Below are 60,722 nucleotides of genomic sequence, written 5' to 3' on the forward strand. Positions count from 1 at the left end.
CACTTCAGCTAGAGAGAAGTAGCGTACTTTTAGCTCTAGCGTCCCTAAGAGTTCACATCGTGAGGTCTATGTAGGGCTTTGGGCCGTGCTTAGGAGTGGACTCCCTTCGGAGAGTGTTTGCATGGATGAATATCAAGGTGAATAGGAGAAGTAGTTCATAGTAAGTGGGTGAGGGGTATGTAACAACATATCCCACGGTCTCTTCCATTAGGTTGCACCGTGAGATTCTTATAATGCGCCTGCATGTCTGCCCTAGAGCGACCTTTCCCTTCGGAGGATTGTATTATAGGATTTGGAACACTGCGAACTCCAAATCTGGATAGGCTCTCTTAGATCAGTTTTCATATTGACTTTTCACTTTCGGGAGCATGTTGATTTTGGTTTTTGAAATCCACAAATGGAAGGTTACACTTACAAGAATTACTAAGATGTTAGTATATTCTCGACCAAAGTAGTGGTAACTAAAGTGCTATAGGAACAAAGAGTTATTCTGGGGTTAGCATCTAGTCAAGATTGTCTTGGTTCAAAAGAGGAATAATTGACTGCCCTTCGGTGGAGGTTACTCTAACTTTTGAAATATCGTTGCAAAATATAATAATGAAGGGTACATAATTAGTTTTTGCTAAATTAAATTGGTTTCTTTGTAATTATAGTTTTTTCTCAAAGAATATGTTTATCTTTTTCGGCATGAATAGCTCAATAATTCAACTCTTAGCTTCTGAGAAACTAAACGGCGATAATTATTCGGCATGAAAATCAAATCTAAACACAATACTGGTAGTTGACGATCTAACATTCGTCTTAACTGAGGAATGTCCTCAAGCCCCAGCCTCAAATGCTAATCAAACTATTCAGGAAGCATACGATCGATTGGTCAAAGCCAATGAAAAGGCTCGTGTTACATTCTTGCCAGCATGTCTGATGTTTTGGCAAAGAAACATGAATCCTTAGCTACGACTAAAGAGATAATAGATTCATTAAGAGAAATGTTTGGGCAACCATCATGGTCCCTTAGACACGAGGCAATTAAATACATTTACACGAAGCGGATGAAGGAGGGGACCTCTGTTAGAGAACATGTCCTGACATGATGATGTACTTCAATATCGCTGAAGTAATTAGCGGACCCATTTATGAGGCTAACCAGGTTAGCTTTATCTTACAATCTCTTCTGAAGAGTTTTACACCTTTCGAGACAAATGCATCTTTAAACAAGATAGAATTTAACCCCACTACCCTTCTTAACGAGCTCCAGTGATTCCAAAACCTTACTTTAGGTAATGGGAAGGAAGTGGAAGCAAATGTTGCTACCACTAAGAAAAAGTTTTTAAGAGGATCGTCCTCTAAAAATAAAGCTGGACCCTTTAAAGCTCATATGAAAAAGAAGGGAAAAGGGCAGGCTCTCAAGATAAAAAAGGGAAAGAAGGACACAGATAAAGGAAAATGTTTCCATTGTAACCAAAATGGGCATTAGAAGAGAAATTGTCTGAAGTACCTTGCAGAGAAGAAAGCTGAGAAAATAGCACCAGGTAAATATGATTTACTGGTCGTTGAAACATGTTTAGTGGAATATGATACTTCAACCTGGATACTAGATTTAGGAGCCACTAATCATATTTGTTTCCCTTTTCAGGAAACTAGTTCTTAGAAAAAGCTTGAAGAAGGTGAGATAACCCTCAAAGTTGGAACAGGAGAGGTTGTCTCAGCTGAAGCAGTGGGAGATCTGAAGTAATTTTTTGAAGATAGATATCTAGTACTTAAAAATATTTTGTATGCACCTCTTATGAAGAGGAATTTGGTATCTATCGCTTGTATTATAGAACAATTATATACAATATCTTTTAATATAAATGAAGCGTTCATTTTTTGTAAAGGTATTCAAATTTGTTCTGCTACACTTGAAGACAACTTATATAAGTTAAGACCAACTAGAGCAAATTTTGTTTTAAATACTGAAATGTTTAGAACATTAGAAACTCAGAATAAAAAACAAAAGGTTTCTTCCAATGCTTATCTATGGAACCTTAGACTTGGTCACATAAATCTCAATAGGATTAAGAGATTGGTCAAGAGTGGACTTTTAAGTCAGTTAGAAGATAACTTTTTACCTCCATGTGAATCTTGTCTTGAAGGAAAGATGACCAAGAGATCTTTTACTGGAAAAGGTCCTAGAGCCAAAGTACCCTTAGAGCTCGTACACTCGGACCTTTGTGGACTAATGAATGTTAAAGCTCGAGGTGGGTATGAATATTTCATCAATTTTATTGGTGATTATTCAAAATATGGTCATGTTTACCTACTTCATCACAAGTCTGATTCTCTTGAAAAGTTCAAAGAATATAAGGCTGAATTTGAGAATGAATTAGGTAAAACAATAAAGACACTTCGATCATCAAGGTGGAGAGTATATAGACATACGATTCCAAGACTATTTGATAGAAAACGGGATCCAGTCACAACTCTCCGCACCTAGTACGCCTCAGCAGAATGGTGTATCAGAAAGAAGAAACCGAACCTTATTAGATATGGTCCACTCTATGATGAGCTATGCTCAATTGCCTGATTCCTTTTGAGGATATGCACTTGAATCTGCTGTCCATATTTTGAACAATGTTCCCTCTAAAAGTGTTTCAGAAACACCTTATGAGCTATGGAAAGGGCGTAAAAGTAATTTACGTCACTTTAGAATTTGGAGTTGCCCAGCACATGTGTTGGTACAAAATCCCAAGAAATTGGAACATCGTTCAAAGTTATGCCTATTTGTAGGTTATCCAAAGGAAACAAGGGGTGGTCTGTTTTATCATCCTCAAGAAAACAAGGTATTTTTATAAACAAATGCCACATTCCTAGAGAAAGACCACATTAGAAATCATCAACCAAACAGTAAAATAGTGTTGAAAGAAATTTTAAAAAACGCTACAGATAAAGCTAGTTCATCTACTAAAGTAGTAGATAAAACTAGTATATCAGGTCAGTCACATCCTTCTCAAGAGTTGAGAATGCCTCGACGTAGTGGGAGGGTTGTTCATCAGCCTGACTGTTACTTGGGTTTGGGTTTAACAAAAATACAAGTCGTTATACCTGATGACGACATAGAGGATCCATCGACCTATAAACAAGTGATGAAAGATGTGGACCGTGATCAGTGGATCAAAGCCATGGACCTCGAAATGGAGTCTATATACTTCAATTCTCTCTGGAAACTTGTAGATCAACCAAATGATGTAAAACCAATTGGTTGTAAGTGGATCTACAAGAGAAAACAAGACCAAGCCGGTAAAGTATAGACTTTTAAGGCTCGACTTATGGCAAAAGGGTTATACCCAGAGAGAGAGAGTAGACTATGAAGAAATTTTCTCTCCCTTTGCCATGCTTAAGTCGATTAGGATACTCTTATCCGTTGCCACCTTTTATGACTATGAAATTTGGCAAATGGATGTCAAGACAACCTTTCTAAATGGCGATCTTGAAGAGAGTATTTATATGGCTCAACCAGAGGGGTTTATTGCATAGGGTTAAGAACAAAAGGTTTGTAAGCTTCAAAAATCCATTTATGGGTTGAAATAAGCTTCTAGATCTTGGAATATAAGGTTTGATACTGCGATCAAATCTTATGGCTTTGAACAGAATGTTGACGAGCCTTCTGTTTACAAAAAGATCGTCAATTCTACTATAGCCTTCTTAGTTTTATATGTCGATGATATTCTACTCCTTGGGAATGACGTAGGATATCTTCTTGACGTCAAACAATGGCTAGATACACAATTCCAAATGAAAGATTTAGGAAATGTGCAATATATTCTTGGGATCCAAATTGTTCGGAATCGCAAGAATAGGACACTAGCCATGTCTCAAGCATCTTATATAGACAAAATGTTGTCTATATATAAAATGCAAAATTCCAAAAAGGGTCTGTTGCCTTTCAGACATGGAATTCATCTGTCAAAAGGACAATGTCCTAAGACACCCCAAGAAGTTGAGGATATGAGAAATATTCCCTATTCCTCCGAAGTTGGAAGCCTGATGTATGCAATATTATGTACTAGACTTGACATATGCTACTTAGTAAGGATCGTCAGTAGATACCAGTCTATCTTGGACGTGATTAGTGGACTGCCGTTAATAACATCTTAAAGTATCTCAGAAGAACTAGGGACTACATGCTCATGTATAGTGCAAGGATTTGATCCTTATTGGATACACGGACTCTGATTTCCAAACTGATAAAGATGCTGGAAAGTCTACATCTGGATCAGTGTTCACTTTTAACGAAGGAGCAGTAGTATGGAGAAGCGTAAAACAGACCTGTATAGCTGACTCCATAATGGAAGCTGAATACGTAGTTGCTTGCGAAGCAACAAAAGAAGCAGTATGGCTGAGAAAATTCTTGACAGATTTGGAAGTTCTTCCAAATATGCATCTACCTATCACTTTGTATTGTGACAACAGTGGTGCAGTTGTAAATTCAAAAAATCTCGAAGCCATAAACGAGGAAAGCACATCGAATGCAAGTACCACCTTATCTGGGAAATCGTACACCTAGTGACATTATAGTGACCTAGATACCTTCTGAGCAAAACATTGCCGATCCTTTTACAAAAACCCTCATGGCTAAAGTTTTTTAAGGTCTCCTATAGAGTTTAGGTCTACGGTGTTTCTAAACTAGGACAAGTGGGAGATTATGTTGGGTGTGAATGCCCTAGTTTATTGTATTCATATGTTTATTGTACTCATATGTAATATTAATTTCTCACAGTTAAATTCAGCATCGTTTGATCCTACTAGGAGTTTTAGTCCAAGTGGGAGTTTGTTGGATTTTATGACCTAAAACTCGTAGTTTGTAATATCATATTCTTGTTCAATAAAGCAGTTATTGAAAATCTTTAGTAAATTTAAATTCTATATTCATGAATCCAATAAACAAAGGTTCCAAGGCTATTAATTTTAAGTTTAAACTTTATATAGTGATATAAATGTGGATCAAGTTCAAATATATATAGCTAAAATGGTCTATAGTATATGAATAAGGTTGGGCGCCTTATTCTGGGGACACTACAAATGCGACCCATTTTGTAGTTAGTACAAATGATGTGATCCTAAACCGTTCATGTGGAGACATGAAAATGGGGGCATCCTATGTAAAGAGTTTACATAAGACTGAACCATGAAATAGTCACTTTTACGTTCTAAATGCCGTTTAATGTATAAAACTGACTATTTCGTTAATTGATGACCTAGATAACTTAATCTTAATCCTGAGCTAACTATGAACTCCTGTTCACTCGGAATTATTCTTAGATCTACATAGATGAGGGCAGCTCATTATCGTTGACCCAATAAGCCTCCCATTTCAGGGGTAAGATCAGATGGATAGCTGGGAATATAGGGTGCAAGATGGAATTCACTTCTACCCGTTATAGGGATAGTAGATAGGTTGTTCCCTTTAGTACTGAATCCAGTCTTGAACAAGGGGCCTCACCCTCTCATTGGCCCGAGAGGGGTTTGGTTTATAGTTGGACCTTAAACCAATTGTTCATTAGAGGATCAGTGGAACTTAAGGAATAAAATGTAGTCTCGAGGTAAAACGGTTTTTATGACCCAGCCGAGATTACGAACAACTTGTGAAGGATTAGCTTACTAATCATGATTATATCAAATGGACACAAATATATCTATAGTGAAGGGAGTGCAACTACGGGACTATAGTGGAATGACCCATTAGTTAACGAATGTTGATTAGCTCCATCTAAAGAGTTTAGCCAACTAAGCTCGGATCGTTGGAGCCATGATTTATAGGTTCATTAGGTTCCCCTACTAGGTCATATGGAATAAACTTAGAACAGAATGATAGAATAATTCAAATTGTTCGAATTAGGTAGAGAGAGAAACTGACAAGTATATGTGATATAGTGGTCGATTTTTCAATTTAGAGATACAACTTTAATATTTAAATGTGATTTAAATATCAAGAATATGAATACGTTCATATTCGGAAGCTCAAAAATAATAGAAATGGTTAAAGATGTAAAAAATCAAAGAGTACTTTTGACTTTGAAAATTCAAACTATGACCGAAGTTATATTCAAATGTGATTTTAAGTTCGAGAAAATGAATGCAGATTCATGCTCGGGAGGTCAAAATTAGTCAACATGGAAAAAATCTTAAAAAGTCAAAAAGTTGACTTTTTGGTCAAAGTTTGACTTTGACCAAATGACTATTTTGCCCTTTGACTAAAGTTAGTGGGAAAATCCAAACTTTTTATGGATAATTCCACTAACAAAATAGTGGGCTAGGTGTTGGCTTATAGTAAAGACATTGGAATTTTATGAAATTATTTCATGCAATTTTGCATGACCCTTTTCTATAAATATGGGCTTGTGTTTTTGGATTAAAGACTTTTGGATTTTTACCAAAATAGTTTTCTAAAATTGGGCTAAAAAGAAAAACCCAAACCTAACTAAAAATCCCTTCTTCTATTTCCATCTTTTCTCTCTCTCGGGTTCTTCTTCCATCCGGTCCCACAACACGGTTCTGAGTCTAGAGAATAGTAGGTCAGCTCTAGTGGTGGTCCGTTCGTGTTCGGGTGGTGATAGACAAGTTTCGGGAGCTTCAAAGGTATTATTTCAAAATAACCTTAACTAATTCTTTTAGGGTTGCATGTTTATTTTGGGTAATTAGAGTAAAATTGATTCTCATTTCTGCTGCGCATGCCGTTTTTTCCATCAACTATGTGTACCGGATACTGCTCATCAACGCACATTTTTGCAATGTCATGATTCACCATATGGCAGACACTTTGGAGGGCAACACATCGCAGCGAAAGTATTACGAAGTGGGTACTATTGGCCAACACTGTTTAAGGATGCCAGAGACTACGTGATGAAGTGTCACCAGTGCCAACGCACGGGTAACATTTCATGGAAACATGCGATGTCCATGAACATCATTTTAGAACTGGATTTGTTTGATGTCTAGGGCATTGATTTCATGGGACCATTTCCACCTTCAAATGGTCACAAGTATATTCTGTTAGCTGTTGACTACGTGTCCAAGTGGGTAGAAGCAGTAGCAATCACCGCAAGTGATGCGATAGTAGTCTCTAAATTCCTTAAAAAGAAAATATTTTCATGCGTTTTGGCACTCCACGGCCATAATAAGTGACGAAGGCTCCCACTTTGTCAATTACTCTTGTCAAAAATCTGCTGCTGAAATATAATATCCTCCACAAAGTGGCCACCGCATACCGTCCATAGACGGATGGTTAGGCTGAAGTGTCCAACCGAGAAATTAAGTTGATATTGGAGAAGGTGGTAAAGCCTTTGCGAAAAGATTGGGCAACAAAGTTGGATGATGCGCTGTGGGCATACCAGACTGCCTATAAAACTTTAACAGACATGTCTCTGTATGCGTTGGTATTCGGTAAAGGATGTCATTTACCACTGGAGCTAGAGCACAAAGCGCTATGGGCAGTGAAGAAGCTTAACTTCGACTTAAAAGCAGCAGGGGAAGCATGAAAACTACAACTGGTCGAGCTTGATGAGTGGAGAACACAAGCTTATGAAAATGCCAAAATATACAAAGAATGAGCAAAACATTTGCATGATAGCTGGCTATGTGGTAAAAATATCTACGTCGGACAAAAGGTCTTACTTTTCAATTGACGGTTACGGCTCTTTCCTGGCAAGTTAGAGTCATGCTAGTCTGGACCCTTTATAAAGAAATATTCCCGCATGGTGCGGTTGAGCTGATTACTGAAGAAGGGACCCATACATTTAAGGTTAACGGGCAAAGAGTCAAAGCATATTGTGGGAGTGCTTTTCAGCGAGAAAAGATCTTTGTAGACTTGAGAAATCCGGAATGAAGGAAAATGGAGTGGCCCCTGCGTTGGCATCCGATAGAAAATCATTTGAGGCGCAAGTCTTTTGGAGTATCCTTTGTCTTACTTATGATTCATGAACTTTCACTACTATGATGTTGTTACAATTATCAGTTATCTATCTTCATTTTACTTTTTTTTTAAAAAAAGGAGATTTTTTTTAACTTCATTTTTTTTATTATTAATTGACCCTCTCAATGTTTTCTTTGCAAATGATCGAGGTAAACGATTGCGGAGGCGCTACACGAAGACGTAGCTACTTTATTTCGTCGCCGCAATTCAAAGAAAGTAGATCGCCACAAAGCAGGATGCGTCAACAAATAATGCGGGCGACATCGCAAATTTGAGGGTTGTATTTTTCCCTGACTTTATTCCAAATTCTGCAATATCGCATCACATTTTAATTTTGAAAATTTTATCACCGCATCCTCTTTGGTTACCGCAATCATTCAATATTGATCAATTTAGTAATTCACCGCATACTTTCTCTTTGCCAATTATGATTTCAATGATGAAACACATGCTTCTATTTTTTCGTATACACTAGAGTCAAATTAATTTTAGGACAGTCACTTCATGAAATATTTTTAGAAGTTAGTGGTTTGCTAGTTTTCTTTCAAACTGACCCTTTATCAAACTTCCTAAACATCCCATGACTTCTTTCACTCTTTTGGCAATGAGGACATTGCTGCATTTTAAATTTGGGGGTGAGGTTTTTATTTTTGACCTTGTTATTTTTAACTCTATAAAAAAAATCATAATGTTGCGATCGGATCTTACTCGTAGTTGGATATCCGCATGACCCATGTGAGGGCAAGCCAAAACGAAGGTAGGAAACGTGATCAACGCATAAAAAATGACCGCGACTCCGCTGCCAAATGGGTATGAGTTTAGTCTGAGAAAGAGTGCCTTGCTCGTAGTTGGATGTCTACATGACACATGTGAGAGCAAGCCAAAACAAAGGTAAGGCACTTGGATCAGCATAAGGTTAGAGAGAAAAATAAAAAAAAGTAATTTTTAAAATAAGCAAGGATAAAATTCATTTAACACCCAGTGAAAAAAGTTTTTTTTTTTTTGAAAAAACTCATGCGATGTTCTGGAATCTAGTAAAGTCTTTTTGAAGGTTAAACTTGCGGTCCCTAAATTTTAGAAATATTTTAAAAAGAGACTTGGATAAGAATTAAGGAAATTTTGGTGTATAGGATTTGAATAAGGCATCCTTGAGAAATCTAGGAAAGAGATTGCGGTCGACTTTATAATGGAAATCTTTAACTTATGCTTGAGGACAAACATTGTTTAAATTTGGGGGAGTGATAACGGGCAGAAATGCACGTTAGTACAGTGCTAAGTTATTAAACAATGCAGGTTTGCGTTGATAAAGTATATAAGATTGCATCCAAAAAGCATTAAATTCATAACATTGCGGTCACATGCGTTCATCGCATGAAAATAGTTAACTTTTGTATTTTTATGCAGAATATGTATTGACGCAAGGCGTAAAATGCAATCACAGGAAAGCAATGGTCGAGCGCAGCGTTACTGCAAGGCTTTGCGGTGATTTGTGCTCACAAATATCTGCTAAAGAAGGATTGCCGCATAGAGCTGGCGCAACTTGGTGGGCGCATCTGGATGACAAGCATAATAAATCACGATGGGATAGAAAGCTGATGATGGTCGATTCCGAATTAAGTTGACAAGCCGTTAACGAACTACTGTAGCAAGTACACTCAACTTTTCAGTGACAACTATTCGGCGTATCAGACAGAGAATTAATGCCATCCCATCAGTGCAATTATAAGAGAGAAGAAGCCTTTCACCCCGAAGCTCTATAAATACCAAAAGCAACCTTTAGTGAAGGGGTTTGTCTAGTTCGACAGTTAGATAATTCTCTCCATAGTCAGAAGTAGCCTTGTTCTTAGTTTTCTTTTATTTAGAAGGTAGAAGCGAGAGAAGTGAGATTGTACCGAGAGATCATTTCGGTGAACTTGGAAGAGTGCTGGAAGCACCGAGATCAGAGAGAGGGCCAACTCCTATGGAAGCAGGAGCATCTTTTGAGCAGAATAACAGTGTAAAAGCCTTGGGAAGCAACAAATTACTACCAGGCTCTCTATCCTTATTTTCCATTGTTATTTTGTACCACATACTTATCTATAGAAATGGAATCTACATCTTTATGTCTGTTCACTCTCTGTTTATTACGCAGAGTAGCTAAATCTATTGAATGGGTTGAGAAGCACTTAGCTAGCATAATTGGGGATCTTCATTCTATGTGATTATCTTGTATTATGTATGCGTCATTCGTTCATTAGAGATACTTGAGAGGGTAGGCTAAGGACATAATCTAGGCTTTGAAAAGTCAGGTTAGAATCTAGACTTGGAAGAGTCAGATTAGAATGCATAATCAAGAGATAGGAGCTTAGGAATAAGCACTGTTTGCTATTAACGCATCACATGCATCCTAGAGATAGGTTATGATTGTATGCGGTCACCTTGTCTTTGTGTGCATCTTGCATCATCGCATAGGTAAAAAGTAGAGACTTAGGAATAAGCTCTATGGATATTATCGCATTTATCGCATGCGTCCTAGAACTAAGAGTACTGCATTTTCATTGAAAAATGATTTGCTGTCGCATGAGTGTAGCATGATCGCATAGTTTGGCGCATTCTCAGGAAACGCTAGCGAAAGACCTTCTCAACCCGTTCCTCCACATACTCAGTGCATCTACCGTATAATCAATCTTTTCTCAAATCCGCCACATACTTTTTATACTGCAAACAACAACCCAAAACAACACTTTGATTTATTGGTTACCGCAAAGTCTTCTTAAAAATTATCATCGCATACCATTTTCCCTAGTCCCTGAGTTCAACCCTAGACTTACCAGGAAACTTAGCGGGATTTATACTCAGATTCTGCTTAGAAAACTTGTTACACAACGCATTCCCATCACCACAATTCACTTCAATATTTCATTGCATAAAACGACGCATCAAACACCAATCCCAACACTATGACTAAGTTCTCTCTTCCAAAGAGAAGCTATGGCCACTATATTCAAGCATCGGAATCAGCCCTTAAGGAAGTAATCTATCTACTTACCCCTGCTTCGGGGAAGGAGTGAATTCCATCATGTGTAACTGAGTTCCCAGCTCTCAAATCAGACAAGTCTCTGAAAAGGTAGGCATGTTGAGTTGGCAATCTGGCAAATCATACCCATACTAATCAAAGGACCGCCCTCAATGGCAGCAGTTCCTAAAATACTCAGGATTTAGGTCATGTTATCTATGGTTGTTTAGGTGAGATGCAAGTCTCTAGTATCAACGACGTTATATACAAAGACTAGTCATCTTGTGGTCCGATCTTATACAAACTCTTTGTATAGGACACCCCCGCTCGCATGTCTCCACATGAATGGTTGGGATCTACCATCTTAGTAGTTTACAACACTTGCAAACCTCTACAAAGCGGGCCGTATCCATAGTGTCACAAGGATCAGGTATCCCACCTTAATCCTTATACTACAGACCTATTTAGGTTATCACTTAAGGCATGATCCACTTGTATATCTCATATACATGCTTAAGTTTACATACAATAACCATGGACCTTTGTGAAGGAAATTGAATCCGACGATTTCCATAAGCAGTGGAATAAATCATTCCAAATTACAATCATGAATGAACATTACAATTACAATCACATACAGTTATGTAATTCATATAGAAATTACAGCATGATACAAATAAACAAGGAGAATGCTACGAACATTTTTTGACTTGTCTCCATGCTCCTTGCTCATGAACGCTCAAACACAACAACCTCGAATGCTCAAACAACATGACAGCTCCGCAGCATGAACACCGCAATCGCCTCGATCACAAACACCCCAACAACACGAACGACTTCCACAGAACCTCGATGGTGTCGAGTTGAGTATGACACCACCAAGAAGGCTACCTTAGTATTCTCGGATTGAGAATCCAGAGGGTAAGCTCTATGTGGACTTGGTATGAGGTAGACGAAGGAGGATACAACAATCATGTACACGATTGGGCAGGTCGAAAATGGCTGAAACCTATCGTTTAGGTCGATGCCCAATTGTTTAGCAAAAGCTAAGCGATCGTCTAGTAAAAGCTAAGAGATCGTTTAGCTCATCGCTTAGTACCATGTATGTCGCTTACAAAAAACTACATGATCATTTAGCTCACTCAAGCTGTCGCTTAGTAAATCGGTATTTACTTGACAGCTTCATTTCCATGAGATTCTTTTTCCGAGAGAAATCTCAAAACAATTTTTGCCAAAATTTACTTAAATTAGGAAAACAATTTTCCTTTTATCTCACGGTTACCATGAACCTCCAATAACCTCCCACTCAATTGGTTATTAGAGAAAAAGATTTAATTATCCAATAATTAATATTATTATAAATATAAATGATAACCAACTTACCATACTATATTTATAACCTATAGTTAATATTTCATCTCATGAAACATATAAACCATAGTTCTTTTTCTATTTTATGATACTTAATGTAAATCTCATTTACATCAATCCTCCACTAGATGTATCTCATACATCATACCGATTATATCATATATAATGAAAATACATCTTGTCAATTTGAACATTTCAAATCAACACCAAGAACTGATCCTCAACTGAATCCATTGAGTTACCAAGGGAACCTTATGGACCTGTAGCTCGAAGTTCCAACGGTATGTGAATAACTGACTAAACTCTTTAGCCACAGGATCCACCATCTGTTAACTGCCAGGCACTCCACTAAAGACCGATGACTGAGCTCTCCTTACAATATATATATTATGTGTCCATCTTAACAAATCAGCAGTGCGACAACCCTTCACAGATTGCTCGTAAGTACAGTTGGGCCAATAATCATTATGCCCCTATAGTTACATCCAACTTCTTAAGTACCACTGATCCCTCTAATGAACATAAGTCATAGTCCTACTATGACCGAGTCCTCTCTTCCAAAGAGAAGTTATGGCCACTATGTTCAAGCCCCGGAATCATAGGGAGCAATCTCTCTACTTATCCCTGCTTCGAGAAAGGAGTGAATTCCATCTTGTGGATTGAGTTCCTAGCTCAAAAAAGGTAGGCATGTTGAGTTGGCAATCTGGCCACCCTCACTCATACTAATCAAAGGACCGCCCTCAAAGGCAGAAGTTCCCAAAACACTCAGGATTGAGGTCGTATCACCTATTGTCGTGCAATCATTCTATACACTACATTTCTCAAGATATTGTACAAGTTATGCCATCATGCTATACACAAATATTAAGCACTACATTTCTCAATGCATAATGCCACATTTCCTATTTCTAGGATGCATGCAATGTGTATGGAATGTAGTAGATAGAACTTATTTCTAAGTCTCTATTCTTGCTTATGCGATCTAACCCGACTCTCTCAAGCCTAGATTTTGTCTTTAGACTACTCTTTCTAGTACTCCAAATTATAAATGAAGCATACATAAGACAAGATGATCACATAAAATGCAGAGCTTAAGTCATGCCAGCTAAGTACTTCTCAACCCATTCACAAATTTAGTTACTCATGCATGGTCGGGAGAGACTGATCATAAATTGAAATGAAATTTCCATTTTTACAAACAAAGTGTTGAGTACAAAACAATAAATGGTGTAGGAAGTATCAAGCCAGGTAAGTATTGTCTTACTTCCTCTGGCTTTTTACACTTCTCTTATCACTTCAACTCTTTCCTGAATTGTAGAATCTTGCTCTCGTAAGGGTTGGGTGTCTCTCCGTCATGCTGTTTCCGGCAGTCTCTCGACCTCTTCAAAAATTAATTTCCTTTAAAGAATTCCCTTCCCTCGGCTTCGACTTGCTTCCTCGTGTTCTCTCTTTTTGGTTTGGTAGCATTGGGTATTTATAGACTTCTAGGCAAAGCAGTTCTTCTCACTAATGATTGCGTGGATGGGTAACATTAATTTCCATACCCTGTTGCATCGTTTGATAGTCATAAGAAGTTCAATGTATTTGCAACGGTATGGTCTTTCAACGGTCATCAACTGTATTTCCGAATTGACTGTTATCAGCTTTACGTCCCATCATGTTTCATTATGCTGTCACCTTTATGTAAGGTCTTTACGCGATCATCTTTAAGGTACCCTTGGATTGCAAACTTAAACGCGTCATCGTATTGTGCCCTTGGATCACAAACTCAAGCGCGCCATTGCATTGTACCTGCATAGAATAACACAATTTAACTTTTTTTATGCAATGAGCGTTAGTGATCAAAATTTTCTTTTAGTTTGTCACATTCAATTGTAATATTACCTATTTCACCATCGCTTTCTCCCATTATTTTAATAATTTGAGCTTTAATAGCTTGTATTTCTACCAGTTATCACCAATCATCAAAGGCTTATATTGATTAATTTTTTTGATTGATTTCCTTTTTTTTGACAAGTTTGAAATCTTAATGCATGCAAGATCTCGTCTATAAGAGTCCAGTTTATTGCCGAGGAGCTTAGCGGAGAGTATAATAGATAAGCGGTGTTGCGAATGTTTGCTACCCATTCCCCTAAGAGGAAAGGTAGACGGTGAACCTTGGCTGGAATCCTAAATGAGTTGTCTCCTCTCTCTTATTTTGGGACCGTGGATTTCTTGACTTTCTTTCTGTGACCTTATCTTTTTCGGGATCATCGGGATGGATAGCTGGTCATCGTGACCAAGGCGACACCTCTTCTGAGTCTTTCTAAAAATATCCTATCAATTTGGGGCTTCAAAGCTTTTTGCCAAGAGGTGGCGCAGGAGCGCAACGACCTAGCCCAAACCTACTTAGATGAAGCTGCAAGGCATATGAAGGGAGCGACAACCCTTCTTGAAGATCAGGCTAACCTATGCCTTTTCCTCACCGTCACTGCCATCTCACGACTTGGGACGATGCCGGGGAGAGAAGGGAATGCGTTGAAGCAATTCCCAAAGACTCTCATGCCTTTCTTGGTGGAAAAAACCACTAGTGATTTCCAAAAATTCTTTATTGCATTTTTAAAGCAAGAAGCAGAATTCCTGTTCCTAACTCTTCCTCGGGTAGTTCCCAATGTTTGGCAAACAAAACTACCCATTCCATATAGATCGTCGTGGCATGAACTCATAATTTCTTCGATTTCGCCCCTCTTCCTTCCCCTATTCCAGATGGGACCCTTACCTTAGTTCTCTGTTTATCCGCCAAGGAAATGATCAAGAAATTCTCTATACACGGCTGAGAGATGGACCTATACCATCTTTTAGTCATATTCCCGCTCCATCATTTATGTGACACTTAACACTTCTTTCGATCTTTCCATGTCATTTATGTTATTCAGTCCATCGAAACAATTGAGCAGGAGATATCTAACTCAAAATCTCACTTATTAGGTCAGCCATCCTAAAGGGGTTCGAGGATGAAGAAATAAAAGTAGCAGGAAGGACAGGAATAGAAGAAGGAAGAAAGAGACCTTCAAATACTATCTGTTTCCTTCCGGCTGGGGCATCTGGAATTGTCTGTTTCAGAATTCACTCTTGTAAACGGTCGCAAAGCTACTAGTAGCAACTAGAGCATCCCGTTTAAAGGTCGAAGGCAGGAAAGCAAGCCCTAAAGTAAGGAAAAGTCAATAATATTCGATTTATAATCTATCGATGCAATAGGGCCCCTCATTTCCCGATTGGATAAATCAAAATTGTTTGTTTCTCTAAAAAGGAAATCTAATAGTACATGTTTGAGTTCCGAACTGGGTACTTCACTCGCCTCTCACTGTCAGCTTTGGTTTTTGTTCTAGGTTAGGTGTTACCAATAGATATTTAGATCCGATGCAACAAGAAGTCAGTCGATCTTCGCTCTTCTCCTTCTTCCAATCTCGAACCTCTATCTTAGAACTGCTCGTTTTTACCCTATAAATCATCGTTGGTGAATTTACAAAACAAGCCGTTAGTGAATTTATTAAAATCAACATCGGAAAATTGAGGCTTTCTCTACTGGGATTCATCAAAGGAGGTGTCACACCTCGCCCCAGACTACCCTCCGAGCGTGAGAAAGGGCATGATTGCAGCAGTTATCAACCCTTTCATTGACACTTGCTGGCTAAAAACTCTTTGCGAAAATAAATCGGATACCAATGTACAAATTGAATAGTCAACTGATTAAGTAGGCACATTTTATTACAACAATGTAATATTTATACAACTCCTAGACTTAATTACAAGTTTACAACAACAATTGTAAAACCCTCCTAGAATGTAACTATGGCACGTGGCAGACCTTAACCATAGCAGCACCCTGGAACTCCTCACCTTTCGCTACTGGGGGGGGGGGGGGGGACATAAAACATGAAAAACATGAGCTATAAAGCCCAGTGAGTAGTGCTTTTAGATAAACAAATAACTTTGACTACAGAAATATACTTTTGGAAATCAATTCATAGTCGACAAGAAAATTATCACAAGTTCACAATTATTTCTCCAGCCAGACCGCTAGATTATCCCCAACTCAATTGCTGGTTAAAACAAACAACCCCAACTTGACCGCTGGTCATCACCTAAAGTAAACATCCCCAGCTTTACCGCTGGATATCCCTGGTATGATCCTACATTTTCCCTTGCACTTTAACACGTATACTAAGTCAACAACAATTTCTGTGGAAACTTTCCCTATACCCTATTATCCCGCCAATATGCACATCGACTATTTTTCCCGCTAGCTATGCTTAGGTAACTTGACTATAGTTCCTGCCAGTCGTCACTGACTATAATTTCCCGCCGATCGAAGCCGACTATATTTTTCCGCCAAGTACCTTTTCAAGCATGCTAACTATATATCTCGAGTACAATTCCAGTTTCCAGCACAAACATACAAGCAATATCTTAACAAGCATAGTAATCCGATAAACATATATCACTGATCATGCCAATTTAACATTATCCCCTATATATATTTACCTATATATATATAAATTATATCAACAATACAACACACAATAACCACTCAACTTTATTGGTTAGGAACTTTCCTTTCTGAAGTTCCTTAAGTTTCCTTGGTTTCCCTTTTGAACCCTAAATTCCAGATTCAATTATCAGCTTATATTACCCATAGTTTCAGAACTTATTTTAAGATACTTACTTCTAAAAACATGTTCTAAAATGTATTAGGAAGCTTACCATAAAATCTTAGCTCATAACTTCTCGTAGTTTAGCGGGAAGTTTCAAAACATCAAGACTGGCCCAACTTACCCAAAAGCCTGACCCTTCTGTCTTTTTCTCTGCTTCTAGCCCGATTCCTTGGATCTTCTTCTCCGGAAGCCTCACCATGAAAACTAGACTCTTTTACTTCCAGATGGCTTTAGAACCACATCAAACGCATGAGTATTCTGGGAGAGTTCCAAGTTGATGCTACTTTCTATCTTTTCTGCTCGACAGCATCTCCCCTCTTAGAACTTCTTGACCAATGCATGGTCTTGCTGCCAACGCATGGTATTCTCCCAATTAGTCCTCGCACAATCTTTTTTATGTTCTTTGAAGATAATTTGAGTTCTCATCTGAAGTCCTTCGCCCTATTTATAGGCGTCCAAGATTGCTCCACGGCTGACACCTCCTTCTTGGCTGCATGTCCAAGTGTCTTTTCTTCACACCATCAACGCATTTTTACATCAGCGTAAGCCAAAGTGTCTTATTCTCCTTTCACCAATGCATAGTCCTCATCCTTTACATGTCTTCTTATGCATCCACCTAATTTGCATAAGGTTTAAGAATTCCTCCTAACAAGCCACATGTCCGGATGACGTCCTCCATATGAGCTCATCCTTCCTATGCGTCCACAAACCCTTAGATGTTCAATGCATAGTATGCCATCTACGCATAGTAGGCCTTTGTCACACTTGGTTTTCCACTCACTACCATCGCAACCCAACTTAGCCATCGAAAGAGCCAGCCATCACCAACGCATAGGATAGCCATTCATCCTCGACGCATGGCTCACTAGGTATCACCGTACAGCTTGCTCGGCATGGGCGCATAGCGCTTGGCATAAGCGCTGGCCACCAATGCATGGGCGTGTGGCTTAGGCACTGGCCATCGCCCACAGGGCTTGCTCGGCCGCACCGGCGCTTGGTAACGTGCTCGATGCATTGATACTCGGCAGGGTGTTCGACGCATAGGCATGGTCGCTCGATGCATGGGCAGAGGCGTTCGATGCATGGCTGATCTTGGCATAGACGCATCGCTTGGCAGTTTGGCTGAGGTGCTTCAACGCATAGCTAGGCGTCTGGTCGAGGCTGCTCGACGCATGGATGGGCATTTGGCCGAGGCTCCTTGACGCATGGCTGGGTATTTGGCTGAGCCTGCTCAACCCATAGCTGGGCATTTCGCCGAGCCTGCTCGACGCATGGCAGTGCATTTAGCCGAGGCTGATCGATGTATGCCACCCTCCAGCCCTCGTGCCATCCCAATGCCTCACCCTTGGCTGCCATCCTTCATTCGCCTTCCACCCTCTAACGCATCCCTTCAACTTTCTTCCTTCACCAACGCATACCACCACTAACGCTTCATCATAATTCTTCCAACACATCCATTGAGTCTAATGCATTGGTCTAACCTCCAAGGCATGTGTCACTCCTACTTTAAATTCTCCCTTTGCCCAAGTAATCTTTTGAAGATCTTATGACCAATGCATAGCAATGCCTAGTTGAACACTTAATCAATTTTCATCAATTAAAGCTTATCTCAAAGCTACTCAAGGAAAATCTATTCAACACCTAGAAATTTCCTTCTCTTCAACATAGGATTTAAATTTCTCCTAGTTAAACCCTTAATCACCTGCTTAAATAGGGAAAATGGAAATCCGGGTTTCACATTTACTTCCCCCTTAAGAAAATTTTGTCCTCGAAATTTACACAAACTAACTCTGGTTTAAGGTTTCACAACACCCACTGTCATAACCTCTTATACCCTCGTCTATTACCACGCTTCCACTGCGCTACTTTGTTATCAATTTTCGTAGTTTATCTAACAATACCTCACCTAGTCAGCTCTAAGCTAGATGTTGAACCAAACTATCTACAACATAATCATTTCTATCTTAAATACTAAATGAGAATAACTTAAATTCACTCTTACCTTCCTCGGTAGGTCTTCAGGTAGTGTTGTGAGTTCCAGCTTCGGTTACCTGCTAGGTCGTGCCACTTCTGCCATTCCTCTTAGTCTCACTTTGACTAACTCTTAGGTTCCTCTTTAAACCCTTACTTTTCCACACTTCCCTTTGGTTTTACTAAGCTCAAACCTCAGGTTTTTCTAACTCAACCCTCTGGTTTCCAAGAACATATACTTTGATACTAAACTGATATACACTAATTTCCTCAATTGTCCTAGAAACTTATGCTCTGATACCAAGTTATCACACCTCGCCCCAGACTAACCTCCGAGCCTGAGAAAGGGCGTGACTGCAGCAGTTATCTACCCTTTCGTTGACACTTGCTGCCTAAAAACTCTTTGCCGAAATAACTCCAATGTACAAATGGAACAGTCAATTGATTAAGTTAGGCCCATTTTATTACAACAATGTAACATTTATACAACTTCTAAACTTAATTACAAGTTTACAACAACAACAACTGTAAAACCCTCCAGGAGTGTAACTGTGGCACGTGGCAGACCTTAACCATAGCAGCACTTTAGAACTCCTTACCTTTCGCTACCGGGGGGGGGGGGGGGGGGGGGTTGAGGAGGGGGAACATAAAACATGGAAAACATTAGCTATAAAGCCCAGTAAGTGGTGCTTTTAGATACACAAATAACTTTGACTACAAAAATATACTTTTGGAAATCAATTCATAATTGACAAGAACATTACCACAAGTTCACAATTATTTCTCCAGCCAGACCGCTAGATTATCCCCAGCTCAACTGCTGGTTAAAACAAACAACCCCAGCTTTAATGCTGGATATCCCTGACATGATCCTCATTTTTCTTAGCACTTTCACATGTATACTAAGTCAACAACAATTTCTGTAGAAACTCTCCGTATACCCTGTTATCCCACCAATGTGCACATTGATTGTTTTTCCCGCTTGCTATGCTTAGGTAACTTGACTATAGTTCCCGCCGGTCGTCACCGACTATAATTTCCCACCGACCGAAGCCAACTATATTTTTCTGCCAAGTACCTTTTCAAGCATGCTAACTATATATCCCGGGTATAATTCCAGTTTCCAACACAAAATACAAGCAATATCTTAACAAGCATAGTAATCTGATAAACATATATCCCTAATCATGCCAATTTAACATTATCCCCTATATATATTTACCTATATATATATAAATTATATCAACAATACAACACATAATAACCACTCACCTTGGTTGGTTAGGAACTTTCCTTTCTGAAGTTCCTTAAGTTTCCTTGGTTTCCCTTTTGAACCCTAAATTTCAAATTCAAATATCAGTTTATATTACCCATAGTTTCAGAACTTATTTTAAGATACTTCCTTCTGAAAATATATTTCAAAATGTCTCAGGAAGCTTACCATAAAATCTTAGCTCATAACTCCTCGTGGCTTAGCTAGAATTTTCAAAACATCAAGACTGGCTCAGCTTACCCGACAGCCTGACCCTTCTGTCTTTTTCTCTACTTCCAGCCCGATGGCTTGGAACTTCTTCTCTGGCAACCCTACCATGAAAACTAGACTCTTTTAGCTTTCAGATGGATTTTTAACTACATCAAACACAAGAGTATTCTGGGAGAACTCTTCGTTTCAAGTTGATGTTACTTTCTGTCTTTTCTACCTGACAACATCTCCCCTCTTGGAACTTCTTGACCAACGCATGGTCTTGCTGCCAATGCATGGTCTTCTCCCAATTATTCCTCACACACTCTTCTTTATGTTCTTTGAAGAGAATTTGAGTTCTCATCTGAAGTCCTTGGCCCTATTTATAGGCATCCAAGATTGCTCCATGATCGACACCTTCTTCTTGGCTGCATGTCCACGTGTATTTTCTTCACAACATCAACACATTCTTACATCAGCGTAAGCCAAAGTGTCTTCTTCTCCTTTTACCAACGCATAGCTCTCATTCTTTACATGTCTTTTTATGCATCCACCTAATTTGCTTAAGGTTTAAGAATTCCTCTTAACAAGCCACATGTCTGAATGATGTCCTCCATATGAGCTCATCCTTCCTATGCGTCCACAAACCCTTGGATGTTCAACGCATAGTATGCCATCTACGCATAGTAGGCCTTTGTCACACTTGGTTTTCCACTCACTACCATCACAACCCAACTTAGCCATCGCAAGAGCCAGCCATCACCAACGCATAGGATGACCGCTCATCCTCGATGCATGGCTCACTAGGTATCACTACACGACTTGCTCGGCATAGGCACTGGACACAGAAGCATAGGCATGTGGCTTAGGCACTGGCCATTGCTCCACTGCACGGGCGCTTGGTAAGGCACTCGATGCATTGATGCTCGACAGGGCATTCGACGCATAGGCATGGCCGCTAGACATATTGGCAGGGGCATTCATGGTCGCTCTTGGATCAACACATCGCTTGGCAGTTTGGCCGAGGCGCTTCGACGCATAGCTGGGCATCTGGCCAAGGCTACTCGACGCATGGCTGGGCATTTGGTGAGCCTGCTCGATGCATGGTTGGACATTTGGCCGAGCCTACTCGATGCATAGTTGGGAATTTGGCCGAGCTTGCTTGATGCATCGCCAGACGTCTGGCCGAGGTTGCTCGATGCATGTCACCCTCTAGCCTTCGTGCCATCCCAATGCCTCACCCTCGGCTACCATCCTTCATCCGCCTACCACCCTCTAACACATCCCTTCAACTTTCTTCCTTCATCAATGCATACCACCACCAACGCATCCATTGAGTCTAATGCATTGGTCTAACCTCCAAGGCATGCATCACTCCTACTTTAAATTCTCCCTTTGCCCAAGTAATCTTTCCAAGATCTTATGGCCAATGCATAGCAATTCCTAGTCCAACACTTAATCAATTTTCATCAATTAAAGCTTAACTCAAAGTTACTCAAGGAAAATCTATTCAACACTTAGAAATTTCCTTCTCTTCAACATAGGATTTAACTTTCTCCTAGTTAATCCATTAATCACTTGCTTAAGTAGGGAAAATAGAAATCTGGGTTTCACAGGAGGAATATCCATATATATCTTTATGGAAGAGAGTCGGCCCACTTTTAACCGTTCCAGCAATTATGCCCAACCTGTGAACCAAAGCGCATTCTAACTCCCTTTGGCACAAAATAAATTCTGCTCTCAAATGAGATATACTTGCTCTGACGACTTAGCTCTTTCCCCTTTAATTCCTTCAACATTCAAAAACCTATTTGGAAGAAGTTTCCTTTATTCATTCTGCTCCTTATTAATTTTCATTAAGCGGATTTGTCATTCCAAGGGAAATAGACTACTAAAAAAATTCTTTACTAGTACTGGAGTTCAGGTAACAGCTTAGCTATAGTAGCGAGTAACAACTATAGTAGCTAAAGAGTCGAGTCTTATAAACCCTTGGTAGCCCTTTGTCCCACACATCTATTTAGAAGTAAGTGTAGTTCACCGGTTCCATCGAATGCTCTTATCTCTCGACAAAGATCAACATGCTAGGTGAAGAAGGTGCTAACATACATTGAGTTCGTCACCATAGAACTCAAAACCAACTTTTTGAAATGTTCAAATTGATAAGAGATAATTCGATTAAATATGATATGATCGGTATGGTGTATGAGATACATCAAGTGGATGATTAATGTAAATGAGATTTACATTAAGTGCCATGGAATAGAAAAAGAGCTATGGTTTGTATGTTTCATAAGATGAAATATTAAAACTATAGGTTATAAATATATTATGGTAAGTTAGTTATCATTTATATTTATAATGATATTAATTATTGAATAATTATCTCTTTTTCTCTAATAACCAATGGAGTGAGAGGTTATTGGTGGTTTCATGGTAACCGTGAGATAAAAGAAAAAATATTTTCTTAATTTTAGTAAGAAAAAGGAAGAAATTTGTTGTTTTGAGATTTCCAATCTCGGAAAATACTCACGGATAGTTGTCAAGTAAATTAGATTTACTAAGTGACAGCTTGGAGCTAGCTAAACGATTGTGGAGTGTTCTTACATGATAGACACTCAACTAAGCGAGGAGCTAAACGATCGCATAGATTTTCCTAAACGATTGGGCATCGACCTATACAATAGGTTCTTCATTCTCCCACTTGCTTAATCATTTATATGATGCTGATTCCTCCAGATTTTTGCCTCAAACCAAGTCCACATAAAGTCTACCCTTTGGATTCTCACACCGAGAATACCAAGGTAACCTTCTTGGTGGTGTCATACTCAACTCGACACTGTCAAAGTTCTGTAGAGGTCATTCGTGGTCTTCGGGGTGTTCGTAACCCTTGCGATCGCTTAGTTTGAGTGTGCGGTATTCGTGTAATGTAGCGGTCATGTTGGACGAGCATTCATGTGTTGCTGTGTTGATGTGATCGAGCGTTTGTGATCAAGGAACTTGAAGATGAATCTACAAAAGTCTGTTGATTCTTGTCCTTAATCTTTTGTATAACATGTTGTAATTTTTGTATTTCGCATAATCGTATATTTCCGTTTGTGATTGTAATTGTAATGTTCATATATGATTGAAATTTGGAAAGATCATTCCGCTGCTCATGGAAATCCTTGTGTTCGATTTCCTTCATATACACACAATAGTTTTATTTAAATTTAAAATAAGTTATTAAATATTTTAATTTTAATTTTTGAATTAATGGGAGGGGAATAACTTTTCTCCCCGAATCTCTCTCAACTCACTACGTGACTGGTGGTGTGGTTATGGGATTGGTTTTCTTCTACAAGTTTTTTTTTTTTTTTGGAAAAAATACAATGCTCTCTTTGTGAAAAATTGAACACAAAAATCTCCTAAAAAGAGTATACCTTCCTTCTTAACTCCTCTCAAATTTTCCCCCTCTCTTCCAAAAACTTAAGAACCCACAAAAATCCTTAGTAATTCTCATCCCAATAAAGAATACACGAGGTTCTGATTGGTGGTGGTCAATTAGGGTTTCGAGATCGTTGCAGTATGTATCCATTTCGGAGAAAAGAATTATGTGAAGAAGGTTGATCTTTATGATGGAGCGAACACATGCGCAGGGAAAGAAAAACAGATCTAAAGTACTCTAATTATGTTAATTACAAAGATAAGCATGCATTAATATAATAAGTAAAAGGGGAAATTAATACAACCTTTGTAGACTTTGAATCTTCTCCGAATTAGCTCCAATCTCCTCACAAACGGTTCGTAGACCACCATGAGAGTCTTCCCGACTATTCTCCTGCCTTAGAACGGGATGGTGGGATCCGGTGAGTGACTAATTTGGAGAGAAAAAAGGTAAAACTTTGAAAGGCAAAGGGATGAGATTATCCATAATCTCATCTATTTCCACTAAGGCCAAGAGTTTTAAAATTTATTAAACACTCCCTTTTTAAAGACTTTTACATGCAAAATATGCAACTTTGAGTTTGATGAAAATTTGACACTAAAAAATCCACTTACTCAAAGTGGGATTTAGTGGGACAAATGTCTTCAAATGAAGACAACATTTATCCATGCAAAAGTTGGCATTTTCCACTCACAAATGTTGGATCTTTCCACTAACTTGGTCAAAGTTTGGTTCTCAAAGTTTAAAGTCAACAAATTTGACTTTATAACTTTTAAAAGTCAAAAGTCAACAATTTGACTTCCATTGCATTTTTGACCTAGTCAACAATTTGACTTTTAATGCAATTTTGATCCATTCTGTTTAATTTCAAAATTAATTCTAGTAATCAATTTTAAAATTCAATTAATATTAAATAATTAATTAAAAAATTTAATTAATTCAATTTAATATTAAATTCAACAAAAATCTCAATCAATATGAATCACTATTCAGAATCTTGATATTTAAATCTTATTGTATCATGCTCTCGCTCTTGCTCTCACTATATCTCACTCTCATTCTGTTGCTCAATCTCGCTCTCTCGCTGTCGCTCAATCTCGCTCTCTCCACCTTTCTTGTTGTCGCTCTCTTTCTCCACATTTCTTGTTGTCGCTCTTTCTCTCACTCTTTTCGTTATGCTATTTACATTGTCTATTTACATACTTTTTTTGAGACCACGTTTCTATAAACACCAATGAAACCAAGTTCAAGAAAAGTCTGTTCCGTTCTGAAAAATCCGTTTTGAAAACTCCATTTGGTTTTGAAAAACTCCGTTATGGAAAACCTCATTCAATAAATCTCCGTTCAACAAAATGACAGTTCAAATGAAGTTTAGATTTTAAAGAACTCACCATTACATATTTGCTGTGTGTTAACGATTTTAAGTTGTAGATAGATTTTGTGAAAATTGTCAAATCAATCATAAAGTGACAACCAAGCATATCACAATCGAAGATAGATAGACAGCGAGAGCGAGATCCAAGTAGTGAGAGTGAGACAGTTATCAGAGGAAATTCTTGTATCTCATACCATGATAACTTCAGCAGAAGGTCAATTGATAGTTTTTTAAAAAATGGGGTCATTTGACATTACGGGCCTAGATATTAGGTCATTGACCCAATTTTTCCTATGTTATTTGCTTGTTTCCTTCTCTTTTGTGTTGCTCTGGTGTGTTCTGTGTGATGCAGTTATGTTGTTCCAAATCATCTGGTCTGTTATGAGATTTTGTAGTTTAAATAAATGACAATAATGATGTGTTTGGAATCCATTTTCATGCGTTTAATTTAAAAAACTAAGGGTATATTTGGAATACATTTTTCAAGTGTTTAATTTAGAAAATAAGTTATTTTGGAAGAAATTGGTGTGTTTGACAACCATTCAAAATAACTTTTCAAGTATATATTAATGAGTTCTTATCAAAGGTGTTTAAATAAAAATAATTTTTTTGAAAAACGTTGTTTTCTTAAGTCAATCCAAACATACCATATGTTATTTTGGAAGAAATTGGAGTGTTTTACAACCACTCAAAATAGCTTTTCAAGTGCATTTTAATCAATTTTTTTATCAAAAGTGTTTAAATAAAAATGATTTTTTTTTTTGAAAAATACGTTTTTTCAAGTAAATCCAAACGCCCCAATGTTTGCAGTTTCAAATATTATGTGTTGTTTTTTGGGTATTGTCATTTGATGGCTTGAGCTCTCCCTTTCCTTGTGATTTATAAGTTCTGAGGTCGTCTGTAATTTTTGTGATTGTGACCTTTTTTTCCCTTGCAGTAATTATGTCCAAAGTATTAGGATATATAGCACAATGAAAGAATATGAAGATATATAACAAAATTTAAATCTAACTCTCAGACTATGTCAATGATAAACTAAAGTTTATCAATTAGATTTTTCTTTATTTACAATTAATTGGTGGATGCACATTGGGCTCAAGCCTTATACCTTAAAATATTATGATAAACTAAATATCAATAGTATGAGTACTATGCCAATTGAGCTACGCTCATGTTGGCTCTAATTCAAATATTACTGATCAAAATAAATGAAAAGCGAAGCATTAGATTAATATAGTAAAAGGCAATATTATATATGAAAATTGTTGAAACACCCATATGACTTTCATAAATATCATTTTAGATCGATAAGTAACTAATTCGTTCTTTTGGTCTAAGAGTTGGAGTCGGGAGAATGGAGTTATGAACTCCATTCCTTGTCTGGTCTAAAGAGTTCATAGGCCCATGACCAAAAAACATAAATTTCATTTTTTATTAACTCCTTACATTGTGATTTCTCAGGATTAAATAAGAAAATTTATTTTAAATGACAAAATTGCTGAAAAATATTTACAAATGATAGCAAAAAATCACAATCTATCTATAATAGACTGTGATAGACTATTATCTGTGTTTATCTTGACACAGATAGACACAAATAGTAGTCTATTACAGTGTATCGTAGATAAATAGTAAAATTTTGCTATATTTATAAATATTTTGATTCATTTTCTATATTTGAAGATAACCCATTAAATAACTCCCTAGACTTTACAACTCTACTCCTTGCAACTAATGTGTCGTAAAGATCTAGTTAATGTTGTTCATTCTTTTAGGTATGTGTATCCAAAGAAAAGAGAAGTATAGGGGAAAGAAATAGTAACACTCACAAATATTATAGAGAATAACTTTTGAACATAGGCAATCACATACAAGAGAGATATAGCTCGAGCCATCATATAAGAACAGCCCAAAAGAAGAAAAAGGGTCATAAAGTGTTCAAAACTAGAAGTCTCTTGATTTATTCAAACAACGAAATCTCATGAAATAAGGCAACGAGTGAAGAACATATAAAAGTTTATGGGTGTATATATTTACACTCATAAACTTCCATATTTGTTGCTGTGTTAACATGTTCTCTTATCCTTTGCACACTTTTTTTTCCTCTTTTGTTTCCTCCTTGGTTTCCTCCTTTTCCTCTTTGGTTTCCTCCTTGTCCTTGATTTCTTCATCGTCGTTTTTCGACTCATCATTGTTTTTCGACCCATCGCAGCAACAAGAAACTTTTACCTCCCCATCACAATGAGGTTCTGGAGATTGTGATTCGCACTTTGTATTTGGGATCTCATCAAGTATGTCGACTTTCTTGGAAGTGAAAGGGTAGGCATCAATACCATGCTCTTTGATTAGTTCGACCGCGTTCAGGTTTGAAGTTTTCCCATCATGCCCAATTATAACAAGGGCAGGAAGATCACCAACCTCAAAATGTAGTTTTAGTTCTTGACATTTCTCATCCTTAAAAGGCAATGACAACCATGGCATTGTTTTGAATGCTTCTTTGAATAAATCTTCATCTTCATCATCTAAAGAGATGAATACAATCTCAAAGTTCTCTTCCTTCTCCTTCAATTTATTGTAAGCCTCAATTAATTTTGGTGTAAAATCATCACAATGTTCATGGCCTTGCTTTGAGAAATACAACCCAATGAGTTTCCCTTCTAGCTCAGAGATAGGAATCTATAAAACGAAAACAATACAATGATTCAAATTAAAAAGTTTCTCTATATTTAAAAAGGGACCATTTTGATTATTTATCTACAAATAATCAAATATATGAGAATCATAGATATAACAATCATGTTTCGTGTTTAGTTCTATATGCATGCATGTTATTAGATTTTTATCGAAACAAATAATGTTTGTATTTTCGTATGAGATTAATACATGAATTTTATATAATTGTAATTAATTAATTAACAAATTAATATTTTGTTAATTATAACTCAACTAATTATAAAATTTAATTAAGACACTCAAACTATAATATAATTATTTATGGGACTGTTTTCAAATATAAAAAAATGAATCAACTTATTTATAAATATAGTAAAATATAACTATACGAATACCAGATATTAATAAATATTTCCAGTAGTTTTTCATTTAAAACAATTATCCTTATTTATAAGCAATAAATAAATAATTTTAATTAAATAATCTAGTAAATATTACAAATTTTTAAAAATAAAAACTCTAAGAGGTCTCGTTTGGTAACCATTTCTTTTTTTTTTTTGTTTTTGAAAATTAAGCTTATTTACTTCTCATTTCTTATAATAATTTGCATTTTTTTTTAAATATAATGATTGAATTCCTAGCTAAATTCAAAAGACAAAAACAAGTTTTTGAAAGCAACTTTTCCTAGTTTTCAAATTTTGGTTTGGTTTTTTAAACCATGAGTAAAAAATTGATAATAAATGAAGAAATTTGGAGATGGAAGTAGTTTACGTAGGCTTAATTTTTAAAAACAAAAAAGAAATAACCAAATGGTAACCAAATGGGGTTTAAATTAATTTAACACATTAAAGTGACTTAATTTAGATGGATAGACTTTCATCCATTAATTTTTTCAATAAAAGACTTAACTGTATTAATGGAACAAAAGGTTTCCTTTCATAAAAAAAAAGGTAAAAAATGGTGAAGAGAGAGTAAGATATTAAGAAAAGAGAGGAGGGAGAGGAGATTTTAAAAGCTCTAACTTTAAGAAGGGTATCAAATACCCTTAGAAAATAAGTTTGAAGAAAGCATAGATATGACACATTGGGTTATTTTAATGTCCCATCTTTCAAACCTTACACCAAATTAAATAAGGGATTATGCCTTTATTCCCATCAGATGTTCTATTTACTCAAATAAAAGATTAGTATTTTTTTTCATTAAATATGTGAGATGGAGAAATCCAATCTCTAACTTTAACGTTGACATTACAAATTTTATACTAGTTGACTTATGCTCATTTTAATTAAGGTATCAAATACTTTTATTCTTATCAATTGAAAATTGCTTTTGATTCACTTCTACTTTCATTGAAAGGAAATTTTAGCTCCTATTTTTTTTTGTTCATATGCATTTAAAGTTTTAACAATATTATCAACAGACACAAATCAAAATATTTCGATAAAAAATATCAAGAACTAGGTCTAATGGGTGTTTAGGAATAATTCTGAAATTGATGAAATCAGTTTTGTAATATTTAAAATCACTCCAAAACATGAATTTAATAATTAAAAGACAATATTTAGGTTCCGTTTGTTTATAATTTGTTTTTAGATTTATGTGAATATTTAAATTTATGCTTGTTTTCTTCTAAATTCCATAAGATGTAGCTCTTACATTTTTTTGAAGCAAACACTAGAATTCTCGATGTCATTTTAAAAACAAAAACAAGTTGTTTGAAAACTAAAACCCTATTTGGTAACTATTTGATTTTTAGGTTTTCAGTTTTTTGAAAATTAAGCCTATAAACATTAAACACTCCTTTCACACCTATAAATTTCTTGTTTTTTCTTTTTCTATACACTTTTTACCATTGTTTTAAAAAACAAAGCCAAATTTTGAAAAGTAAAAAAAAAATAGTTTTAAAACCTTGTTTTGTTATGGAATTTAGCTAAGAATACAACTCCTGTAATTAAGTAAGATGTAAATCATCGTAAGAAATTGGGAGAAAATAAACTTCATTTTCAAAAACCAAAATCTAAAAACGAAATGATTTCCAAATGAAACCTAATATTTTTTAGTTTTCAAAATTTGGCTCAGTTTTTAAAAACATTAATGGAAAGTAGATAGCAAAACAAAGAAATTTATAGGTGAAAGTAGCTATTAGATGACATGATATTAAATTTTCCTTCACTCATCAGCTTAAGTTTTTAGGTTAATCAATGATTTAAAGAAAATACCAGAGCAAGTGAGTCCAAGAGGTCTTGGATTCAAACCTCTTATATGATTTTAAAAAACTAAATGATTACCACATTAATGTTTGGTTTTACCCTTTTAAAAGAATGTTTGAAAGTAATCTTTTTTGTAGTACTAAGGTTTTAGAGTAATCTTAAACATATGACAAAAGTGATTTTAGAACATTTAAAATCATGCTCTAAAATAAACAAGAATCGAGAATCGTCTTAGCAACCAAGATAGTATTTAAACCTAGAAAAAGAAAGAAGTATACATGTAATAAAATACCTGATTTCCATCATTAGAAACCACATAATTGCGAGAAGTGGAAACCAAAAGGGAAATAATGGTTTGAATGTTTTTCTTAGCCTCCTCTTCTTTATCACCCAAAAGTTGGTTCTTTTGATGAGAAGTAAAGGGATAAGCATCAACTCCAAATTTTCTTACTAAATTCACTCCTTCATTAGTTGAAACCTTCCCATTGGCATCAATAACAACAAGATGAGGAATTTCACTAATTTCAAACAGTAATTTCAACTTTTTTTTGGTCTCTGAATCATCAAATGGAATGGATAGCCATGGCATTTTGGAGAAGTAAGCTTTGAATGAGAGTTCATCTCTATCAGAAGAAATGAAGATAACTTCAAATTCATCATTTTCAGAAGCTAATTCCTTATAAAGTTGTGCTAATTTTGGAGTGAAAATACGACAAGGAGGGCACCATCCTGCTGAGAAATACAATCCCACATTCTTTCCAATTAAAGAGCTAATTTTTACCTGTTCAAAACACAACCCAAATTATTGGCTAATTCATTACTTAAATATAGGACAATTGCAAATTGGAGCGGATAAGACTTTTAAAGTTAATAATTAAGTGTATAACAACATTTATAAAGACTTACAAAAATAGTAAAATCTATCACTAGTAGACTCCTAGCAGCGAAATATACTTGATCATAGGTAAACTTCGAGGGTTGGATCTAAATTTTGTTATATATTTATAAATTTTTTTGTATTATGTTATATTAGTAAATACTTTGAGGCTTGATATAATTGTGTTCGAAAAATGTTTCTTTTTTATTCTTTGAAAAAGAATTATAAAACATGAACATGTGTGGTAATCACTTTCTTTGAAATTTTCAATTAAGAACTTAAAAAGAATAGGTATCGTTTTTGATAACGAAAATCAAGTTTATTTCTTCTCAATTTCATATAATAATTTTCATTTATCTTAAGTAAAGAAGTCAAATTCTTAGTTAAATTTTAAAAACAAAAGCAAGTTTTTAAAAATTATTTTTTTTAATATAGTTTAAAAAATTTGACTTGATTTTTTAAAATATTAGTAGAAAATAGAAACAACAAAGTCAATAGTTTAGAGGTAAAAATGGTGTTTACAAGCTTAATTTTCAAAAACTAATAATAAAAAAATAAATGGTTACTAAACAGAACTTTAGTTTACATATCTCATGTGTCCACCATGAGTTAAAATAATATTTTTATTTGGAAAAATGAACAAAAAAGTTAGGCTCTCTTTGATAATTAACTATTTAGTTTTTGAAAATTGTATATGTTTTCTCTCAATTTTTTTGACACATAGTTTTCATTTATCGTGAATAAATATTGACTTATTGGCTAAATTTAAAAAAATGAAAACAAGCTTTTCTAGAACAACTATTTTTGTTTGTTTGTTTTGTTTGTTTTGTTTTTTTTGTTTTGTTTTTTTTTGTTTTGTTTTTTTTGTTTTTTTTGTTTTTGTTTCAAAACTTGTCTTTAATTTTGAAAATACTCTTATTAAGTAGACAAGAAAACAAAAACCAAAAAGAAACTAATGAACAAAAGTAATGTTTGTTAATTTAAAAGCCAAAAATATATAAGAAGATAAAATAATTTTCATCAAACAGGCCTTTGTTTTGTTGTTTCACTAAAGTTTAAAATTTGTAAACGAGAAACAAGAGACATGATCAACGATCTTACAAAATTTCTTTGAAAACATTACTAAAAGTTGGGAATTAATTAAAAAATATTAGGTCGTTGGGTAACTATTCGTTTTTAGTTTTTAAGATTTTTAAAATTAAACCTATTTCATCCATATTTCTTACAACAATTTATATCATTCTTAACTACAATTGTTGGCCAAATTCCAAATTTCAAAAATAATTTTTTGAAAGCTACTTTTTTTAGTCATCAAATTTTGGCTTAATTTTTTAAACCACTGGTGAAAAGTAGATAACAAAGGAAGAAATTTGGAGTGAAAGTAGTGTCCATAAGTTTAATTTTAAAAAACAAAAATAAAAAACATAAAGATTACTAAACGGGGCCTAAAGTTACTTAACGTTTTTTCTTTAGAAAATGAAAAAAGAAAAATGAAAAACATGAAATTGAAGCCACAATGAGTTTTAGTTCAATATGACAATTGGAATGACTCTCCTCCCTAAAGATTGGAGGCTCGATCTCACATCCCGATAATCATTGTACTAAAGAAATAAACATGAAATTAAGAACAGAAATGTTACTAAATGACCCTATTGATAAAATAGTGAAATTAAACTAGAAATACATATATTGAGTGAAAAATAAAAATGAAGATATATTTATACATACCTGATCGCCATTGTTGCGAATGAGAAAATCTCTTCCCTCAGAGGAAAGTAAGGAATTGAGATCATGCACAGTATCTGAGCCCATAATAATAATCTTTTTTAGATTCTTTAAGCTTATTGTTGTGTTCTGAAAAAAAAATTAAAGAACTCACTTATTAATATAGAGAAAACACGAACTTAGTGAGAAAGTAATTAACTTTATGGGTTATAAAAATGTGATGAAACTCTTAAGTCAAAAAATAAAAATAAAAAGAATCGAATCAAAGTCATCCAACTTCATATATATCCATTCACTTGGATCAAATTGGAACATTGACTTCATATAATAAAGTGTTACATGTTTTATTTTCAGCATATTTCATTAGCTAACTTTTACAAAATGCAACTGTAAAAATTTTCAAGATCTCACAAAGTTTCAATATAAATATGTACACTTAAATCCTATCATCGACATATTTAATTTAAACTATTTTCACATGAAAATATTATGTTAGCAATCTTTAAAAGGAAAACTATTAAAAAGTAAAAATTGCAATGGCATTTATTCGTATTAAGGTAAAGATTGCAATATTAATGTGTTATTCTATAAAAATGAAAGCCTAAAGGTAAAAGTTGACATATTGTGCAAAATTAGGTGTAAATTTGATTTTCTTTACCTGTTACTCTGAGTTTTATTGGGTATTTCAACTTTTAATTTGGTTCTATTTTGAACTTTACACTTCAAAAATATATACTTTAGTCTTTTAAGCTTTAATAAAAACAACTATTTTAGTTATGAACTACTCTTATTTTGTCATCATTCTTCAAATTTTCAATGGATTGATGTGTACCTACAATGTTTATGTTGTAATTCCTGTGATTGAATTGTAGTTCATAGAATATATGAACTTGTTGGGATAGGTAATATTGCCTATTTTTACAACCCATGTGATAGAAATGGATAAATTATTCGAGTAAGCTATTACAATAATATTGCTAACGACTTTATATCGTTGATGTTAGAGAGAAACAAAAATGATAGTTTTACCACGAATCAAAGGATTTAAAAGAAACAACCACACAGAGTATGACAGTCACATTGAATAATTTAGTTCGTTTATGGCTTTGGCTTGTACCCAAAGTCCAAAATATGCTTTGCGAGGAGTTTTAAAAGTAAATGTTTATTTTTCAAACTATACTCTCCTCTCATTATCTTTTTAACATATTCTTTCTCCTCTCTGTCTTTTAACTTACCTTCTTTCTAACCATATCTCTTCTTAACTTTTATGTGTCCTTTAAGTTCTCTCTTTGAAATTTTCCATATAAACTTTTTCTCTTATACTCTAACCTATCTCTCTCTTTATATTGAGAGCGCGTTTACAAACATAAGAAAACACTTACATATAGGTATGAATTGTCTAGTATTAAAATACTTGTCAATAATATATCTGCAAATCAAAGAGTTCGATCATTGATATCAAAATTTTATGGATATCTCTAATAATTGTACAAATATATCATCCACTAAGCACCAAATAACAACTAAAATAAGATCTATACCTATACTATATTAAAAGGGACAACAAAGAGAGAATTTTTCTCTTTTCTTTTTGCCTTTATACTTTTTTACAATTTCTATTTATTCCTATTGTATCTATTTGATTAAAATCTTTTTGACAAACATCTCATCAATCAAACCTTTATGCAAAGAGACTCCATCCCTTCTATATGACAATCACTCTAATGTATATATATATTTTTTTTTTGCATTTTATTTAAGCCTTTGCAGAATTTTATTTTTATTAGGTGTTTTTCTTAAGTAACCATTTCTAAATGACTGGAGATTGAAATGGGACCGAAATGCACATGACTCTAAAATTTATGCCACCATTGATAGGATTGAGTATTACTTTTAAAATGAAAAATTAAAGTTGAATTTCAAAACGATAACTCCGTATTCTTTTTTAGTATATTTTATTTTTGTTTAGATTACTCTTTTGAGAAAATGTTAATGGTAGTAAAATTTTTACTTTGGTTACCTGGACAACTTTTTGTGACTTACATTTTATAGGTGTCGAGAATGATCTACAACATTCTTAATGTTTTAGAAAGTGTTGGAGTAGCGAATTGATTGTTGTTTTGTTTGTTTTCTTAGAAGCACATTTTCATATTTTTAGTTTAGCAATTTTCATTTGATTATTGATTCATTGTAGAAAGGCAAAGAATCAATATAGTTGGATAGAAATTTTTGGTATTTCAAGGCATTACATCCAAAAAGTATCTGCATTAATTTTTCAGATTTATATTTAGTTATTTTTTAATATGTTCTATATATCAAAAGGGATGTAAGTGGAGAATTTTTATATACCTATTTTACCTTTTTAATAAGTTCCCACGTTACTTTTATCGACGAAATGGGCATTTTTGAGTGTCGTTGTCCATTCAAAAGATAATAGACATGACGTTTCTAATTTTTAATTTACGAAATATATTTATATATTTCAAAATTAAAATTTTATATCAAATAGGTGCAATTGGTGGTGGCAAGACACAACTTCGACATTGTGTTTGATGAGCACCAATTGATGTAATTGGATGTGACTATTCGAAGGATGGTGGATATACATCGAATAAATGCTCATTTCATGTAGGAGTGAAAATGCATATATAAGAGTAAAAAATGGAAAAAATACCTTTTTAGTTTTTGGGAAAAATACCTTTTTATTTTGGGTTGCTGTTAAAGAGAAAAGGCACAAAAAAAAATTATGTTGATTAGGGTGGGAAGATGAGATTGTGAGGGTGAAGAGAGTGAAAGAAGAATTTGAGACATTAACCACGCTTGTTCACCCTAATCAACGAGTACTAAGAGACTCATTCTGGCTGAAAATAAAAGAAAATTTCTATTGGGTTGGGAGGTGAAGATGGAAAAAGGAGTCGGGGGATAGCGGTAGAGGGAGGAGAGAAGAGAGAGAATAATTTTTTTTTTTAAAAATAATATAAACATAATTAATTATTCAAAATTGCAGAACTAAATTGGTCAACTTGAGATCATAAAGGCCAAATGCGCACGTTCGTAAAAACTCAAACACATTATTATTTTTTTTTAGGGAAAAATACCTTTTTTAGTTTTTAATCAAAAAAATATTTCATATAACTAAAATTTGGAAAGAAATACCGGATCTTTTAAAGAGATAAGTTTGTAATCATATTGGCATAATCTCTAGGTATAGTTTTGTAGAAAATAATAAGGTATTTAAGTGGGTTTTATTGAGTTTTTGGTGAAATTAAAGGCCCAATGGCATTCTGATAATTATGGATGAATGACAATTTTGTAATTATTCATTTCTTCTCCAAGTTAGGGCTGAAAATTGTGACCCTTTGAAGAAAAGAGAGAGCAGCTGATAGACAGGGAGAGACACGAAAAATTAGGTAGCAACCGTCTGGGCTTTGAGGAATCAGGAAGCCGCCGATCCACATAGTCGAAGGAAGGGAGTCATCATTCCGTTTTTCGTTCGACTTTGACGTCAGCGGCAGTGTAGTCGACGGCGACGTGGGTTTGTGTCCATTGGTTTCGCAGGCTATCTAGTGTAGTGGTTTCTGCACGTGAGTCTGTTGGTTTCGCAGACTGTCCAGTGTAGTGGTTTTCATCAGAGGTGGGTGTCTTGGTTCCAGTGGGCTCGCCAGCTGTCAGTGACAGAGGGGCATGTGCGGGTCTGCGCGTGGTTCGCCGATCAGAGGCAGTGCACGATTTTGGGCTGTTTGTTTTGCAGTGGGTGTTCTCGATTTCAGAGACGACGTCTAGTGCAGATCTCTCGGTATCAGTGGATATTAGAATTATAGATTGGTGAATTATTGATTATATGTAATTTGTAAATTCCTTATTGCTCATAATAAAATTAATTCAAGCTGGTTCTTAAAGTGGATGTAGACCAAACTGGTCGAACCACTATATATCTTGGTGTTCGTTCTTTACTGCTTTTGATTTATTCCGCTGATTGTTTGCATTCTGTTTGACCATCTATGTTAGGTTCAAAAACTCTCACAAGTGGTATCAGAGCTTCAGTCGATCCAAGGAGGGTGTGTGGTAGTGTGCTTGCAAATTCTTTATTCAGGATATTTTTGTTGGGTTTAATTTGACAGATGGCTTCGATGTCTACATGGTTTGAAGTTGTTGAATTTAATGGGAATGTGATTTCGGGTTATGGAGAAAAAATATTAGGGCTATTCTGGTACAACAAAAGGTAGCTTAAATCTTAGACAGAAATGACCTTCCACCAACAATTACAGATGCTGAAAAAAGGGATATGGATGAGATGACCTATTCAACGATAATTCTGTATCTTTCAGATGGAATGCTTAGGCTAGTAGATAAGGCCACTACTACAGCGGAGTTGTGGAAGAAATTAGAAAATCTTTATTTGACTAAGTCCTTGCCAAATAAATTATACCTAAAAGAAAATTTCTTTGGATATAAGATGGAATCTAGTAAATGCTTAAAAGAGAACCTAGATGAATTCCTGAAAATTATAGTTGATCTTAATAACATCGGTGAGAAGATGTCGGATGAAAATCAAGTAGTTATTCTTATGAATTCTTTGCCTGAATCGCATCGAAAAGTTAAGGCAGCTATTAAATATGGACAGGATTCATTGTCCATGGATATAGTGTTGGATGTCTTGAGAACGAGAAACCTTGAGATTAAAAAGAAACACAAGGATGGAGAGTTACTCATGGCCAGAGGCAGAAGTGAGAAAAAGAACGGAAAAGGAAAAGAGTCGAGATCCAGGTCAAAATCAAAGGGGAAAACTTAAAAGTGTTTCCTATGTCATAAAGAAGGAAACTTTAGAAAAAATTGCCCTTTGAATAAGAGCAAGGAAGCATCAAGTAGCAAGCATATAAGGGATTCTAGTATAGCAAATGTTACCGATGGGTATGATTCAGTAATCCCCTGCAGCAAATGTTACTGATGGGTATGATTCAGTAGAGGTCTTGATGGTGTCCAGTAGGAACATTCAGAATGCTTGGATCATGGATTAAGGGTGCATGTTTTACATAACTCCTAATCGGGATTTCTTGATTGACTTTCAGGAAAATGATGGGGGATCAATTTTGCTTGGTGATAATGGTGCTTGTGATGTAAAATAAATTGGGTCAGTTCGAATTGCAACACATGATGGAATCATCAGAATTCTTACAAATGTAAGATATGTTCTAGAACTCAAACGAAATCTAATTTCTCTGGGAGAATTAGATAGAGCAGGTTATTCCTATAAATCTGATAATGGAGTTCTGAAGGTTATCAAGGGTTCTTTGGTTAAGCTGAAGGGGAGCTTGAGAAATGGCCTTTATGTGTTGAAGGGTACTGCAGTTTCAGGTAGTGCTGTTGTTGCATCTGGGAAAGAAATAGATAAGTCTATGTTATGGCATAACAGACTAGCTCATATGAGTGAAAGAGGTCTTCAAGCACTTTCACAACAAGGTTTGCTTGGAGGAGTTAAAGACGTTGAACTCCCATTTTGTGAACATTGTATAATGGGAAAGTCTACCAGAGTGAGGTTTGGGAAAGGGAAGCATTCTACTAAAGGAATTTTGGATTATGTTCATTCAAATTTGTGGGGTCCTACAAAGGTACCTTCTACGAGAGGTTCGAGATACTTTATTTCGATTATTGATGACTTTTCAATGAAGGTGTGGATGTATCCACTGAAACAGAATGATGAAGCTTTTGGAAAATTTCTTGAATGGAAAAAGCAGGTTGAGAACCAAACAGGCAGGAAGGTAAAGTATCTGAGGACAGATAATGGTTTAGAATCTGTGAATCACAAATTTGATAAATTTTTCAAATATGAGGGAATTACGAGGCATTTCATTGTTACATACACTCCACAGTAGAATGGTTTAACTGAGAGGTTCAACATAACAATTATGGAGCGTACAAGATGTCTCTTGACAAATGCTTCATTACCCTTGAAGTTTTAGGGGGAAGCTGTCCAAACAACCTATTATCTTATTAATAGGAGCCCGTCTTCCACTTTTGGCCTAAAGACTCCTCAGGAGATATGGACAGAAAAAGCTCCAAGTTTGGATCAACTTAGAGTATTTGGATGTTCAGCTTATGCTCATGTTAAGGAAGGGAAGCTAAATAAGAGGGCACTGAAATGTATGTTTATTGGCTATCCTCAGGGTGTTAAAAGATATAAACTTTGGTGCTTGGAAGAGGGCATAAATAAATGTATTATCAGCAGAGATGTGACCTTTAGTGAAACAGAGATGTCATTTCGTGTCAAAGAGTAGCAAAAACAGCAGACAGTTGATCAGGTTGAGGCAGAGGTTAGAATTGATTCTAAAGCACAACCATCAGTTAGTTCAGGTGATTCCAGTGATCAGTCATCCAATTCTGATGGTAGACAGCCTCAACTGCAGAGGACTTTGATTGATGAGGGAGCTTTCGGTGAAAAAAGCTCAAGTAGCAGTGACCTATAGAACTATCAGCTTACACGTGAAATGCCTCAGCGGGTGAGGCAGGCTCCTACGAGGTATGGTTATGCTGATTTAGTTGCTTATGTTCTTACTTGTGCAATTGATAGTATTGAAGCAGAGACTCTTACTTTTGAGAAGGCTATTGTATCTGATTCGAAAGAACAATGGAAGGATGCTATGGAAGCAGAGTTGTTCTCGTTGCAGAAGAATCAAACATGGTCATTGGTTCCAAAGCCTCCTAATCAGAAACTCTTTCAGTCAAAGTGGATTTATAAAATCAAGCCAGGTACAGGAGGTGATAGCAAGCCTAGGTATAAGGCTAGATTGGTAGCCAAGGGCTACACTCAAAAGGAGGGAGTTGACTTTTATGAGATTTTCTCTTCGGTGGTGAGGCATTCGTCCATTCATTTAATTTTATCTATTGCTGTTCACTTTGATATATTTGTTGAATAGATAGACATCCCCACAGCTTTCCTTCATGGTGAATTGGAGGAAGTGATCTACATGGCTCAACCTAAAGGCTATGAGGTGAAAGGAAAGGAAGACATGGTTTGTCGTCTTCACTCCGTTTATGGACTGAAGCCATCGCCGAGACAATGGTATATCAGGTTTGACACCTTTATTCTGAAGCAGGGGTTTCACAGGAGCTCATATGATGCCTGCGTGTACTGGAAACTATCTCAGAAAGGTACATATATTTATCTACTTCTGTATGTAGATGATATGATTCTAGTGTCTAAGGATTATTCTGAAATCTTTGATCTCAAGAAACGATCAATTTGAGATGAAAGATTTAGGTGAACTGAAAAGGATCCTAGACATGGATGTGAAAAGAGATAGGGAGAAAGGTTTGTTAACCATTTCGCAAGAGAGTTATGTGCATAAACTGCTTGAGAAGTATAATATGTCTGGTTGTAAGGCAGCTTCGACACCCTTAGCATCTCATTTTAGACTTTCCTCGTCTCAGTGTCCTATTACTGAACAAGAAAGGTTAGAGATGGCTAATATTCCTTATTGTAATGCTGTTGGAAGTATTATGTATTTGATGATTTTTACTAGGCCTGACTTGGGATATGTTATGAGTATGATAAGTAGGTTTATGTCAAATCCTGAGAAGGAGCTGATAACGGGCAGAAATGCACGTTATTATAGTGCTAAGTTCTTAAACAATGTTAGATTGCGTTGATGAAATATGTTAAATTGCGTCCATTAAGCATAAATTCTATACTATTGCAGTCGCATGCATTCAGCACATTAGAACAGTTGATCTTTGTATTTTTGTGCAGAATATGCATTAACGCAATGCAAGATTGCGATCATAGAAAATCATTGGTCGAGCGCAACTTTATTGCAAGGCTTTGCGTTGATTGTGCTCCCAAACATTCACCCAAGAAGGATCCCTGCAACATGGTCAGCGTAACATGGTGGATGCATCCGAGTGAAAGAATAATTAAGAGCGATGGGACAGAAAGCTGTTGACAATCAAATCCAAATTAAGTTGACAGCCAATAACGATCACAAAGTACATTCAGCTTTATCGGTGACAATTATTCGATGCATCAGTCAGGAATTAAAGTTGTCCCATCTGTACAACTAGGAGAGAGAAACCACTTTTCACCATGGATACTCTATAAATACCAAGTGCATTCTTCAGAAAAGAGGTTCACCACTTTTACAATCTTTTGTTCCACAAGTTCACGCCTCTGTCCATAGTTTTTCTTTCATTTTTAGGAGGACGCGATGGAGAAAGTTGTGTTGGTAGAACGTTCCGATAAGATTGGGAGAGCGCCGAAAGCTTCAAGGATAGAGAGAGGGCTGACGCCTGCGGAAGCGGGAACATCTTTAGAATAGAATAGAGATTTCAGTGTAAAAAGCCTTGGTCAGCAAGGAATTGCTACCAGGCTCTCTACCTTTACTTTCCATTATCATTTTGTACTCAACTCATTTATAAAAATGGAATTTCCTTCTCTATATTTATTCACTCTCTATTATTCACGCATGAGTAGCTAAATCAGTTGAATGGGTTGAGAAGCATTTAGCTAGCACAACTAGGGAATCTTTATTCTTTGCGTTTATCTTGTTTATGTATGCTTCATTCGTTCATTAGAGATACTCGGGAGGGTAATCTAAGGACAGGATCTAGACTTGGAAAGGTCAGGTTAGAATCTAGGTTTGGAAGAACCAGATTAGAACACATAATTAAGAGATAGGAGCTTAGGAATGAGCACTATTTGTTATTAACGCATTGCATGCATCCTAGAGATAGGATATGATTGTATGCGGTCACCTTGCTTTCATGCATTTTGCATCAACGCATAGGACAAGAGTAGAGACTTAGGGATAAGCTCTATGGATACTTTTGCATTCAACACATGCGTCCTAGACATAGGAACATCGCATTCACATTGGAAAATGTCTTGCTATGCATGGTTGTAACATGATCGCATAGTCTGACGCATTTTCGAGTAACGCTAGCTAAAGATCTTCTCAACCCGTTCATCGCATACTCATTGCATCTATCAATGCAATTGTCTTTTCTCAAATCCGTCGCTTAATTTATTTCTTTTTCATCAACGCAAACAACACACCCAACACTTTATTTATTTATCCGGTTACCGCAAAGGTTTTCATAAAAATTACCAACGCAAACTGTTTTCATAAGTCCCTGTGTTCGACCCTAGACTTACTAGGAAACTCAAAGGAATTTACACTTGGATTCCACTGGGAAAACTTGAGTGCACAACGCAATTACATCAATGCATATCATCCACATTTCCACTTCATAAAACCAAGCATCATGAGCATTGGAATGTAGTTAAATGGGTGCTTCGATATTTGAAAGGTAGTGCCAGTGTATCATTGTGTTTTAGCAGGGATTGTGATAAATCAACACTGTTGGAAGGCTTCACAGATGCAGATTATGCTGCAGACCTTGACAAAAGAAGGTCTCTATTAGGTCACATTTTTCGTTTGTTTGGTAATGTGGTTAGTTGGAAGGTTGCTCTACAATCAGTTGTTGGATAGTTGGTGAGTTGTTGTCGCAGGATTTCATTCCTATCGTCCGTTGTGATAGCCAGAGTGCTATTCATCTTGCAAAGAATCCATCTCATCACGAACGGTCTAAGCATATCGATGTCAAATTTCATTTTATCAGAGAAGTTGTGGCTCAGAAAGATGTTGAACTGGTCAAGGTTCATATAGTTGAGAATTTGTCAGATATGTCAACCAAGGTTCTTCCAGCCCATAGGTTTAAATACTTATTAGATGGGCTGAATATTAAATCTGGATGATAGGAAGATTGAAGAATCAACTTGGCACTTAAATATTCTTGTTATGAGGGAGATTTGTAGAAAATAACAAGGTATTTAAGTGGGTTTTATTGGGTTTTTGGTGAAATTAAAGACCCAATGGCATTCTGGTAATTATGGGCAAATGAAAATTTGTAATTATTCATTTCTTTTCCAAGTTAGGGCTAAAAATTGTGACCCTTTGAAGAAAAGAGAGAGCAGCCGACAGACAAGGAGAGACACAAAAATTTGGGCAGCAGTCGTCTGGGCTTTGAGGAATCGAGAAGCCGCTGGTCCACGCAGTTGGAGAGAAGGGAGTCTTTGTTCTGTTGTCCGACTTTAATGTCAGCGACAGTGCAGTCGGCGGCGACATGGGTTTATGTTCATCGGTTTCGTAGGCTGTCCAGTGCAGTGGTTTCTGCACGTGAGTTCGTCGGTTTCGCAGACTGTCCAGTGCAGTGGTTTTCATCAGAGGCGGGTGTCTTGGTTCATCAGAGGCGGGTGTCTTAGAATTACAGATTGGTGAATTGGTTATTATCTGTAATTTGTAAATTCCTTATTGCTCATAATAAAATTAATTCAAGCTGGTTCTCAAAGTGAATGTAGACCAAATTGGTCGAACCACTATATATCTTGGTGTTCGTTCTTTACTGCTTTTCATTTATTCTGCTGATTGTTTGCGTTCTGTTTGGCATCTAAGTTAGGTTAAAAAATTCTCACAAATTTGTAGTCATATTGGTGTAGAAAAATCTCCACATGCATAATAGAGGAATGTCTAATCATACTATGTATCAAGTCATCTCAAGATACATAACAAAGCAGTCTTTAGTCATATTATGCATCGAATAATCTCCAAGTATATAATATAGCAATTTTATATTCATACGTGCACGCAGAGAGAGACCATAAATGGCAAAACTACCAACACAAAGCCCAAAGCTTAAGATTGTGTAGAAGTGGGTCATAAAAACCTCTCTCTCTCGCATACTTTGGAAACATATTCATGTAGAATACAAGCAATCACCATGGATACAAAGATCTAGTACTTTGAAAAGCACTTCCAGTATAAAAGTATCTAAAACATTGTGGATCATACTTTTTCTTTTGAAACGACATTTCACTCATTTGTAAAATATCACTTCCATTGCTCAACCATGTAAAGCATTTCTAAATTCTCAATAATTAGAGAATATCAAGAACATTTTTTAAACAATTCCAACTAAATGTCACAAATTTTTATAGAATTTCATTATGTGAAAACCCATGACACTAAATCACGAATTCAATTTAGAGAACATAAATCATTCTATTCATAATTGAAAAATTCATCATTGTACATAACAATTCCCAATTTCTCAAAGGCATCTAGATACCAAAAGCTGCCTTTTACATGGTTCAGTTTATTATTCTATGACATGAATCCTATCTAAAGCTTTTTCTCTAGTTGTTGTCTCCACTAATTAGGAGTAGTGTTAATTAACCAAAACATCTTTAAAGATCAATTCGTACATAAAATAAGGTATAAGTAGTTGTGGTACCTAACTAAGTTGACGATCAAGTCCTATGGGCAATACTCGAACTCAATTACTATATTAAAACTTGACATCGTATACTTACGATTTTGCATGGTGTAAAAATAACACCATAGTTCCTTAGATATTTCCTACTTCTTTTTGCATTCTCTATAAGTCTACTTTCCATAGTACATCCTTAGCCTCGGCCTAAACCGTACCTCTAGTTTCGTCCACTTGTGTTTTTTATCTATCTAGCTGCTCAAGTTAGTCTCCAGTTCGTGTTTTGACTGATCCACTTCTTTCTCTTGGACAAAGGCTCGACCTCAGCTTCGGCCTTGGTCATTGCTTTATGAAAGTATGTTTACCATATATCTCAGCCGGCTACTTTTACTAGTGGCAACTTTTTCTCTGCTTTCTTTTTTCACGTATTTCTTTTATGAAACTATTTTTCTGTCTAGAGTTTCAAGGATCGTTCTCTCCTTCTGCCTACCTTGGGTTTCTCGTCCTGATGGTTTTGAATAGTGGGAATGAAATGATCTTATGATCTCTACCTGGAGCTTTTCCTTTGGCAGGATCGCGTACAAACACATTCTCTTACCTTCCATCCAAGAGATTTTGTTGATTGAAAACCTCTAGCAATTGAGCAACATTTCAACCTATCCGTTTACCCTTGCATCAAGATCTTCAAATTTCTCCTCGATCTGCTTCTCCATTGGTTGAGGCCGAGGAACCTCAACTTCACAAGCTTTTCGTGGGTGTGACCTTGATTAGAATTGTCACACCCCTCCCAGATTACCCACCTAATCTAGAAAGAGGCATGAAGATGCTAAATATCACCTCCCCCGATGACATTTAGTATCTTACTAACCAACTTAACCTGTGCTTAAATTTGAACAGTTACATAATAATCCTTTAGTACAACTAATTTCTATTCAGCATATTCCATATTACGATATCAACAAACAAGTTTCATAGACTTTTTATCTCCTGTTATATACAAACCATGAACAAAGTTTAGGCACAACAGAAACAATTTTAGACATTACACAACAAAATATATCCTCTTGTCCCATACTCCTAAAACCATGACACGTAAGGTTCGTGATATGCAATCTATTTACAATAGTGCAAGGCCTACAATGTAGTAGGAGACTCTTGTCGTGTGGCAGTAAACAACTCAGCGTGTTTCCGTGAGTTTAACGCTACCTAGGGGGGAGGGGGGGACATAAAACATCGAAAGCATGAGCTAATGCCCAGTGAGTGGTAATCTAATATAAACATAAGTTATCGCTTTATAAATCATCAATAAAATTAATTAAATCATTTAATAAAACATTGGCTAAGTATAAAAGATTCAATAGCATATCAAACACATGCTAGTAAAACAGTGGCATGATCAACTCTCATAAGCACATTTTAAAGCATTCAATCGGTATCAGAAAACCACACCAACTCTATACCTAAATACTCGTTTACAACAGCGAGTTACTCTGGACAAAAAATGCCCCCCATGATGTAGACCAAATCACAAGGTCATACGTGTACGCAGAACTACCTCAAGGCTAAGCATAGATACACACCACGGGTGCAGGTTACTCTGGACTCCCCGGTATACTCTGGCCACATCTGACCCCGGTGGTAGCCCTCTGATAGCCTGGGTGGCGCTACAGGTGCAGGTTCCTCTAGACTTCCCGATATACTCTAGCCACATCTGACCCCGGTAGCCCCTTGATTGCCTGAGCAGTTCTACTGAAACATATTCAAGTAACATGGGAACACAACTATCTCTCGGGTATAAGAATCAGTAGTTTGAAACTATTTCCACAACCATTCAACAACCTTGATTCCACCATCAAGAGGTTTTCATAAAAACCATATAAATCACAAGTATGTAAACTCTGATTTCAAACTATATTTTGATAAATCAAGATTGTATAAAACCATCGAGAGTTTAGAAATCATGCTTTAAACATTTTTGAAATATCAGTCAAGTAAAACAGATCATGCCATGACATTTCATAAATCATAACTTACTATAATATATAATTAGTTTCTATATCAAAACACTCGAAAGTAAACCACTCACAATCACTAGCACGAGCTCCTTGGGTTGTAAGCCTTTCCAACCTCAATTTTGCCTGAAATAAAGTCCCAAGGTTACTAGACACTCACAAGAGGTCAAATCAACCCTAAACAGCCCATAGTGATTCAATGTAACCACTTGAACTCATTTTAACACCTAAACATTCACATTTTGCTCCTTAAGTCCATTTTTCTCACATTATCCAAAATGGCCCAAAAATCAGTTTTTAATCCAGAAGTATTCATTCTAGGGTAAAAATATCAAGAAAATCTTAATTGGGATTCAAAAATGCTCACCAACACCCAAAATGCTAAAAAATAAGCAATTAGGCACTAGAAATGGGCATGGGTGGGCGAGGCTGGCCGTGGATGGGCAGGGCTGGACGGGCTAAGGCATGCTGAGGGGCATTGGCATGGAAGGAGGTGCACTGGTTGGGCTGGCAGGCTTAGGGGGGTGGTTGGCCTGCTGCTACCCTATTCGAGAAAACACTGGTTTCAATTTTGCCAATTTTTAACCCAACTTAAAGCAAAAATTTGCACATAATTCCTTCATGAAATATGTTAATAAACCTTTAAGTTAACTAACCTCAAAATTACAGCTTTTAACTCGTATTTCAGAGCTCAGAATCTCACTTGGACTACACCTTACTCAGATTTTCTAGTTTTCCGGGTAACCTTCACAATCTTCACGATTTCTTCAGTTTTCCAATCCTATATCTCTCGAGCAGCCCTAGAATAGACTCACAACTCAATAATATTTAATCTGGTTTAAATATGGAAGTGTTTGCACGAGTATTTTGGGAGAACATCACATTCTTCAGACCTTAAGTTTCTAGCCGAAGCTGCACACTTTTTCCTCTAATCAAAGTCCTCCACCCGGCTGCTTGTTTGCCCTAATACATGGTTTTTTATTTATTTTCCTTATCCTCTGTAGCCTTAAAAGACTTATCAAGTTAAATTGATTTTATATTTTAGCAAATTAATCCAAGAATTTTTTTTTTTTTTTTTTTTTAAAAACAAACAACTCCAATACCCCTCTTGGCAAACTTGCATTTCCTACAAATTTTGTTCTTTCTTTCCTTGTAACCCTTAGCCAATAACAAATCATGTTCACTATACAAGTGCCCAATCATGAAAAATTGTTCCAATAATAATATGTATTAGTACATTTCTAAAAGAACTTGCATTTGTTAAGTAATTTCCAACTTTAATTCCAACACTTAGAACTAGAACTTTCTTAGGTCATACAATCCAAGTTATTCATTTAAGTACATAAGCTCACTTATCTAGGTTGATGCTAAGCATAAATAAGAGAAAAAAAAGGATAAGGGCTTACAAGTCAATACCCCCTTTTCATGAATTTCGTCCTTGAAATTCAGTGGAAAGTCATCAAGAGAAGAAATGAGGATATTTGGCTCTCATTTGTTGTTCGCTTTCCCAAGTTGCTTCTTCTACTGCATGGTTTCTCCACAACACTTTGACTAGTGGAATTGTCTTGTTCCTCAATACCTGCTCCTTCCTATCTATGATTTGTATAGGTTCTTCCTGATAGGATAAACTTCCCTTAAGTTGCAATGGTTGTGATTCTAGAACATGAGATAGGTCTGATATATATTTACGCAACATTGACACATGGGAGACATCGTGTATCCTGGAAAGCTCCATTGGCAATGCCAAGCGGTAGGCTGATGGGCCTATGCATTCCAGAATTTCATATGGTCCTATATACCTCGGACTCAGTTTTCCTTTCTTACCAAAGGTAACACTCCTTTCCAAGGAGAAAGCTTTGGGAAAACTCTATCACCCATCTGAATTCCAAATCTCAATGTCGTTTGTCAGGATAAATTTTCTGGCGATCCTGAGCTATCTTAAGTTTCTCCCTAATGATTTTAGTAGTATCAGTAGTGATTTGCACCAATTCTGGTCCGAACAACTTCCTCTCACCAACTTCGTCCCAACATACTGGGGTTCTACATTTCCTCAAATATAAACCTTCATATGGACTAGAATGGTAACTGTTATTATATGCAAACTCCATCAGTGGAAGATGAGAATCCCAGTTGCCCTTAAACTGCAGCACGCAGGCTCGGAGCATGTCTTCTAAAGTCTGTATAGTCCGTTCTGACTGCCCATCTATCTGGGGATGGAATGTTGTGCTAAATTTAAGTTTAGTACCAAGGGCGTGTTGCAAGCTTGGCCAAAACTTTGATGTGAATCTAGGATCTCGGTTAGAGACAATCGATACTGGTGCTCCATAACGACTAACAACCTCTGCTACATACATCTTAGCCAACTTATCCAAAGAATAAGTGGCTTTAACTGGTAAAAATCTCGCTGTCTTAGTCAATTTGTCAATTATCACCCAGATTCCATCATGACCATTCCGAGTGCAAGGAAGTCCAAATAAGAAGTCCATGGTAACATGTTCCCACTTCCATTCTAGCACTGGGAGTGGGTTTAGGAGTCCAGCTATTTTCTGTCTGATAGGTTTAACCTGCTGGCAAATCATGCATCTCAATACATATTCGGCTATATCGCGTTTCATCCCTAGCCACCAGTAGAACTGTTTCAAAGTCCGATACATTTTAGTGCTACCTGAATGTATTGTATAGGCCGAGCTATGGGCTTCCTCTAAAATCTCTTGCTTTATGTCCACCCTATTAGGAACACACACACGAGTTATATCTTATTACAGCTCCGTCGCTCCTTACATCATAGTCTGTCTGATAACCTTGCTCCACTGTTTTTCGCATCCGCTTCAACATTTCATCATTTTTCTGTGCCTCAATAATCTTGTCAATTAGGGTAGGCCTTACCTGAATTTGTGCCATTAAACCTCCCTGGTTATCTTTTGTTAACACTGCATCATAACCTTTTAGTTCACATAAAAGAGATGAACTAATAGCATTTGATGAAGCCTTTGCGTACAATGCCTTCCTGCTCAATACATCAGCTACCACATTAGCCTTGCCTAGATGATAATCAATGGTACAGTCATAATCTTTGATCAGCTCTAGCCACCTTCTTTGCCTTATATTTAACTCCTTCTGATCAAAGACATACTTCAAGCTTTTATGATCTGTAAGTATACAACATTTTTCCCCATACAAATAATGTAGCCAAATCTTTAGCGCCAACACTACTATTGCTAACTCTAGATCATGTGTTGGGTAATTACATTCGTGCTGTTTCAACCGTCTTGAAGCATAAGCTATCACTTTACCCTTTTGCATAAGAACACACCCTAAGCCTTGGTGAGAAACATCACAGTAAACTTCGTACTCGACACTAGGTGTTGGAAGTGTTAAAATAGGTGCTGAAACCAATCTCCTTTTCAATTCTTGAAAACTTCGTTCATAATCCTCCGTCCACACAAATTTAGCATTCTTCTTGGTCAGAGTTGTTAATGGAAGTGCCAACTTCGAGAATCCCTCAACAAAACGGCAGTAATAACCAGCTAAACTCAGAAAGCTACGTACCTCAGTCACTGTCTTGGTTTGCTCCCACTTAAGTATTGCATCTATTTTCTGTGGATCCACTGTAACACCTTTGACTAAAATCACATGTCCAAGGAACATCACTTGCTCGAGCCAAAACTCGCATTTTTTGAACTTTGCACACAATTTCCTATCTCGCAATGTTTGCAACACCGTTCTCAAGTGCTCAACATGTTCTTCCTTACTCTTAGAATAGATTAGTATATCATCAATAAACACAATTACAAACTGATCAAGGTAAGGATAAAATATTCTGTTCATCAAATCCATGAATGTTGCAGGGGCATTCGTCAATCCAAACGACATTACTAAAAACTCATAATGCCCATACCTTGTCCTGAATGCTGTCTTTGGAATATCTTATTCCTTAATTTTCAACTGATGGTACCCCGACCGTAAGTCAATCTTGGAGAACACCGAGGCATCCTTTAGCTGATCAAATAAATCATCAATCCGTGGCAAAGGATACTTATTACGTATTGTTACTTTATTTAACTATCGATAATCAATACATAATCTTAGTGTACCATCCTTCTTCTTCACAAATAATACTGGAGCACCCTACGGAAAAACACTGGGTCTAATGTAACCTTTATCCACCAGTTCCTACAGTTGAGTTTTCAACTCTTTCAGTTCTGTCGGTGCTATTCTATACGGTGCTTGGGAGATCGGAGCTGTTCCAGGCACTAAATCAATAGCAAATTCTATCTTTCGATCAGGTGGTAATCCTGACAGATCGTCTGGAAAAACATCTTTGAATTCTTGCACCACTGGTATATCTTCTAATTTCAACTTCTTATCAATTTGTTTATCTATCACATGAGTCAAATAAGCAACACAACCCTTTCTTAACATCTTACCTGCCTTTAGTACAGAAATCACAAATGCAGGTAGGATTCGTCTGTCGCCTTTAAAATTCACTTCGACTTTTCCTAGTTGTTTAAACACTACCTCCTTTCGATGACAATCTAAAGAGGCATGATATTTTGACAAGAAATTCATCCCTAGAATTATATCAAATTCCTGGATATCTAGGGGTATGAAGTCAGCAGACAATTCACTTCCATTAACATCTTATAACTGGCAGAAATGCCAGTTATTATAAGCCTTTTATTTAGAATTATGGGGGCTAATAAGTAGAAAATGCGGTGATAATACGTGAAATTTGCGAAATATCAGTCGATTAGCACATAAATCCTCACTGACTCAATATTATGCGTTATTACGTGCCGAAGTATCTATTTTTATAGCTATCACAGGAATCAAACGCATGTGTTTGTAAGAAGCAACCATAGACAAACGCATGCGCTGAAGCCAGACGACCGCAAAAGACGAACGTAGGCGGCAACCCCATGTGTCCAACGCATGGAAGTTGCGGTAAATGCATGTGTCCAACGCATGGAGAACGCGGTGAACAAATAGAGATTGTGGTCACGAAGTGATAGCCATAATAGAAGATTGCAAGATGGGTAGAACGCGTTGATAACTTTAGCTAAGTTCAGCTCGAACGCATACCTTGGGAGTATCAACAAGATAAGGCGATGTGACAATGCCCATACCGCGACAAAAGTAGCAGTGAGCCATACCTCCATCATTACAGCTGTCCGCGTCCAAATTCTATAAGTAGCCTTTGAGACCTTCATTTTGAGACATCTGAGCTTCTGCCTTAAGGCAGAAGTTTGTGATCACAGATGAGAGCTTGAACGAGATTTTTAGTGAGAGTTCTTCACCTCTATAGACCAGATCGAGTGACGATCGGAGTCTTCACCGGAGATAGAGCTCGAGAGAGACATCTCCACCACTCAACCATGGCACCACCGGTAGCCTTGAGGGCCACAATTGCATGCGAACACGGGATACAAATTGAGTCGAATTCCTTATACGTGCATTCCTTCGTGTGAAGATTCATAATACTGTCCTATCGATTACCTCGCACGTGGACCCGATAACAATCAATAGGCTCAACCTGATATCATTTGCCCTTATCGGCCTCACTTGATAATCAAGTTTTAGAGTAGTTAGAGTGGAACATCGTTCAAGATGCCCAATAATTCCTTCATTCGTAGCACCACGATTGAAGCATTCCTCTAACATGTTCAATCAAGTATACTATAGGTGTTAGGTTTTAAAGAATGTATATTTTCTATGTTAATTCCTACAAAATTGTGTTGATTATTTGTTTTAAATGCTAATTTTGTAGGTAAAATGATCCCCGAGGCATTTAGGAGTCATTAAGAGAAGATCGGGCAAAAAAAGATCCAAATAAAGAAAGAAAATAAAAAAAAATGAAGAGAATCAAGTAAATTACCAAAATGTCACCAGGATCGAGTTTCACCATCGAGTTACAACGTCACGACCCTAGGAGAGCGTTGCACAATGCTTGAAGACCGAACGCTTCATTCTGCTGCAAAATAGGGTAACGTTGCAACACTCCCCACAACGTTGCAAGGGTCCGGCTTGCTTCTAGTTCAAGTTAGACATTCAACGCAAGCCCAACACTCCTTGGAATTTTAATCAATTTAGCGTTGCAACGCTAATGCTAGCCTGCGAACTATATAAGATTTTTCTTTCATTTTTGCAAAGGAGAGGAAGAAAATCCATGGAGGCTGGGATCTCTCTTCGAGTTCTTTCACTTCTTTGGTAATTCTTGTTCCAATTCAGGTTAGAATTTATATTTTTGTTGAAACTCTTGTAATTCTTCATACAATTTGTCAATGAATTTATGAAGTTTGATTGAATCTTGTTTCAATTTCAAGGGTTCTTTCAATTCTTTTGAGTTTTCTCTTTTCTTTATCAATTGAAATCTGATTTGTGCTTTCTTGAATATGATTTTAATTCTTGAAGCATGTTGAATGATCTATATCTTGAACATGTATGGCCTAGATGGTTGGTTTTGTCACAATCATTGTTGAATATGTTACTTTCAATGTGTTCAATGGAATGTCTAGCCAAGATCTATAAGAGGCAGTAGTAATTGTGTGTTTGATGGCCATCCTAGGATGCACTAATTACTAGAATTGAAGAAAATTTGGTTGATTGAGTAAACTGTCTTAACAATTAATCAATGCAATTGAATCCTAGAACCTAATGCACATGTTTTCTATTCTATATGGCCACTATCAAACCCAAAGAAGTGGAAGCATGTAGGTTGTTTAGGGTTTGGCCTATCCAACCTTAATCAATGATTAGGACGCTCTCTCGACTAGATTATTTCTAGTTGTCGACCTTTGTAGAGGCTAGCTTGATTGAGTTGAGTGAATAGTTACGAGCATACTCTGATTGTCAATAAACTTTAAGAATTCGATGATAGGAATTGCATTGAACGTCTAACTTAAACTAGAAGCAAGGTCATTCCTTACTTGTTTACATTCATCTTTATTTTTTGATCTTTAGTATTTTTCTAATTTAATCAAACCCTCGTTTTATTGCTTTAATAGTCAAGGTTAGTTAAGAAAGGATAAGAATTAAAACCTTCCCTGTGGATCGACCTCTTACTTTAACTTTAACTACGAGTTAGTTAGGTAGTTGTTCAAGCTTTATAAATATTGTTTGTTTCAGGTTAGGTACAACTAACGACACCTACTTAGCAACCGAACAATGGGCCATAACCGCTACTTTTTAGTTAACAAATTGAAACATTTCGCGTTGTTAGACATCATGTTTTCATATCTTCGTTCTAGTTAGTAAACCTCTGTCCACCTTTAAAGACTGATGCCTTCTGGATATTTCGTGACAGCACCATCTTGAAAACTACAAAGTTCGTCCTATTTTTTCTGGAATTCTGTCATGCAAAATGCCCTTGTTGCATCTTTATACTAAAGGATCTCTTGACGAAGAGTTCCATGAGCATGTTCGGATCGCTCCAATTTTACAGTGACCAAAATACACTATATACATTCAAACGCACAGTTATGCAAACAAACAGTAACTAACGGCATGGTTTGAACAAGAAATAACAAGGGAGAGAGTTCCCATACCAATTGAAGACGGTCTTCAAAATTTGGAACTCAACACAGCGAAGACCTCTACTTGAAAAACCAACACCCAGTAGATGCATCAACTACAGCTGCACGAACAACCGCAAACACACGAGCGTAGTGGGGATGACACCACCAGGAAAGAGTCCCAGGTATTCTCGGAGTGAGAGCCCAAAGCGTGGTCTTTCGTCAGTTTGGTAGAGGTAGGAGGAAGCACTGATCGTGTAGGCGATAAGAAAATGGGAGAGAATATGAAGCTATCGCCACTTGATCGTCCTAAGCAAGGTCGCAACATACAATCATGCACTAAACAAGTTACTATTCGCTCTTCGAAATGATTTCGAACTATTGTTTTGATATAATCATAAATGTTAGTAATGCAAGATTAACACAATTAAATGTCACCTATCAAATGTCAATCAAAAGCGATAATTATAAAATTCTCAAGCTTCCAATAATATAATCATGAACACTCAAGAACGGAATCGAATCCGACAATACAATAAACTAGTTTGAAAACTCACAAATACATTAAGTAGGTAGAAAAATCCCAAAATCCAAGCTAGAAACGATTACCTTAACCCATAATATTCATAAAAACTCCAAGGTATCATTTTGATACATCCTTAAACTAAAAGGGAAGAAAAGAGGAGAGAAATTGGTGTTGAATCGGCTGAAGTCGGTAGAATGGCAGAACTGTTCTAACCTAGGCAGTAGAAATCCTATTTATAAAATCGACTGAGTGTAATTGTGCCAAGCACAACGTAACTATGCTAGCTTTTAGAAATTATAACATAAGGTTGAAACGTTGTTACTGTATGGGTTATGCTCTTCATGATGAGGCACACATGTTTTCTCCGTTAAAGTTCGTAGCATTGCAACGCTGATGACAACGTTGTGACACTCTCTTCAATCTTTAGCTACTACCTTGCAATGTAACATAAGGGTGTAAAGCGGGTATTGCGACACTCCAACGATGCATTCAATTTGCTTTTGAGCGTAGCTCTATGCTTGGTAGATGGTTGCAACACTCCAGCGCAAGGGCATTTTGGTAATTTTCCTCCTTTGAAGGCTGAATGCTCAAATTAATTTCGACTTGCTTCAAATTAACCCTGAATGACTCCAGATGCTCAGTTCTACCTCTTGAGTGCTCGAAACCTACAAAATAACATAATAAACACATAAAATCCTACAAAAATCCTAAATTAAGTGGAGCTAGATGGCACATTTTTTGTGTTATCAATGACCCACTTTTCCACAATAGTGACAAATCCATCTTAATCTATACACTCTTTTGGCTTTCCATGTTAAATTGCTAGAAGATGTACCTATAAAGCCATAAGACTCTTGATTCTGAGCTCTAACAAACTGAACTTTTTGCTTCCCTTTGAATTGAGATTGTTTATTACACTGATTTTCACCTTTAGGAAAACCTAGCCCAGAATTATCATCGGATGTCTTTCCTTTTGTCAATATTTTGTCTAAAGACTTAGTACTAGTGTTCACCATTTCGAAATTTTTACATACATAGTCTTTCTCAGCCCTTTATTAACTTATCGCTTTAAATTTGCAATAGTACATAGAAGTCTGTGATTGTGAAACACCAAATCTTAATTCTTTCTTTTTGCACATCAAGGACTTTCTGATCATCTTGCCATTTGATGAAAAGGGCTTGGTATGAGGGATTGGTAGACCCATGTTTGGTAGTGTCGTGAATTTTTTTTGCATATACATCATACTCAGAAATCTCACAAGACGAGGTGTCAGATGAGATGCTACTGACAAGTGCTTTGACATCTTTCTCTAAGTCACTACTATGTTCAAACTCATCCTTAGACATTGCTAAGATGTAGCCTTTACCCTGTTTCTTCAAGAAATTAGAACATTTTGCTTGAAAGTGTCAATAACCTTCATGAAAGAGTTAAACAACATGCAGCAAAAGTATCAAGGATCCATAAGCATTCTAATTCACTAATTTTGGCAAAAACTAAAGCATGCTCTTCTTAAAAGGTTGGCTTTTCAGAACATACCTTTGATGAACTCTCCAAGAAAATGTCTGTTCAGGTTCTGTCTTCACTTGATATCAACATAAACCACCTCAAATCCTTCTCTACTATGCTCTTGGAGCTTTAGGCAAAGTTGTGGGACTCAAGGATAGCTTGAATATGTGAAGAAACAAGAAAAAACCACAGCAGCCCGATTGAAGAAGACAGTTTCTTCTTTAGAAAATTTTCTCTTAAAATTCTGTATCTTCTTCTTCTCCAACAACTCCAATCTTCTTTATATATATTAGATGAACATGCAAAGAGATGGAGTATAGGGCTTGCAGCTCATGCTTGGAGAATCAAAGTAGAGAAAATAATGGCTTTTGTTTGAGCATAAAGATGATGGTAATGGAGAAAACTCATTTTCCATTTTGTGAACCATGAAAACGATTTTCCATTTTCTTTTTAAAACATAAAATGATTTTAAACCATTTCTTAAATTAATTTCATAAATTAATTTAAAAAATAAATTAATTAATTTCATATTAAATATTAAATTAATTTTTGCACAATAATCATCTTTATATATTTAAATCATATTTAAATATTAATTCTCTTGTTCCGTTTAATTTGAACATTTCAAATTAATTTCTCAAGCTACCCTAAAGCTTATCCATTTACAAGCTAGTAAGGGGACCTCGCCGACCTACAGATCATGGGCTCCAACGATGCGAGATTAATCGGCTAAACTCATTAGTCCGATCTAACCCTCATTTGTTAACTAATGGGACACTCCACTATTGCCCATAAATGAACTCCCCTCACTATAGATATATTATGTCCACTTAATAACCATAATCAGTAAGTCAATCCTTCATAGGTTGTTCGTAATCACAGCTAGGTCAAAATACTGTTTTACCCCAGCGACTACATCTCGTTCCTTAAGTTCCTACTGATCCTCTAATGAACAATTCTGATTCATAATCTCTATGAATCAAATCCTTTCTCCATCATGAGAAGGCAGGCCCCGATTGTTCAAGATCTGGAGTCAGTACTTAAGAGAACAACCTATCTGCTAACCTTAAATAGGGTAGGAGTGAATTTCATCTTGCAAGGCTATGTCCCCAGCTATTCATCCGGTCTTATTCCTAAAATGATAAGCTTATTGAGAAATGATGTTGAACTACTCTCACCGTTTGCAGATCAAAGAATAATCCCAACCAAGAGCTCATAGCGAGTTTAGGATTAAGATCGAGTTAACCTAGGTTATATAATAGATGAAATAGTCAGTTTCAACAGTAAACGATCAAGAAAAGTGACTATTTTCGTGGTCTAGTCTATATGCAAACTCATTGCATAGGATGCCTCCACTCTCATGTCTCAACATGAACGATTTGTGGATCACATCGTTTGTAGCATCTTACAACTACTTGTAACAACTACAGAGTGGGCCGCATCAAATAGTGTTATCAAGATGAGATACCCAATTTCATCCATATACTCATTAGACCATTTAGGCTATATATTGTCAACTTGATCCTGTTTATGTCACTACATAAAGTTACAACATTCATACTATAGCCAAGGATGCGTTTATTGGATTTTCATAATAAGATGCAAAATCAATAAGTCATTGTTATTGACAAAATAGAATGTTTAACACGAATTACGAGTTCTAGGACATTCCTAACACTTCACACTCTCGGTAGAAATTTAAAGCCCCTGACTTGTCAGCTTCCATTCTACTACTTTGAATTCTAAATTGCATGAGAGGAAGAGAGCCACCAAACTTACTATTCTTATAACTAAAATGTCAGACTTCTTATTAAATCATTCGAGAACACGATTGAATTGTTTTGAAAGCAATGAACATTAGAAAGTAACTTCCATATCAAATTTCTTAGATATAGACCTAAGCACCTTTCGATCAAGTCTTTCTTTTGAAATTTTATCTCCTAAAGAAAATGACTCATTTTCAACATCTAGCAGCCAAATATTAGATTAAAAAATAGATTCATCATAATGCATTTTGAGATTCTCGAATTTCGAAGTTAACAATTGCAGCCATGACATTTTAACTCTTGAAGCTCCTCGTGAGCAACAAATAAGATATCCCATGTCTCCTTAGTAGAGACACACGTATTAATCAGTCTAAATATATTGCGATCAACAACATTAAATATGACATTCAATGCTCAAGAATTCCCTAATGATGTTTCATCTTCAGCTTCAAACCACTGAAATTTAAGTTTCAAGACTTCTGATGGAGGAAAAGTTGTCGAGGCTTTCTACCAATCAAATAATATTATTTTCGTAAACCAGCACTTCATCTAATAAGTAGTCTTAGTGGGAAGATCAGTTCGTGTTGGGACTGGTGTCCTAATTCTCCCGGAGTCTCATTGTTTGTAATTTATACACATTATTATGAACAAAATAAGAGTTATTTCATTTTGGCATTTACTCATATCAAATAAACAAAGCTCCATGGTTATCGTATGTAAACTTAAGCATGTATATGAGATATATAAGTAGATCGTGCCTTAAATGATAACCTAAATAGGTCTGTAGTATAAGGATTAAGGAGGGATACTTGATCCTGGTGACACTACAGATATGACCCGCTTTGTAGAGGTTTGCAAGTGTTGTAAACTACTATAGATGGTAGATCCTGACCATTCATGTAGAGACATGCGAGCGGGGGTGTCCTATACAAAGAGTTTCTATAACACCGGACCATGAGATGATTCGTATCTGTATATAACGCTGTTGATACTGAAGACTTACATCTCACCTAAACGATAATAGCTGACATGACCTCAATCCTGAGCGTTTTGGGAACTTCTGCTTTTGAGGGTGGTGCTTTGATTAGTACAGGTGAGAGTGGTCAAATTGTCAACTCAACATGTCTACCTTTTTAGGGATTTATCTGATTTGGGAGCTGGGAACTCAGTTACACAAGATGCAATTCACTTCTTCCCCGAAGCAGGGGTAAGTAGATAGATTACTCCCTTAAGGGCTAATTTCAAGGCTTGAACATAGTGGTCATAGCTTAAGAGGACTCAGCCATAGTAGGACTATGACTTATGTTCATTTGAAGGATCAGTGGTACTTAAGGTATTAGATGTAACTATAGAAGCATAACAGTTATTGGTCGAGCTATACATACGAGCGATTTGTGAAAGGTTATTGTCTAGGAAGCACAGATACTTCTAATTGTGCAGAGAATTGGTATCAGATATGGATACGATACGGATACGTCCAGATACGTGGTAGATACGTATCTGATACGTGGTTTGAAGTATCTGATTTTTTTTATTTTTATTTTTATTTTCAGATACATGTATCTGTTTCCAAATACGTGGATCAATTTTTTGTTTCAAATTTAAGCCCAACCTACAATCCATTTTATTTTAGTGCATGTTTAGGAATGATTTTAAAATTATCAAAAATCAATTTTTTCATTTTTAAAATCACTCGAAAACACAATTTTAATTACTCAAAATTAATTTAATTTTCCAATTTTACACTTTTAAATGCAATTTTCATATCATCAAAATTAGTTTTGAAGAATTAAACATGTTTCACGTTGATTTTGAAAATGAAAAAAGTGATTTCAACCATTTTAAAATTACTTCCAAACATAAAAACTCACTTAAATTGAGCAATCCAAAAAAAAAAAAAATTAAAAATGATAAAACATAAAAAAAAAATTAAAAAAACCCAAAACATAATTAATCTTCATTCTTCCATCCTCTCTCACTATTTAAATCATGATTCACACCTCCTTCATCCTCAACTTCATTATTTAATCTTCATCTTCTACTTCTTTCCTATTGTCTACTCTAATCACTCAACAATCATTCGACGTTACTGGATTTTTTTCAAGTTTTCACTCTCTTCTTGAATCTATTATAATCTAACTTAAAATATGTATTATATATATATATATATATATATATATATAATACATATCTTCAACGTATCCGTATCTTAGTTTTCTAGAAATTAACGTATTGTCTTATCATATCGTATCCATATCATGTATCTGTATCTGTGCTTCTTAGGTTATTGCACTGTTTATTGGTTAAGATGGGCACATAATATATCTGTAGTAAGGAGTGTTCGACTGTCTGTCTTTAGTGGAGTGTCTAGTAGTTAACGAATAGTGGATCTTGTGACTAAAGAATTTAATCAGTTATTCACGTACCGTTGGAGCTTCGAGCTATAGGTCCATAAGGTCCCCTTGGTAGCTCAATGGATTCAAGTTGATAATCAGTTCTTGGTGTTGATTTGAAATATTCAAATTGACAAGAGGTAATTTGATTATATATGATATGATCAGTGTGATGTATGAGATACATCATGTGAAGGATTAATGTAAATGAGATTTACATTAAGTGCCATGAAATAGAAAAAAGAGCTATGGTTTATTTGTTTCATGAGATAAATATTAAAACTATAGGTGATGCGTTGGTTTATCATGCGATGATCATACAAGTTTTCCTAACAAAGCCCAAGTATAAGCCTTCTTAGGGTCTTGGTAAGTCCAGGGTCGAACACAAGAATTATTAAATAGATATGCGATGTACTCTTTGATTCTATTGCGGTGGTGATAAAGAAGTAGATGGTGATTTAATTTAGATTTTCTAATGCAATGGAATTAAATGTGGAGCAATGAAAGGGTGGTGTTGTAACAAGTATACAATGAAGGGGTTGAGAAGAGATTTAGCTAACATTTCTTAAGATTTTTCACAAGTCATGCAATCATGCTATACACAAATATCAAGCACTACATTTCTCAATGCATAATGCCACAATTCCTATTTCTAGATGCATGCGATGTGTATGGGATGTAGCAGATAGAACTTATCTCTAAGTCTCTACTCTTGCTTATGCAATCTAATCCGACTCTCTCAAGCCTAGATTCTATCTTTAGATTACTCACTCAAGTGCTCCAAATGATGAATGACGCATACATCAGACAAGATGATCGCATAAAGTGCATAGCTTAAGTCATGCTAGCTAAGTACTTCTCAACCTATTCACAAATTTAGTTATGTATGATGCGAAAAGACTGAACATAAATCGAAATGAAGTTTCCATTTTTGCAAATAAGGTGTTGAGTATAAAACAATAAATGGAGGGAGAAATATCAAGCCAGATAAATAATGTCTTGCTTTCCGTGGATTTTTAC

At 36.1% G+C, this 60,722-nt stretch overlaps 1 protein-coding gene across 1 annotated transcript; it reads right to left on the reverse strand.

Annotated features, from left to right (window-relative positions):
- Nucleotides 1–27,052: 27,052 nt before the first annotated feature.
- Nucleotides 27,053–32,924, reverse strand: LOC120080518 (putative nucleoredoxin 1). The gene is made up of 3 exons (XM_039035201.2): nt 32,729–32,924; nt 30,416–30,904; nt 27,053–27,916 (listed from the first exon to the last, which is right to left on the reverse strand). Exons 1-3 carry the CDS (start codon nt 32,810–32,812, stop codon nt 27,320–27,322), a joined length of 1,170 nt encoding a protein of 389 aa, XP_038891129.1. The 5' UTR covers nt 32,813–32,924; the 3' UTR covers nt 27,053–27,319.
- Nucleotides 32,925–60,722: the final 27,798 nt, after the last annotated feature.

This window comes from Benincasa hispida, chromosome 6 (assembly GCF_027475165.1).
Source record: "Benincasa hispida cultivar pf3 chromosome 6, pf3_genome.v1.1, whole genome shotgun sequence".
Taxonomy (NCBI): domain Eukaryota; kingdom Viridiplantae; phylum Streptophyta; class Magnoliopsida; order Cucurbitales; family Cucurbitaceae; genus Benincasa; species Benincasa hispida.

What these genes read in the sequence shown, in the direction of transcription:
- LOC120080518 (XM_039035201.2), bottom strand. Translation starts at nt 32,812, where the DNA reads ATGGGCTCAGATACTGTGCATGATCTCAATTCCTTACTTTCCTCTGAG. An exon ending in TTCGCAACAATGGCGATCAG is followed by an intron (nt 30,905 to 32,728) that starts GTATGTATAAAT and finishes TGTTTTGAACAG; the next exon opens with GTAAAAATTAGCTCTTTAAT. An exon ending in TTTCTAATGATGGAAATCAG is followed by an intron (nt 27,917 to 30,415) that starts GTATTTTATTAC and finishes TTCGTTTTATAG; the next exon opens with ATTCCTATCTCTGAGCTAGA.